This window comes from Nicotiana sylvestris, chromosome 3 (assembly GCF_000393655.2).
Source record: "Nicotiana sylvestris chromosome 3, ASM39365v2, whole genome shotgun sequence".
NCBI classification, from domain to species: Eukaryota; Viridiplantae; Streptophyta; class Magnoliopsida; order Solanales; family Solanaceae; genus Nicotiana; species Nicotiana sylvestris.
Window position 1 is genome coordinate 201653158 of NC_091059.1, and position 72089 is coordinate 201725246.

The 72089-nt window shown below is 38.7% G+C and overlaps 3 protein-coding genes and 1 long non-coding RNA gene across 5 annotated transcripts; 2 read left to right on the forward strand and 2 right to left on the reverse strand.

Annotated features, from left to right (window-relative positions):
- Positions 1–27488: 27488 nt before the first annotated feature.
- LOC138888573 (uncharacterized) lies at positions 27489–28577 on the forward strand. The gene is made up of 4 exons (XM_070170462.1): positions 27489–27705; positions 27902–28083; positions 28216–28313; positions 28415–28577. The coding sequence occupies exons 1-4, from the start codon at positions 27489–27491 to the stop codon at positions 28575–28577; spliced, it is 660 nt and encodes a 219-aa protein (XP_070026563.1).
- A 639-nt stretch (positions 28578–29216) lies between these two features.
- LOC104214746 (pentatricopeptide repeat-containing protein At1g15510, chloroplastic) lies at positions 29217–32570 on the forward strand. The gene has a single exon (XM_009764457.2). The coding sequence runs from the start codon at positions 29387–29389 to the stop codon at positions 32015–32017; it is 2631 nt and encodes an 876-aa protein (XP_009762759.1). The 5' UTR covers positions 29217–29386; the 3' UTR covers positions 32018–32570.
- A 76-nt stretch (positions 32571–32646) lies between these two features.
- On the reverse strand, positions 32647–37448 carry LOC104214737 (uncharacterized). Its single transcript, XM_009764445.2, has 7 exons — positions 37143–37448; positions 35856–35971; positions 35636–35754; positions 35257–35419; positions 34944–35170; positions 34308–34626; positions 32647–34118 (listed from the first exon to the last, which is right to left on the reverse strand). Exons 1-7 carry the CDS (start codon positions 37299–37301, stop codon positions 32837–32839), a joined length of 2385 nt encoding a protein of 794 aa, XP_009762747.1. The 5' UTR covers positions 37302–37448; the 3' UTR covers positions 32647–32836.
- A 2248-nt stretch (positions 37449–39696) lies between these two features.
- On the reverse strand, positions 39697–41585 carry LOC104214727 (uncharacterized). 2 transcript variants are annotated; one of them, XR_707993.2, is made up of 5 exons: positions 41489–41585; positions 40764–40867; positions 40602–40645; positions 40462–40517; positions 39697–39969 (listed from the first exon to the last, which is right to left on the reverse strand). It is a non-coding gene; the product is annotated as an uncharacterized lncRNA (long non-coding RNA). The 2 variants fall into 2 exon arrangements; XR_707992.2 differs by lacking the exon at positions 40602–40645 and having other exon boundaries at positions 41489–41579.
- Positions 41586–72089: the final 30504 nt, after the last annotated feature.

Sequence of the window (72089 nt, forward strand, 5' to 3'; positions counted from 1 at the left end):
TTCCTGAAGGATTGCTCCAGGCTTTTGACTTTATGAATCACTTCTTCATGTTCTGCATTCTTAACCGGTTTCTAAACTTCTCCCGGGATTTCAAAATGGGGAGAATAGGTATATGGCTCAGGCGCTTTGAAAGTGGGTTCGGGGGGGGGGGGTAATATTGGGTGTCGTGAGCTTGGAATAGCGGCTCACTGGACGATCTATGTAATGGGGCTGGGGGAGGTGCCACAAAGACTGGAACCATGGGTGGGGAAGGGTTTTGTTTGGGGGTGGAGCTGGGGGAGCGTATGAGGTGGTACCATAGCCCTGGGCGTGATAGGGGAAGGCTGAAGATGCGTGGGGAGTGGTGGACTCCTGAGCCTGAGCCAGGGGTGGGATGTAAGATGGATTAGCAGGATATAGGGGTGTCGTATGTCCCTGAGACCATGCCCGATGCGGCCATTTGTGCTTTTAGTTTCCTCATATCTTCTTTCATAGCACCCACATCTGTTACCTCAACTTCATTTGAAAGGTCTACGATGCTGATTTCCGAGTCCTGCCCTATCATGTTTACTTTATCTTTCGACCGGGTGTTGTACGGGTGAGTTGCCAGAATTGCTAATCAACTAACCACTTGCCTGGACTCACACATTTAGACAACCACTTTGTTAGCGATTAAATCTTAATAGATTTGACAACCGCACGTTGACATGAATGCACCTATACAGCTAATCATTTCTATTATGCGTTTGCTCGATTGCATGCGTCATCCCGGCACTTCGTTCCTGGTTTCTTTTTACCTTGCTTTCACATTTTTTGTGCTCTTTTCTTTTTCCTATTTCTTTCTCTTTGTGTTTTCGCTCATCTTTTTTCGATCCCTTCTTTTTATCTCTTTTTCTTTCTTACGTTATGATTACGGTCGAATCCTATGGAGATTGCCTACGTATCGTGACCCCGCACGAATCAGACCAAGCGTAGTTCGTGAAAAAATAAATGCAAAAATAAAGGGTGGAAATAAGAATTTTTTTTTTTTAAATTTCATTTTTCATTACTAAAACAAACTATTACAAACTAAACACTTTCCGGAATGAAACTAACAGACGCAAATTAAAAGCAAATAACAGACTCTAAGACTGCAAACATACTTGACCTGAAAAGATAACGGACATATGAAAGACAGACTCAAAAATGGTAGAAAATTACAGACATGGCCTATGCATACTCTAGCGCTTCAAACTTAGGTGTCCGCGGGGCGTCGTTCGGCCTCGCCGCGGGCCTAGGATCCAAATCCCTTTCAAGTTTCTCTAATTCATTCATGGATCGTTTCACATAGATCATCACTGCGGAGACAAAAGTAGTAGGGGTCATGTCTTCACAACCCCGACATCTTCTGAAAATGGCATGAGCAATGGCTCTAATTCTGTCTTTTGTTAGCTTCTTTTCTATAAGCAACCGTCTTATCTGATCACTGCATGTCTTTAAAGCTCGAGAGTCCTGCAAGTGTTGATATTGCAACTATTGCACTTCTACCTCCATTCGGGCCAACAAATCGTAACAATGTCCACTTTCAATTCTAAAATCTCTAGCCTACCTAACCATTTTACCCTCAAAAGTGACCACTTTTCTCTTTAAATCGGCAACCATATTCTCATAGTCCCTTTTCAACTGATTCAAGTACTAGCGAAGCTCCTCTGTTCCGGTAGCCCACTGTGCTTTAAGATCTGCCATGATATTTTCGGATTTATCTAATTCATCGCGCCATTCCCTGACTTCATTTTCCAATCTTTTTATCAATTGCTCATCAGATCAGCTCCTCGGTTGCTTATCGACGGTTATCTTCAATTGCCGAATTTGAGCCCTAAGCGCTTCGTTTTCTCGAACCAGTCTGTTCTTTTCACCTTGATCCGCGGCAACCTGTACACTGTTCTCGAATTTTAGACTCTCAACTTGTTGCTTCAGTTTACCAATCTCAACTCGATAGCCTTCTTCCTTTTGCTAACCAATCCCACTGCTCTTGGAATGACTTGGCAAAATCTTCGAGATGAGGTCTTTTAGCCGGTCTTCTACATGCCACGTCACCTCTGAACCAATCATGATACCCTGGGGCAACTTCCCCTTTAACCCTATCTGACACACAAGTGTTCGCCATCAAATGTTGACACTCACTCCAGATTTGGCAAACTTTTTCCTCGGGGAACCGACCGTCAGGACTAATTTCGACCACCTGGGTACTCAAATCTTCATCTCTCGGTACTACTTGATACCTCCCGAGTTGCCTTAGAACCCGATATGGTGCATAGGGCTGGATGCTTTTGAGTCCCATCAACAGAAAATGTGGCCGGGCTGCTGGCATATATATGACTTCTTCGACAGGCAACCATCCAAGCACCCACTGTATCTGGCTGGCAGTGAGGTTCCGAAATAATGATGTCCAGTCCGTGACTCCTTCAGGTAGACTAGCCCCTTTGATTCTTGTGTAAAATTCTCCTATACAAGTTTTCTTGAACGAACCATAACTCAATAGCTGAGAGCGAGGGCACAAATGCTCAGTCATCCACATTTGTAACAACAAGTTACATCCCTCAAAAAATTTGCCCCCAACTTTGCACGCAGTGAGATCCCGGAAGATGTCAGCCACGATCATAGGTGCTAAAGTGCTTTTCCCCATGGTTTGCAAGGTACTGACGACCCCCGCTACTTTCAAATCAATATTACCATCTTTCCTTGGGAATATTATGAGGCCCAAAAAGGCTATCATAAAAGCCACTCGTCTGTGTTCCTCCCATTTTTGTCGGTTACTTCTACTGCATAGCTTAAAGTCTGGATTATTGAACCCGCCCATGTGGCCATATCTATCATATATGAAGCGAAAACTGCAGAAACACTTTGCAAAATCTGGATGGTGAACTGTTCGGGGTATTTTCAAGAAATCCAAGAACCGGTGTATGGTAATGGCCCTGGGAGCAATTAAGTATTTGAACCTCAATGGAGCTTGATCACTTCCAATGTACCCCGTTATTTCTTCCAATGTCGGGGTGAGCTCAAAGTCTGAGAAATAAAATACATTATGTGCCGAATCCCAATAAGCGACCAATGCCCTGATAATATCCCCCGAGGCTGAATGTCTAATAAATCCGGAAGATCTTTCAAATATTTTTTCACTTCGTCTTGCCCTTCTTTTCCTAAATCATTCCACCATAATTGCAACTCAAAAGGGATTTTGGTCATTATTGAAAAAGGCTCATTTATCATCGTGCTCATCCTGCACATTTATTAAGGCAATTAAGCGAAAAGAAAAACTTTTATTCGACTCCAAAAAACTATCTATATTATCGACTCAAAATTACCTATATATTTTCAAATGAAGAATTCGATTCTCAAACGCGACCTTTCAGCACTTCGGGAACAAAGATTTTAAGGCCGCGGAAGTCAACCGGTCACACATCAAAAATTGACCAAGATAGCCGTTTTTGCAAAGTCAGCCTCCCAGCGTTCCGTTTGGGAACATTTGGCTATTTTTGACAAAACAGCATCACCCAACTTTGTTATGACGAAAAAATAAAAATTTTGACATTTTTTGGCTATTTTTGCAAAGGAAAGGTTGGACCCGATGAGGGTTGCCTACGTATCCCACACCCTGTGAGAATCAAACGGCGTAGTTTGGGCGAATTAACCAAATTATTTTAAAACAATCAATTTATTTTTCATTTTCATTTTTCTTTTTCAACAAACAATAAACAACCTATTTTTCCAAACTAAGAATAAAAGACTTTTTTTTCTTTTTCAACAAACACTTTCAAAAAATAAAAGACTCTTTTTCCTATTTTCTTTTGCTTTTAGTAAAACAGACTATTAGAAATAACGCATTTTCCTTTTTCCATTTTCTCAAAATTTCGACAGAGTTTCGACAGTGTTTGGGCATTGGGTTTTTCTAGGATAATCAATTAACTCCCTAACTGTTATTTCTCCTTTTCCTTTTTTTTCCTTTTTCCTCAATTTTCCAACATTTCCGAGATGCAAAAACCGGTCAACATGCAGGTTCGGAACGAATAAATGCACAGCACTAGAGAATGCATTAGGATGGTCTTTTCATTTCAGGTTGCTAGTCCTAGATGGACCCAACTCCTGTGTTGAGTCCCCTAAGTCAAATGCAACATGATGCAAATAAGCGTTCCTACTAGGGATCCGGCATGAAGTTACATTATTCTATGTTCAAAACCTGGATTAGTGTTCTAGACTGTGCACCCGAGCGGACAACTCGAGTCGAGGAGGGGGCAACTTACCGGGAACCAAAAGGCCATTCGACTTCGTAACTTGTCCGACCTCTTTCTTACTTCAAGGTATGACACTAATAGAATAGGGAGTCTCAACCAGTAAGCACATCCCCGGAGGTGAAGAGAGAAGGGTTTCGGCACAGTTTATATACAGTTCAGATAATATCAAAGCGGTAACATTTAGCACATTCAGCATAAACATGTAGGAAAATCAGATACAATCAAATACAACAGTTTATCTAAGCTCGAATTCTGAACCCTAAACCAGAGATTCTGGGTTCGGGTCCCCAGCAGAGTCGCCAGAGCTGTCACACCTCCTTTTTCACTACACCTCTAAGGGCGTAAAGGAGTTTTTCCATTTAAAGGACAATCGGAACGGGATTTAAGTATTAATTATTCAGAGTCGCCACTTGGGAGATTAATGGTGTCCTAAGTCACCGGTTGAATCCCGACCGAGGAAAAATATGACTCTGTTACAGTCTGCGAACCAGAAATCCAAGTAAGGAATTCTGTTAACCCGGGAGAAGGGGTTAGGCATTCCCGAGTTCCGTGGTTCTAGCACGGTCGCTTAACTGTTGTATTTAATTTTATCTAATCTTAATACATGTTGGCTTATGTGCTTTTTATAATTATTTTTTTTAAAAGAATTGCAACGTCGTGAAAATGCGTTTCGAACCGCGCCGCAATCAATGCGCCCGTGGTTGTCAACACACTTCAACTTCGTTGAGATTGGGATTTGGGCCACATCAATGCACACCCGAATTTTAAGAAAGTGATTTAATTAAATCGTGCCTAAAGATTCTAACGTATTATTTTGGGAAAGGCGGTGGAATGTACTAAACAACCTTTCCAAACTTAGTCATTTAAATAATTCTACTGTTATCTACTTAATTTGTCCCTAAAAATCCTGATTGGTTAAGGCCATACTTTTCAAATCCGAGTTCAAATATCCAGAAAAAAAAACAGAGAAAATGGGTCTTGAGCCCATAAGGCCCAAATCAGGTAATTGCACATGTTGTGAGCTCAAACGCCTACAGCTCCAGGCATTGGGCCTAACGTAGGGCAAAATTTCAAACCCAATGGTAGGCATCTGTAAAGCCCAGGGATCGAGCCCTTGGGGGCACACTTTGAGTTAACTAATTGTTTCAGTCTTTTAATGCACCTAGGCCCAATTCAAATCATCACCTAACCAAGACAGATCTGGGCTGCCTATTAACACGCCCAGGCCCAAATGAAAACTGGCCCAGTACGAAGCTATTGAATATGCAATTCAGATTAAAACAAAAAGTGAAACCAATCACGTGTATTGAACTCGAAATCAATTGTAACTTTGCAAATTTAACTTCAACAGACTGCTAAGCTTAAACAAAACTAAAAGCTACAACTACATAATCATGGAATGCAACAGTCTGAACAGTCTAGAAATTGTTTGAATTAGCCATCCATAATACAGTTCAATCCAAACGAATCAAATATATATAATCATTTATCAATCAACCGATTACAGCTATATACATTCAACGAGCACAGGTTGACCAAGGTGATTGCATTTCATCCCAAATTGTGATTACATCAAAGTGATTTTGAAAGTGTACCTGGAAATTAGAATGTAAATAGAGAAGGGGAGGTTAGCAGCAGTAACAGCTCAGCAGCTCAGAAACTAAGGTAATAACCCAGTCACAGTCAGTGAAGGAACATTTCAGTCCACCCAGGTTCAACAGTTTAGCATAAATGAGTTGAAATGCAGAGCGAACTCAAATAATCAACCCAAAACACACTCAGGCATACCAACCATTAAAATCCTAGATAAATTATTCCAAATTTAACTTGTTTGATCTTAGAAACCACTCGAAATTAAACCAGGAAAAGTGTTGTAATTCAGCTAATAGAATTTCAGATCTGAGAACTGAAGAACATGTTTAGTGGAATTCTTTAGGGCTGAAAGCTCTCCCCTTCCTCAAGGCACTTCCCCCTTTTATAGGTGATCCAAGAGGGTTAATCAGATTTTTGGTTTTCTTTTTAGTCCCTCCCCTATTTTCAGTTTAGTCCCTCATTTCTTGACTTATTTCCCAAGCTAATATCCTAAGCTGGCTGAAATCTACACTAAAATACATTTCCTGAAGGCCCTAGGATGCTCTTCTACCCCTAAACTACCTATACTACCCTTACCCCTATTTTGAAATTACTATTCCCAAAGAAACTGTCTTTTTTCATGCCTAAACTACCCCTGAAAGCTTCTCCAAATCACTGATTCTACCTATATTCTCAACAGTTATAACCAATCCCCTGAATTAATTCAAAACTAACTAGGACTGCTTAATTAGAAGTCAGACTTTAACCAATTGAACTAACCAATCCCAATTGTTCAAACACCCGAACCCAGACAACTTAAAAAAACAATATCAGTCAATATTAAAAAAATGGTACTGAATCCAACTACTTAATTATGTCGATTCTACAATTGAAATTGTGATTAACTAATAAACGACACATGCCTCAATCTAAATTATAAATGCGAAGATACTTTACTGATCAAGGAGCACAGAACAAAGAAGATTTAAACTATACTAATACACACAAAACAAAATTGTAAAATTAACAGAACACCTTAATGAAATCAAAACTTATAACTAAAACTGTAACTATGCAAGTAAAAAGGAAACAAGAAAGCTCACTGAAGCACGAGAAATCCAGGCCGATTGCTATCATCTGAATCTTTCCAGATTTTTGACTCGTAACATCCCTAACCATGTGTTTTTGCAATAAACACATGGTTAACGATAGTACAGTCCAAAATCATAAGATTTTGTGTTAGGGTTTTGACCGAAAATTTTCAGATTTGAAATCCGAGCTACTTCACCAGGATTCGAAGGAAAATAGTCATGGATTTGGGTTGAGGGAAGTCTGGGGATTATGTGGTATGATTTTGGATGGGTTTGGACAAACTTGCGAACTGACCGGAAAATTAAAATCGGTATTCGACGAGTTCTGGCCGGATTCGAGGAAAAGCAAATACAGGACTGGGAAGAGGTGGAAGAGGGGAGTTGATGGTGTTAATTGGGTGACCGTTGGTGTAGTTGACATTCACCGCCGGCAAGGGATTTGGGGGCGGCGTGGATTAGGGTTTGTGAGGGTAAAGGAGACGATACAAATGGGGTAAGGGGGCGTTTCGGACACTTATATACCAAACATCCTAGTTAGACCGGACCGTTGGATTGATGAGATCCAACGGTCATGATTGAGGGCTGGGGAAACGACTTCGTTTCATCGACTGGGAGGAGGACCGGGTAAGGGATTGGGCCTAGGTTGTTTGGCCGGTGGAAATGGATATTGGGCTAAGGGAATTGGATCAAAAATGGCCCAGATTGGTCTTTTGAAAGGCCACCCCTTTTAAACTCTATTTTTTCTTTCTCTTTTATTTCTTTTATCCAATTTGTATTTTGTAATTTTTTCTGATTTTATAAAATTGTAACAATTAAAATAAAGTCCTAATATATTTCAAAACTAGACTAATTAAATTCTAAAACTATTTAAAACCTATTTTATGCCAAATTTACGATTAAAACAATTAAAATGCGAAAGTGAGCTATTTTGTATTCTAAATGCAAAATGCATTTTTTGTATTTTATATGAATTAACATGCACAAATAAAAGGCAATCAAAAATGCACAAAAAAATTGTAAAAATAACGAAATATTATTTTTCTTGAATTTTGGGAATTATTCATATATAGGGCAAAAATCACGTGCTCACACTGGCCAGATCCCATTTTGTGCAATTGAAAAGCTGGTGGCAAATTTTGAAGTCATTTCTCACTTATTTTGACCAAACAGACTCAAGAAGAGGAAGTAAACAAGACAAAAGGAACAGAGTAAAGGGCAAAGGAAAGAGACGATTCCTAACAAGAAAACTACAAAGTAGAAACCTATTAGATGTGGATACCAACTCTAATGACCATGACATGCACCTGTAGCCTATTCTGTTGAACAAGTCTGATGTTCAACCCCTGTTATACCTCTAAACCATGAAACTGGGCTTCAATGCTCCGATCATCCAATCTGATTCACAATCCTTATTCGACTTGTAGTTCCCGAAGGGTTTTCACCATCAAGCCTCTCTCATTTTGTTCTTTCTCTCAACTTACCGTCGCCTTACGGTGCCCGCGAGGGTTTTCACCAATAAAACTCTCTCATTTTCATTATTTTTCTGCTTGGACCAGAGTGTTGCCCCTGATATGAATTACCTCTCTTTGCTTGACTTGACATTCCTCGAAGACTGATCGGAAGGTATTTCTTTGGACCGTAACATGGGCTTTTGGATAGGGTTAAAAAAGAAAGGATATCAAAGGCTCAAAACAATTCACATGGGTTCAAAATTACAACTTTCAGAACTAGATTTTTATAACAACCACATCTTCTGCCCCAGTTTCTTGCTTGGGGACTTTTAAATTTTTATTTTGATGGGACCGAACCGTGAGGCTGCCTACATATCCTTAAAAAGGAATCATGTCGAACGTAGTTCATGTTATAGGAATTACTTTTGTTGGTTGTGATTTTTCTTTTCTTTTTCTTTTCTCTTCTTTCCTTATTTTCCTTTTGTTGTTGTTTTTCTTCTCTTTCTTTTTCTTTTTTTCTTTTTTTTCTTTTTCTTTTCTCTTTCTTCTTCTTTTTCTTCTCTCTCTTTTCATTCTTTTTCTTTTCTCTTTTTCCTTCTTTTTCATCTATCTCTTTTCATTCTTTTTCTTTTCTCTTTTTCCTTTACTCATCTTTCACGCTTGCGTTTCTGATCTTGCTACTGATTCCGAAAAAGGGGTATGGAAGAAAATAAATAAGGCTCAAGGGGGTAACGAAGGATAAAGTGTTTAGATAGCAGAACAAAATGCCTTCGTCATTCCAATCTCCAAATCATGCCAAGTGCAAACTACACAATTAAACAGACCAAGGAAAATATTTGTAACATCTTTTGATTGTACTAGACTTGATAACCATATCCACATATTCGCCTTCTACATCTGTTACATACAAAGCACCATTGGACAACACTCTCACTCTCATTACCACGAACAACCCCTGTCAATTTGGGCAAACTTGCCTTTAGCTTCAAACCGATGCGGCATGATGCATTTCAATAGGGTTTCTTCATATTCTATCTGCCCTAGTTTCACACAATTCGGGCTTGAAGTGATCTCAACATGCCTTTACTTTTTTCCCTCAAATGTCCCTATCATCTTCAAAATTGTTTCATTCATTGCTTCATGACTAAACTGAATTTTTAAGACCAGGCCGAGAATTACGCATACATGTCATGTTACTAAAGTCAACAGGAAAAGAACTATAAAAGAAAAGAGAACTAAACGAAAATGACTAGAAATCACAGAAAACAGAAAGTTGCATTAGACAGATGGTGATAGGGTTTGGACAACAAAACAAACAAACTAAACTGGGGCTACAAACCTAGAACAAACCTAGACAACACTAAACAGGCTACTAGACTAAACAAACTAGGCAAAATAAGAGGATAGAAGGGTTTGAGTCACAAGACAATATCTGGATTACAACTATGAAATAACCCGGACAACAGAAATGACAACAAAATAAACCACCAAAACTCCTCCCTGGCTAACCAAGGCAGGAGTGTCTTTCCAATTTCCAAGCTTGGCATCTTAGCCACTGAATTCTGCATCAACATTACTAGGACCTTCACAAACTTCCATCACATTGTTATTAACAAATTGCTTTTGGGTTCCCTTAGCTGGCTTGTTCTTAAGATCAACCTCTGATAGCACTGAAAACTTTGCAGCACATGGGCCTTCGAGGATCTCAGAAGAATTTTCATATTCCTTTTCAAAACAAATCATATTCACCATATGCGTCTCAGGCGATGGACTTTGGCTAGTGTCTGCTGCATCTGGATTTTGCACGACAATGTCACCTGCATCAATAAGCTTCTGAATTGCTTTCTTCAGATTCCAACACTTCTCTATGTCATGCCCCGGGGCATCTGAGCAATATGCGCACCTTTGAGAAAAATCAAACTTCTTTGACAGAGGGTTTGGCATTTTTATATGAATCGGCTTCAACATGTCCAATTGCTTCAACTTTTAGAACAAACTGGCGTATGACACTCCCAATAGGGTGAAAGCCTTTTCTTTTTTCAGCAACCTCTCATTCTTAAATGCTTGATTGGGTCGGAAACCTGATCCAGGGGGTTTTCAGTAGGCTCGTGGGGGTGGATAGACATTTTGTGGAGCTGGGTACTGAGAGAGTGATGTACGATTTTGGAAGTTCCGTAGAGAGAAGTGGCATTGGGGAGGATCATTTGGTGCATCAGGATATCCATGTGGACGATGTCGAGGCTGGAAGTGTTGATCGGGAAAGCCCATCGGGTCATCTTTTATGTTTCTCTTTCTTCCTCCCAAGCTTACTGGGATGTTCTGAATGTCTTTCGAATAGCTCATGATTTTACTTGATTTGATTCCCTCTTCTACCATCTCCCCCATTTTTAACACATCATTGAAAGGCTTTCCCAAGGCTGGGATCTGGGATCAAATGACTGAAGTAGGTGGGCCCTTGGGCTTTTAGGAAGAGCTCAACCATTTCTTCTTCCCCAATTGGGGTATTGACTGCAGCCTGCTCCCTCCATCTGAGTCCAAATTCTCTAAAGCTTTCCTCCGGCTTCTTTTCCATTTTATATAGGGAGGAGCCCTCTCGGATAACACCTGATCTGTATTGAAAGTATCGAACAAAATCTTGAGCCATGTCACCCATTGTAGGCCACTTACCAACATCTTGACGATTATGCCATTCCAATGCTGCCCCAGTCAGGCTCTCACTGAAGTACGCCATCAACAATCATCTTTCTCGCTAACACTTCTCGTTTTATTGCAATAATCCCTCAAATAGGCCACCGGATCCCCACACCCATCATACAAGTTAAACTTTGGCACTTTAAACCTCGTAGGCAGATGAACGCCGGGGGACATAGACAATTCTTTGTAAGATATGCTACCCTAGTCTCCTGTTCCTTGCTTGTTCATTGAAGACTGTTCTATGCCTTTCAGCCTCCTGGGTATCCCATCTCGCCCTTTTCTTCCTGTGAACTCTTCATTTACAACATAAGACCCATCCCGAGGACCCTGCTTGTATGAGTTAGGAACCTTGTGGGCAACCTCTGAGGGGTAATATTGGGCATCATGAGCTTTGAATGAGTATTCATTATCGGGGATAGTAGATGTGACAGGAGGGCGATTTTGGGGAGAGGTAATTGGAGGATGAGTGATGGAGCTACTAAGACGGTAGGGAAAGCTGTGATAAGCGGGTAGATCTGGAGAGTATGGAGGATCATCTGGCATTGTGTTCGGAGCTTGGGTAAGGACAGCATCTAGGAGGCTAGGTGGTGGCGGGGGTGGTACCTTCCCAGTCATCCAAGCCTGATACATGTCAGCCATGTGTTGTTTTAACATCTTTACCTCTTCAACCAACCCATTGTTCTGTTCAACCAACTGCTTTCGAGCGCCGGTATCAACCAACTTAGTTCTGTTGTCGTCTGCCATTGCCTTTTGACCTTATGTTGTGGAGAAGAGCTACCACTTTAAAACCACAAACCTACCACCATTCTATCATGAATATAACAAAATGAAACCATCACGTTAACATTAGGGCATTTAACATAAGATAATCTCACTTTATGTGGAATGCACCTAGCCACAGTTATCGACTCTAAAATGACTTCGAGGGTACAAAGATCAGTTGGCATCATCCCAATTTGTTCATTTCAACCTCTCTTTTCTTTGCTTTTCTAGCAATTGCTGGCTTGCCCATTTTCCTTAATTTCTCTTTTGTTTTAATCATCCCCCTTTCTTTCTCTCATATCTCATATCTCACGATTTCACCTCTTGTTTTCTCTTTTCTTTTTTTTTTCTTTTTTTTTCCTTTTCTTTTAACAGTTTTAAAAAAATGATTCAATCGAACCCTATGTAGGTTGCCTACGTATCATGATGCCGCATGAATCAGATTTTTGCGTAGTTCTGAAAGATCAGAAATAAAGTAAACAAACCAATGTTCTTATTATTTTTTGACAATCTGATAAGAAAAGAGAAACAAAATAAGCAAACCCCTTTTGGAATTTTTCTACTTTTGAAACAAATACTCTACGGAAATTATTAGGGAACAAACCCTAGAAGAGAATCTTTTTTGAACTTGCATTTGATATCCCCGAAGAAGGATTTCGAAGTGAGAAATGAACAAGATAAACGATATTTTTGGATTTCAGTTTTTGATTATCTAAAGGGGAAATTCTAATGATAAACAAAGATAAAGTATTTTTTCTATGTACAATATCCTAAAGTTCTAATGAAAATAAAAGAAATTTTTTTTCTCATTTTTCACTAATTTCCCAAAGAGACACCTCAAAAGAAAATAGTTTTGGATTTTGGAATTAACAACCCAAAGAAAGCTTTTAAAGAAGTGTTAAAAGAAAATTCTCTTTTTTTTTTTTGAATTTTGGTCCTAATATACTAAAGGAAACTTAAAAACAATTCATTTTAAGTCCTAGATATTAATTGCCTAAACGAAAAACAACCTCAAAATTTTCTCATTTCTAGAATTAGCATTACAAAGAAAATTTATAACGAAATATAAAATGCAACATCTCTTTTTGGATTTTTGAGTTACAACACATTTTTTCAAATATAAAACAGAAAATAACAGTAATAAAAGACTTGACATTACTGTACAAAAGTAGAGAGTAAAAGACGGCATAAAGTGAGGAACACACTCAAAACATAAAAATAAACAAATCTCCTTAAGCAACTCCTGACTGAGCGATTCTGATTGGATGGTCACGGGGAATCTGTCATGCTCAAACTCTGATAAATAAATCCGCATCTGTATGAGAAAACTGAAACCATCACTATGTGAGACAATAACATTCCCTACTAGACACATGCAAGACATGGTTGAGGCTATTTTTGGCAAAATGGCTTATTTGGCCAAAAAGGTGGCTAGAAGTACAAAATTTGGCTATGACCCCGCAAAGCCAAGAACCTAAGATTTACTAGGAAGACCGGACCCTATGTGGGTTGCCTACGTATCCCGCCCCGAGAGGCGAGGATCAGGTTGCGTAGTTGGGGCAAATTGGATACGGGCGAAAATAAAAAAAAACCACTAATTCATAGAAATCACATTTTTTCTTGCTTTTTCTTGAAAAATGACGAAACATGCTAAATCTTTTTTGGATTTTCTTTTCTCTCTTTTTTTTATTTTTGATTTTTGAAAAATGATGAAAAAGTGGAAAATCTTTTTTGAATTTTTCATGTTTTTTTTTCTTAAAAATGTAACAAAAAACATAACTAGACCCTACTTGCATTATTTTCACACTCCTTTCTCTTTTTTTCTTTCTTCTGTCTTTTTTCATTGTTTTTTTTCCTTTTTTTCTTTTTTCATTTACCCTCAGTTATCATTGGTCCGCCAAATGACCCTTTTACCCTTGAATAAATGCAACATGTAGCACATAGGATGCATCAAGATGGTCTGTTATTTCGGGCATACCTATCCTAGACGGACCCAACCCCTGTGTTGAGTCCCCTAAGTCAAATGCACATGATGCAAACAAACGTTCCTACTAGGGATCCGGCATCAGGCTGTATTTTTCTAGGTTTAAATCCTGGGGTTTTGGTCTAGACTTGGGGTACCCGAGCGGATAACTGGGGCCGAGGAGGGGGCGACGTACCGGGAGCACTGAAGTCTACCCGGCCTTGTCGCTTGCCCAGCCTCGTTCTATTTGGTATAATTTCTACAGAAAGAGCGGGCTACGCGAACGTATACACCATTTCCAGAAAACTCAAATGTGTGGCGTAAGAAGACAGTTATATACAATCCAGATAATATTAAAGCGGTAAACATATCACATTTAGCGCAAAAAGATTCACAGAATACAGTAACAGCCAAGTAAAAATCATGTTAACAAGCTTGAATTCTTGAACCCTGAACCAGAGATTCTGGGTTCGGTCCCCACCAGAGTCGCCAGAGCTGTCACACCTCCTTTTTACCTACACCCCGTAAAGAGCATAAATATAAGGGAGTTTTTCCAATTAAAGGACAATCGAAACGGGATCGTTTATTTATTAAAAATCAGAGTCGCCACTGGGATAATTTATGGTGTCCCAAATCACCGGTTAAAATCCCGAATCGAGGAAGTTGACTCTTATTTATGGTCCGCGAACACAGTAATCCGGGTAAGGAATTCTGTTTACCGGGGAGAAGGTGTTAGGCATTCCCGTGTTCCGTGGTTCTAGCACGGTCTCTTTGATCATACTTGGCTTATTAAAATTACTGATTTTAGATCCTATGTGCATTTACCCCTTCACCGCTTTTAAATCACTTGATTATTCGTAGTTACAGACTAGCGCGTCAAAAATCATGTCACGCGAACGTGTCCATAATTAATAACGCTTGTTTATTTATTTAAGAAATTTTCGTTGAAGTTGCGAACGCATACTCCGAATTAGTCTTTTTTTAAAAAAATCATAATTATGTTACGCGAACGTATACACAATCACATTAATATATTAAGTCGCCTTCATTGCAAAGTAAAGAAAATAAAGGGGTGCGGCAACCAAGCTAATGCCAGAAACAATATAACACGCTACTATCACTTTCAATTTTTGTCACTTTCTTGCTCTCTTGATCCTTTTTTTCTAAAATACAACATGATCAGCATTTTTATTTAAAAGAGAGCAGTGGAGTATTACATGCATATACGTACCTATCTGCAGCAAAATCCAACCAAATGACCAATTCAAGGCCTCAGAACAATGCAATGTTGGTTCTGAAATGCATAACACCAGAAAATTGGACAGCAACAATTCGACGAACCCACGAGTCTGCCCAGAACCCTCGAACGAGTGAAACGAACTGTTTTATGTTCGATTAATAGGGCTTTGGCGATTACAACAAGTGAAACGAACCAAATGAATAGATTTGCAACAGAAGATTTCAACTGAAATTTCCAAGCAATAACTGCTAACCTCGACGGAACTCGACCGGAATGAAACCGGCATCACCTCTACGTACGATCGGAATGCGGCAACTTCCACATGACTCGAACGCACAAACGACTCCAAACTTCAGCTGCCTTACGCTCGTTCCCTTACTTCGTTCATGTGTGTGACTGTGTGCGTGCGTAGGTAAAGCTTGCCGGATATGGTGTCACTGGCAGAAGGTTCGGCAAGTCAAGGTCGACGAGATGGGTGGTCGGGAGATGGGTGTTGGGTTATTTCGCTAGGGTAGGCTCGTTGGAAGCTACTGGTGTGAGGTCGCTTGGTTCTGCTTGTCTCGTTCGGAACTCGTTACTCCGACGAGCTGGTGGAGCTTCTTTTTTCCGGCGAGTTTCACGCCATGGTTGCTGGTTTAATAGACTCCGACGGAGGTGGGGGCTGTGCCGTTTGGACTAAACGACGTCGTCAGCGTGGTTGATTAAGGGAGGTGGTCATTGGTGGTGTGAACGGTAGTTTTCCGGTGGTGTAATGAAGGAGGAAAAGGGGTCGTTGGTTGCTCTTTGTTGAAGAAGACGATGACGGGACGGGGGGGTGTGTTTTGCGCAGCTTCTGCGTATTTTTTGTCCAGCCTTCTTCGTTATTCTTTTTCCATTTTTATTTTTTTCTTTTTATTTTGTAGGTTTTTTGGTAGGGTTTGTAGGTTAAGGGGTACGGGCCTAGGAATTATGGGCTTGGTAATTGTGAGCTAGGTCCAAAATTAAGCCTAAAAATGGGTTGCTCGAGCTCAAGTTCTATTCTTTCGCTGCGAACGAGATTAAAAATACGGGCCCATTTATTAATTATTACTACTATTCAAATAATTATTAAAATAAAACTAACCATTAAAATAAATCTATTTTTGGTATTTTCAAATATCATATTAAAATAAAAATACGATACTATTTTTGTATATTTTTTTTAGATTAAAAATGACTACAAAACATTAATGAACCTATTTTTGTAAATTTTTGTTTTCTTGTAATAAAATAGAGTAAAAGAGTCAAAATTACTTAAAATATCTATATTATGCCTAAATTAAATATTTACACGCTAAAATATGAAAAATCTTGGGAGGGTCAAAAATCACATGTCTACAGTAAGTTGAGTCCTCGGTTCCTTGGGCCTTTTGAGGTGCTTCGGAGGATTGGGGAGGTAGCTTATGAGCTTGCTTTTCCACCCAGCTTGTCGAGTGTGCATCCGGTATTCCATGTTTCTATGCTCCGGAAGTATATTAGGGATCCGTCTCATGTTCTGGATTTCAGCATGGTTCAGTTGGATGGTGATTTGACTTATGATGTGGAGCCAACAACTATTTTGGAGCGTCAGGTTCAAAAGTTGAGATCAAAGGATATAGCTTCAGTAAAAGTGCAGTGGAGAGGTCAGCCCATGAGGGAGGCTACCTGGGAGACCAAGCGGGAGATGCGAAACAGATATCCTCACCTGTTTGAGGCTTCGGGTATGTTTCTTGACTCGTTCGAGGACGAACATTTGTTTAAGAGGGGGAGGATGTAATGACCCAACCAGTCATCTTATGATTTACCGCAACGTTTCCCCCATTTCTGCTTCTTATTACTTTGTCTATTGGTTCTATATGTGATCAGGTTGGTTGCCTCGGGTTCGGAAAGGATTTGGTAAGGTTTGAGACACTTAGTCTCTTTTGAGGAAACTTAAGTTGGAAAAGTCAACCGGATCTTGACTTATGTGTTAGAGGGCTCAGATGTGAATTCCGATGGTTCGGGTTGCTTCGAGAGGTGATTTTGAGACTTAGGAGCATGATCGTAATGTAATTTGGAGGTCCGGAGTAGATTTAGCCTTGAATTGGCAAAATTAGTTTTTTGGCGTTTTCCGGTTGATAGGTGATATTTTGATATAGGGGTCAGAATGAAATTCTGAGAGTTGCAATAGTTCCATTGTGTCATTTTGGGATGTGTGTGCAAACTTTTAGGTCATTCAGACGTGGTTTGGTTGGGTTTTTGATCAAAAGCGTAATGTAGAAGATTTTGCAATTCGTAGGCTTGAATCCGATGCGAATTTGGTGTTTTGATGTTGTTTTGTGCGTTCCGAAGATTGGAACAAGTTTGAATGATGTTATGGGATATGTTTCCATGTTTGTTTAAGGTCCCGAGGGCCTCGGATGAGTTTCAGGTGGTCAATCGGATCATTTCTAGATGTTGAGAGTTGCAAAAAATTGTTGTTCAGTGTTGCAGAGAAATGGCCTTCGCGTTCGCTTGTAGGCCCTCGCGTTCGCGAAGGGTTAGTTGAGGAGGCTGAGGATTTAGCCTTCGCGTTCGCGAGGAAGGCTCCGCGTTCACAAAGGGCTGGAATGATGTGCATCGCGTTCGCGAGGTGGAGCCGCGTTCACATAGAGGGAGTTGAGCAGCGAGGTTCAGGTTGGTCTGTGCTTCGCGCTCGCGGAAGGGGAGTCGTGATCGCAATGAATTAGGGAGCTATGCCTTTGCGTTCTCGAGCTGGGCATCGTGATCGCGAATAAGGAATTTTGGTCAAAGTTATATTGTGCTTCGCGAACGCGAGGCGTTGACTGCATTCGCGAAGAAGGAATTGAGGTCTGGGTAGAATGTTTAAATAGTCATCTTGTCCGCAATTTTGGGTTAACTTCCTCCATTTTTGAGTGATTTTGGAGCTTTTTGAAGAGAATTGAAGAGGGATTCAAGGGAAAAACTTGGAGGTAAGATTGATGGACTTAATACTCGATTCTTATGTGAATTCTACCTAATTAATCATGGAATTAAGCCTAATATTGAAGAACTGGGGCTTGTAATTGGAGACCTAGAATTTTGGATTTGAGGGGTCATTTGTGGTTGGATTTTGATGCTTTTGGTATGAATGAACTCGGGAAGTGATAAAGATTCCATTGATGTGATTTTTATCGGAATTCGAGACGTGGGCCCGGGGGTCGGGTTTGGCCAATTTCGGGATTTATGTTGTAATTTGATTTTTCTGAGTGGGCTTTGTTCCCTTAGCATATTTTGATGGTTTTGCACTGATTTTGGTTAGATTTGGAGCATCCGGAGGCCGATTCGAGGGGCAACGGCATCGCGAGCTAGAGATTTGGACCAGGTAGAGGTGATTAATGATTGTAAATATTGTCCTGAGGGTATGAAACCCTGAATTGCACATTGTTTTGCTATATTGAAGTGATGCACACGCTAGATGACGAGCGTGGGGTCGTGCACTATTGGGGATTATGACTTAGTCCATCCCGAATGATTGTTTTACCGTATATTTGACTAAAAACTGTTTGCTATCATCATGTTTTGGGCTGAATGCCATATTTGGGCCTCGTGCCAACTATTTGAACCCTTAGGGGATTTTTGCTGATATTTCCTCACTGTTTTGACTTTATACTTGAACTCAGTCATGCTATATTCTACTGTTTTTTTCATAACGCAGTCATGTTTACTCCGCTTTAACACTTAAATGATATTTTGGGTTGAGCACCATGTTTTACTGTTGCCCGAGTGGCTTGTGAGATTCTGACTAAGTAAGGCCGAGGGCCTATATTGTGAGGAAACACTGATTATAATTATGAGGCCTAGGTCTTGAGATTTGTACACCACGAGGTGGCTTGTTGATATGAGGTCGAGAGCCTATGTGATTATGCCACGAGATGAGTTGATATTGCGCTTGGTTCGTAAGGGTCCCCTCTAGGAGTCTGCGCACCCCCAGTGAGCGCGGGTACCCATTGTGATGTGAGATATAGCCCGAGGGGCTGGTATTGTTCCATATGTTGCCCGAGGGGCTGATTCTATTGGTATTGTTCCTAAGAGGCGGTTCTTTATGGGTTTATCTTTCCTAATTGCATGTCATTTACTTGCTTAACTGTTAAAACGGCATTCCAAAGAAGTTTAAACTGAACTAAAAATGACTGTACATATTTTCACTGTTTCATATGTTTTTACTGGCTTTTACTGCTTCTTTATAGCCTGTCGAAGTGCCTTTACATGATTTCTTATTACTCAGTTTGCATTTGTTATTATTACTCACTGAGTTAGAGTACTCACTTTACTCCCTACTCCCCGTGTGAAGATTCAGGCACTTCAGGTCCCGCTAGCGAGTGTTGATCCTTCCAGCTCAAGCTGATTCGGAGATTCTCTAGGTAGCTGTCGATGTTCGCAGCCCAGAGCTTCTTCCCTTATCTTATTTTCTCTGTTTTAGCCTGTATTAGACTATGTACACTTTTCTTGTCTTTATTTGGGTTGTAGATGCTCATGACTGGTGACACCCCGATGTCGGGCTGTGTTGTATTTATTTTCCGTATTGTACTGTTTCACTTTATCTTTTGGGAGATTTATTATGTTTAAGACTTAATTGTATTATCTTAATTGCTTAAAAATGAATTGGAAGTGTGTCGGCTGGACTTGTCTTCACGAGAGGTGCCATCACGACCGGGTCTGGGTTTGGGGTTGTGACAAATACACTTCAAGTTTTGGCATCACGCGCCCACCTGGAAAACAAGGGAATACGTTTCAAGTTTTGGCATCAGGCGGCCACCTGGAAAACAAGGGAATACATTTCAAGTTTTGGCATCAAGCGCCCACCTGAAAAACAAAGGAATTTATTTCAAGTTTAAGTTGCAGGCGCCCACCTGGAAAACAAGGGAATTCATCTCAAAGTTTAAGCATCAGGTGCCTACCTGAAGAACAAGGGAATTTATTTCAAGTTTCCAGTCAGTAGAAGGCACCCACCTGGAGAATGGGGGAAGTCATTTCAGAATTCATTTCAAGTTTCAAATCGGAGGTAGCACGAGTTGTTTGAAGAACAAGGTTTTTACCTCGAGGCACAGGGGTTTGAGATGAAGAAAGAAGAAGTCTCAATCCAAGAAAAAGAAAGAAAAGAAAAAAGAAGGAAGTGAATCGAAATGCAAAAGCAGATGAAAGATGTGAGCTGCTCAATAGCTCAAGACATGGTTGAAGTCACGAGCACTGCATGTCCTGTCTTGATCTGAAGAAGCCGTGAAAGAATGAACTAACACCCGCAGTTAACAAGCATCAAGATTCATATCAAATTCAGCATGAAGAACCATTCAAGACTCAAGATCAAGCTTCAGAAGACTTATAGATAGGAATCTTGTAATTCATAGCTGACAGGTTTAGTTAGTCTTTTTTATTTTTTTATTTTGATATAATAACAGGACTGCGGACTGGAACCTCGATGGAACGACACCTCAATTGGCTCTCTACCTTGGTAAACTTCGTCACTCTTCCTACTTCTGAACTACACGTGGCCTGATTCCTTTATAGCCAAGGATATGTAGGCAGCTCAAATACTAGGGCTCGGTCACATTCTCCTTTCTTTAGTTTTTGGTCTCTCTAAATAAGGGTCGGGTCAAAAAAACATGTCTCGTCGTTCTTTGTCGGAAAACTCGTTGCGTTTCCAGTCAAAGAGGGGCAGCAATAGACATGTAATATTTTACCCTCCCCGAGATTTTACACATTTTTAGCTTAAATATTTAGTTTAGGCATAATATCGTTGTTTCAATTAGTTTTGACTCTTTTACTTCATTTTGTCACAAAAATAAAAATTACAGAAAATATATTTTCTTTATTTAGGTAATTGATATTTTATCTTGTTACTTTTAGTTTATTTACCTTTCATAAAATTTAAAAATACAAAAATAGTTTTATTTGTTACCTCAATGTGTAATTTTAGTATTTTTGCATTATAATTATTTACTTAACTAGCATGAATTAGTAATAGTTGTATTTTTAATTTGTTCTTTAAAAAAAGAAGAAAAAAATCAAATTAATTTTAAGATGGACATGGTCTTGATTTTAAAATCAAAAGAAGGTCCAAGAGAGGGCCATTATTAGACAAAAGTTGGCCCAAAAATTTGGCCAAGCTCAATTTCTTTCTTCTCCAACCCATAAGCCCATACCCCTAACCTAAAGACCCTTTTCATCGCCACATTTAAAAGAAAAAACCTAGAATCCCTACCTAGAAGCATCAGTCGCGATACCAAGAGACCCCCCTCCCCGAACTTCTTCTTCTCCAAAAACAACAGACCTGACCCCAAAAACATTCCTCTTCAAGCTGGACCAGTCGCCCATCCTCATGAGACCAATGGATTTTCTCCCTTAGCTTGGAAGAACACGAAACAACTTCACAAAGAAGGAGTTGCAACTGCAAAAATAAGCAACGAACCAGCCCTTCATCTCACGCCAAATGACAACCCTTCTACTTCTTCCCATTAACAAAGCTCGCCGGAAACCAGCACCCAACAGCCATGCCTCATTCGTCTACACCTACAGCCAGCTGCTGCCGCGATCTCACCGTCCCTAACAAAACGAGGCAAAAGAGGAAAAGACAGAACAGAGTAGAGCGAACGGACAAGAGATTTTAGGGAAGAAGGCTTTTCTTCAAATTGTTGGTTCCTATCATTCTATTAGTTTAAGTTCCAAAAATCAGAAAAAGTATAAAAGATAGTTCTATTTTTTTTTCTTGATTTTTGAATTTCAACTCCTGATTGTAAAAATGGAGACCGTTTGAGGTTCGACATCGGATTGTGATTTGATTCCATCCACCGCTTAAGGTCCGTGATTTTCTGCCGGGTTTTCGCCGATGATTTCGTTCAGAGTTAGAGTTGAAACTTGGCACTCGACAATTTTTCTACCAATATTAAAGAAATATTTGTTTAAACAAGTTCGTTTTCTCACTATTTCATCTTCCTCGATTTTCTTGTTGTGAATTTAAGTATCAAAGAGTTATGTTAAGATGAGTTTGTTTTACATGTGTTTATGTGGTGATAGAATTGTTATGGTGCATTTGTGAGTTGATTTTCAGTTGTTTGATTCTTTGAATCTGCTTTCATCTGGTTTGAATTAGTTTCTCGTCTTCTGTTATTATTGATAAAATACAATGAAAAGAGGTAAAAGGAAAAGAAGTCACCTGGTGATTTTCATATTAGTTTCTTCATCATAAAAGGACAGAACAAGCAGAAGTGAGACTTACAATATTTTTGGTTTTAGCTTTTTAGTAGTTTCAAGAGCTTTTGACATCGGGTAATGTTTAAAATGTTTCTTTGGTCCCAAGTGAGTTCTATTACTGAATCTGCATATTTCAGAGTAAAATCCACAATACAAATGTGAGGTCTTTCCAGAGTGGTAATTTGAGTAAATTATTTATGTCCAATATGTCATGCATTCAGTGCCATAGTTTTGATTTGGTTTCCCATGTCACAGCGACCTCATTCATATGAAAAGTGTATTGAATTTTGAGTTTAGTTTTGACCCTTAGTTCTAGGATCTAACTCGTTATGCTAGGAAGGAATTGGTGTGGGGTAGTAGTCTTTGACTGGCTTTTCTTATTGACTTTAATTCACATTTCCTCTATTCTAATAGTGTTTAGTTTAGTTCTCCATCTTTTTTAAAGATGTTATCTGCTGGATGCCTTATTTTGGTGATATAAAATTGTTTGAATGAACATTGGTTGACATGGACTGTGGGGATAGGAAAGGAACGACTTCTTTAGCTATTAAATTTTGACTTGCATGATTATGAATTGGGTTGGGTTAAATATGTGAACAAAGAACTTGATCATGAATTGAATTTTTCTTTTAGTTTCTCTTAGTTGCTTATTTTTATTTCTTTACATTGTTCTCTAGGAGCATGTTTAGGCCGACTACACTTGGGTAGGTAAACTTTTTTGGCGCGTAAGTAATCATCGTGACTGTGGGTACGGTTAACGTTGCATAGTCATGATACATAACTCCAAATTCGAGTGTGTATTTCATATGATCCGATCATAATTAATAATAATAAAAATTAAATATGTTGTAGATCATGGGTACGACTCCCGTGACACGATTCACAATGTGTCCAAAACAAACAAGTGTACGACAATCGTAACTTGTCCAAGAATAATTTCATAAATAATTAAAAGCGGTCAAAATCTAAAAATGCACAATAGGTATAAAACATGCAATTAATCAGATAATTAGGCCAATAATAATAGTTGAGCGACCGTGCTAAAACCATTGAGCCCGGAAATGCCTAACATATTTTTCTGGGTTAACAGAATTCCTTACCCAAATTTCTGTGTTCGCAGACCATAAATAAGAGTCAAACTTCCTCGATTCAGGATTTTAATCCGGTAACTTGGGACACCATAAATTATCCCAAGTGGCGAGTCTGAATTTGAATAATTAATCCCGTTTTGACTTTTGTCATTTAAATTAGAAAAACTCCCTTATATCCCTTTCGGATAGAAAAAGGAGGAGTGACAAGGTGATGCATATTTTGTTCATAGATGTTTAGGAATTAGAAGTACGGGGTAGGCGGTCACAGACTAAACACGTTGCTACAATTGTGGTGGTTGTTGAACCTATGCATCGCTATTGGCAAGTTGTGAATGTGTTATTTTGTTGAATATGGGGTAGTTCGATTCCCCTGGTTCATGCCTGTGAGCATGCTAATGACATAAGTTTGGGGTGGCTCTACCCCTGTTTTGGCCTTGCTTCTGCTTTGATGTGTCATAGTTAAGTTGTGCATCTTGTGTAGGAACAATGTCTCGCCATGCTAGAAAACGTATGAATACTGGCGCTCCTGCAGGTGCTTTCAGTAGCCGTCAGCATGCTAAGAGAGAACCCACAGTTGTGGACTCCTCAGACTGCTCAAACCCTGATGTGCCATACTCGAATGTTGATATGCTATAGCCCATATATGGGGTTTAATCAACGTTTCCCCATCACGCGAGTGGTTCCGTGATTTGTCCCATCTGGGGAGCCTATTACTGATGTTGGGATTGATTGGCGAAAGTTTCAGAAGAAATATCCAGAGCTATATGCTAATATGCTAGATCCCACATATGATTCCATCGGAGAAGATAATTTTGGTATAGTAAAGGAGTTCTACGCCAACTGGGTACCCAGATTCCAGTATGATAGGGAGTAACACTATCAAAATTCATAAAAAGTGGGTCAAGGTTTCTGTTGAGATAATTAATGATGAGTTGGGGTTTATGAATGAGTCCCATGCTCAATTCAAGTCATTTATGAAAAGGCCTGCTTATCAAGCCATCCGCGAACTTATCTGTGGACCTAATTATTTGGCAATTTGGAATAGGGATAAGGTTGACCATCATTCCACCATGACTCGAGCCAATTTGCAGCTACCCGCCAAAGTGTTGTTACGGTTATCAATAAAAAAAATTACCAAGTAATAATGATTCCATTGTTTCGCGCCTCTAGGTATGTTTGATATATGCTATGGTAACCTAGATACCGTTGAATATGGGCAAGATTATTATTACTAACATAGCTAGGGTAAGGATGGTTGGATTGCGAAGGTTGCTCTATCCGAGCATGTTGACTAGGATGCTACTACACCACGGTGTGCTTGTTGATGATCAGTTTGATCGACAGCTTTTCCTAGTCACCAAGCTTTATGATATCACTATTGTGTAGGATTCGGGTCCTTCGAGAGTCACTATGACCTCGGACAAGAGGCATGACAGAATGGAGGATATGATACGATTTATGTTTGCTGACATGCAACTTCGAGCTGCTCGTGGAGAGGTTGACATTGAGGATTTGGCACAGCAGTACCATTTGGGTTCCCCTACTAGGCATTTTTTTTCCTATTGGATGGTAGTCCTGCACTTCGTCCTGATGAAGATGTCAACTTTGTTGCGGAGGACGATGATGAGACTGCTATTGGCGGCACTACTGGTGTCAATGACTAGGCCTAGGCCTTAGGGAGTCCTTTACCACCCTTGTTTTATTGCTTTGCTTGGGGGACAATGCTATCTCTTAAGTGTGGGGTGTGGTCTTCCCAGTTGCTTGTATTTGTTTTGTTTTGTTTCTTGATTTTTATATAATGTGGCATGTAATCGTAACTCTGAATTTTATTCGGCCTCTAATAGCTAGTAACTCATGTAGTAGTAGTTCGACTTTTCCCAATGATGGATTTCGTCGACTGGCTTCTTGAGGGATTTGAAGTCGAAAGAGAAAATTACAAACAAAAAAATCAAAAATTTTGAAAATCCAAAAAAAATATGTCTTTTTTTCCTTCTTAGGTAGTGTAATAATTTTTTCTTGATTTTTCTTTGTGTCGTGGTTCTTTTTCAAGGATTTACTTGAACCGGGTGTAGTAGTTTTTTATTTTTTTTTATTTTAGAGAATATAGAATCTTGAGTCACAGTGCTAATTTGAAGTAATTTTTCTTAACTGCATATGCCTTGAGAGTGGTGAGTGCCTTAGTTGTGATGCCTAGACTCACTTCTTGACTCTTAGATAAGTACCTTAAATTGGTTGATTGTGACTCTGCGTAAATGCTTTGACTAGAGAGTCAGGATAGACCCGATCCTCTGTGGAGCATGAATTTGATTTCTAAGAGTGAGTGAATTCTTTCTATCTTGAGTTTCTATGTGTTCTTGAATTTTATTGCATGTGGAACTACTCTCTATTGTTTGTGTGAGGGCACATGATTTGCGAAGGTAAGGTAAAGTCTTTGACCTCTGTGTTAGAATAAGTGAACAGGTTATGAAAAATGTGTGGTGCTTTTGAGTCGAGTCTTGAGGTTAGGATGTTATGATATGGTGCTTAGTCTATTTTAAATATTCTTGGCATGATGTATTAGGGAAGTTGTTTAATGAAGAGGTCGTCCCTATGTGAAGTGTAGTTTGATTGCTCGAGGACGAGTAATGGTCTGAGTGTGGGATATTGATGGTAGGCTAGAAACCCGTATTTTAGCGGTAGTTTACACTCTAAATTACTGCATTTTACGTATGTTTGAGCTTAAATGATGGCGATTTGCACTTATTAAGTGTTTTTATATCGTGCAGGAAATAATTCCGAGCTAAAAAGGATAAATTGGAGCTAAATCGAATAATTGGAGCTTTGAAGTCTGAGTAAAAGTCAAAGAATTAAACTAGGATCGCATCCGGGTCTATGACAGGCGTTGCATATGAAAGGGGGAAGAAAGTGCAAGGGCCAGAACAAATGGACTAATGTGACGCACAAAGCGTAGCAGCATGCGACACATTAGTGCAAATATGCATCAGAAGTTTGACAAGTTCAGAGAATGGTTTTTTTTATCTGACAAGCAAATGCACTACTAGGACGCGGCCTGCGATGCACTAATGCAAAATTCTGTCAAACACGCGGAGTTCAGAGAGTTTGCAACTGAGTAAACTAAACTGATGTGATGCATTCTGCGACGCATTGTGCGACGAGTGAAGTGTAAAGAGTTTGTTGGGTTCGCACTTCGGCTCAAAGAGGGTAGTTTCGTCCGGGTTCATTCCTACTTGGTATAAAATACACTAGAAATACATTTTTTGAGGACTTTTGACCTACGAAATATTTGAGAACCAACTAAGGTAAGAAGACTCAAGACGTCATCAGGATTTCAACCAACGATCGGTGCAATACAGGAGTTTGTATTGAAGCATTAGCATTGATGTTTTCTTTGTTCATAAACCTTATTGAGATGATTTATTCCATTACTATGGAGTAAATTCTATTAGGATGTTGACAGATACGGTATTTTGATAACTTGATTAGGGATCGATTCTTGATAATTGCTGGAGTTTAATTCGTATTGTGGAGTTATTTCTTATTTTCTTAATCGAAAGAGGAGTTTTATATTGAAGTTCTCTACATTTTATGCTCTAGTTTAAATTCGTGATTCAAATAGGTAATCGAATGAGCCTCTTGAATTATTAATCGAACTAGAAAATAGGAAAATATTCGTGAGAAGTTACCCTTTAGATCATAACCATCATTTTATTATTGCAATTGTTTACCGTACTTCAATTGGATTAGTACTGAAATTAACGTTTAATCATAAGAGAAACATTAACTTCAAGTGTAATCTAATTAACTGTTGAATTCGTGAGAATCAATAGTATTATAGAGTGAACTAACTCAAGAATTAGATCCCGAATCAATTATCTTGCACTTGTCTACTCAATTACCCTTATTTCTCTCATTGATATTTCTTCGTTGCTTGTCTATTTTCTTCTGTGATCAATTATTAATTACTTAATTTTTAGTAGTTAATCGTAGTAATAGTCATCAAATTAAATGTTGATTTTCCGGGATAGTAATCAACTGAATATTATTCAAACATTATTTAAATCCAATCCCTGTGAAGACGATAATTAACTATACTATCTTTGACCGACGAACAATAATTTTGTGTTGTGTTTTGCGCTCGTTTACTGAAACCTTCTCCCCTGTAGTTAAAATGTCTATTGCCAAGTGTTTAATGGTTGTGGTTGTTAAGGAACATTGGTCTCTTTCTCAATTAGATGTCAACAATGCTTTCCTACATGGAAATTTAAATGAGGAGGTTGATATGAAATTACCCCAAGGGTTGTCTGTGTCTACTTCTTCTACTTATGTGCCCTTTATGGTCTTAGGCAGGCTTCTAGGAAATGATATGTCAAGCAATCCCAGGCTTGGTATTCTAGGGATTATACTCATTCCCTTAATGACTCTTCTCTGTCTGTCGGTAATCTTGGCATTTGGTCCTTTTGGTTGTCTATGTTGATGAGATCATCATTATTGGGGATGATATTGTTGAGATTTCATCTCTAAAGCCGTTCCTGTAATCTCGGTTTAAGATCAAAGATCTTGGCTCTTTACATTATTTCCTAGGCATTGAGGTGTGTCATGTTTCTGGTGAGGTTGTTCTCAATCAAAAGAAATTTGTCTCAAATTTGCTTCAATGGTTTGGCTACACTTCTGTTACTCCAATGGTCTGTCCTTTAGAGTTGCACACTAAATTGCATGTCGATTCTGGTGATTTGCTTCCTACACCTGAGTCCTATAGAAGTCTGGTAGGGAAGCTGCTTTTTCTCACCCATACTAGACTTGATATATGTTCTGTAGTTCAACACTTGAGTTAATTTCTGAAATCTCCTAGGGTCCCTCATATGCCTGTTGCTCTCCATGTTCTGAGATATTTTAAGGGCACTATGGATCTAGGTTTGAATTATTCTGATTCTCTTGGCTTCTCTATCACTGCATATTCAGACAATGACTGGGCTACTTGTCCAAACACTAGGAAGTCTGTCACTGGATGCTGTATTTTTTTGGTGGTAGCCTCATTAGTTGGAAGTTTAAAAAGCAACCTCTTATTTCACTATCTTCTGTTGAGCCTGAATATAGGGCTTTAAGTAAGGTAGTTGCTGAGTTGACTTGGTTTTCCAGCCTCTTGAATGATTTTGTTGTTCCTGTTATGCTTTATTTTTATGTCTTTTGTGATAATCATGATGCCCTGCATATAGCTAGGAATCTTGTCTTTCATGAACGAATTGAATATATTGAGTGATTGACACTTCATTAGGACCAAACTTGGTAATGGGCTGATTCAATTATTTCGTATTTCTACCACCAAACAGTTGGCCGATCTACTCACCAAACCTTTACCTGGCAATCTTCATCACCATTTATTATCCAAGTTGCATGTGGTTTCCCTTTCCAACTTGAGGGGGGTATTGACATGATGGAGTATTTAGCTTCTAGTCTCAAACACAAACTTAGTGACTAATCATGTAATGGACCATTATATCTATTTTGGCTATCTTTGTAACTATTGTTTCAGCTTGTTTTAGTTAGTGTATTAGTTAGGAGGCGGATTTCATAGTATTGGGCACCCAACTGAGGCCACTATATAAATATACAGTGCTGGATCTAGAAGGATCCATCAGATATTTTTCTCTGATTTCGTTTTTTTCAAATAAATGTATCCTCTCTCTTTGTTGAAAACCCTAATCAAATTTCCCAAATTGCTCGATCTAGAATGTTATATTTTCCAATAGCAAGAAACTTATTCCAATTTCCACATGTTAAAATACATATACTTGTTGAATTAATTTAATTAAAAGAAGAAAGAAGAGGAGGAGATGATTTATATTAAGAACAAACTAATTCCAATTTCTATGAGTTAAAATCTATATGACGACGCGCCAGAAAAATGCTTAGCCAAAATATAAAATACTCTCTACGACGGCGAAAAGGGAATTTCGAAGTATCTCTTATCGGCTTAACTGTTATTGGTGTTTGATAGCCGTTTAAACCATCTCCTTAAACCCCGCCTGATAAAAATATCCGACATGTTCCTTCGTTACACCTCCAATTATGGCAGTCTCTGCTAAAACCCCAACTACATCCCTCCCTTCCTTAGACCCTCCAAACCCTCAATTCTCCAAACTCCTTTCTTCTAAATCGCTTAACTTCTCCCATATCTTCCAAAAATCCCACCTTTTTTCTCTTAAGAAAACACACCAAAATCCCCTCCTCAGCTCCTCCTCCACCTCAACTCCTACCACTGACCCCAATTCCCACCTTATCCAATTATGCTCCCAGAACCTTCTAGAACAAGCCATAATATTCTTAAAATCAGTAAAAGAACTTCATGGGACTATAGAAGAAGAAACATTTGTTTCTTTAGCTAGGCTTTGTGAATTCAAAAGGGCATCTAATGAAGCATGTGAAGTGTTTTCATGCATACTTAGCTGTATGTCCCAGTTGAGCTTGAGGCTGGGAAATGCATTGTTAAGTATGTTTGTTAGGCTGGGGAATTTGGGTGATGCTTGGTATGTGTTTGGGAAAATGGAGGAAAGAGATGTATTTTCTTGGAATGTTTTGATTGGTGGGTATGCGAAAAACGGGTACTTTGATGAGGCGTTGGATTTGTATCAAAGGATGTTGTGGGTTGGATTTAGACCTGATGTGTATACTTTTCCTTGTGTTTTGAGGACTTGTGGAGGTTTGCCTGATTGGAAAATGGGTAGGGAGATACATGCTCATGTTATTAGTTTTGGGTATGAGTCGGAAATTGATGTGCTTAATGCTTTGATTACTATGTATGTGAAATGTGGTGATTTGTTTAATGCGAGGGTGCTGTTTGATGGAATGCCTAGGAGAGATAGAATTTCTTGGAATGCTATGATTGCAGGTTACTTTGAGAACGATGAGTTTTCGGAAGGGTTGAAGTTGTTTTCGTCGATGAGGAAATTTGGATTTTTTCCGGATTTGATGACCATGACAAGTGTGGTTTCAGCTTGTGAAGCTCTTGGGGATGAGAGTTTAGGGAAGGCGCTTCATGGGTACGTGTCAAGAATGAATTTTTATAGTGATGTTTCGGTGCACAACTCTCTCATTCAACTTTATTCGGCTATTGGGAGTTGGGAGGAAGCGGAGAAGATCTTTGATAGGATACAGTGTAAGGATGTAGTTTCATGGACTGCAATGATCTCGGGTTATGAGAGTAATGGATTTCCTGAGAAGGCTGTGGAGACATACAAAATGATGGAGCTAGAAGGTGTCATACCGGATGAGATTACTATTGCTTCTGTTCTATCTGCCTGTACTTCATTGGGCCTTCTAGAAATGGGTGTTAAGCTTCATCAACTAGCCGAAAGGAGAGGACTTACAGCATACGTGATTGTTTCAAACACTCTGGTTGACTTTTATTCGAAGTGCAACTGTATTGACAAGGCGTTGGAGATTTTTCACAGGATACCAGATAAAAATGTCATATCTTGGACTTCTATCATTCTTGGTCTTCGGATTAATAATCGCAGTTTGGAAGCTTTGATTTTGTTTGGCCAAATGAAACGCTATCAGGATCCCAATACTGTTACCTTAGTGTCTGTTCTCTCTGCATGTTCTAGAATCGGTGCACTGATGTGTGGTAAAGAAATACATGCATATGTATTGAGGAACGGAATGGCGTTTCATGGTTTTTTACCCAATGCACTCCTTGACTTCTATGTGAGGTGTGGAAGGATTGGCCCCGCACTGAATCTGTTTAATATGCAGAAAAAGGATGTTACTGCTTGGAATATTTTGCTAACTGGCTACGCTCAGCGAGGGCAAGGTGCACTTGCGGTTGAACTTTTCGATGGAATGCTAACTTCAAAAGTAAAGCCTGATGAGATTACTTTCATTTCTCTATTACGTGCTTGTAGTAGATCTGGGTTGGTGACTGAAGGCCTTGACTATTTAAATAACATGGAGAATAACTATCGTGTTGTTCCAAATCTGAAGCATTACGCTTGTGTGGTTGATCTGCTAGGCCGTGCAGGTCTAGTGGAGGATGCTTATGATTTTATTATAACATTGCCTGTGAAACCTGATTCTGCTATCTGGGGGGCTTTATTGAATGCGTGTAGGATCCACAGGCAGGTTGAACTTGGAGAACTAGCTGCTAGACATATTCTTGAAACTGATGAGAGAGGTGTTGGGTATTATGTTCTCCTATGTAACTTCTATTCTGACAATGGCAGATGGGATGAAGTTGCAACGTTAAGGAAGATTATGATAGAAAGAGGACTGACTGTTGATCCCGGCTGCAGCTGGATAGAAGTAAAGGGAAATGTACATGCATTCCTTAGTGGTGATAATTTCCACCCCCAAATTAAGGAAATCAATGCGGTTTTGGAAGGATTTTATGAAAAAATGAAAACAGCACGTCGTAGTGAATCAGAAAGATATATAGTAAGTGAGGTCGAAGATTCCAAAGCCGAGATCTTTTGTGGACACAGCGAGAGACTGGCTATTGCATTTGGGCTTATAAATACTGCTCCAGGGACACCAATTTGGGTCACAAAGAATCTCTATATGTGCAAGAGCTGTCATGACACAATCAAGTTTATCTCTGAGGTTGTCCGGAGGGAGATTTCAGTTAGAGATACTGAGCATTTCCACCATTTTAAGGATGGAAGATGCACATGTGGGGATGAAAATTATTTGGGAGAAACTTGAAATTCATAACAGGGGAGAATCAATTCACAGTTAGCAAAATAGAATCTTTTGCTTGTGAACGGGCAGCGCCAGGTTACATAGAATGGAAGCTGAATTAGCTCCTGGCTAGAGACTGCAAAATCCCATCCACAGTCTGGCACTGCAAGTCTGTTGCTTCCGCAGATAACATCAACTGCCCTTCTGCAGGAATGTTTATTTCCCCCGTGGTAATGATCTTGAAAGCTAGAACATTGTGAAATGTTTGCAATCTCAAAAGACAATTTGGTGATACTCAACATAGAGATGCCCGATGCACTGTATATAGCACATACCTTTCTATCATACTTGAAGATAGACGCTAGTCCTTTGTTACTTTAGCAAAGTGGATATAGAAACTTGTATATCTTGGTGGTGGTATGACTGTGTGCTCAAAGAGCGGGAAGCTTGTCTTGATTATAGTACATGTTGTTGCTTGTAGAACTGCATGAACATGGAGGGTCATGAAAACAAACAAAACTACTTGTCTTTTCAAAATTGTTGACGGAAAGAATGGTGCCAGAAACCTTTCCTCTTATTTTTCTGCATGATCAAATTTTGTCTTAGTAAAACATAACCGGACATGTTATCCTTTTCAAACTCCAACGGATGTTCATATAGCCATTTTATAGATATCTTTACGTCAAACAACAAGCTGTTATTACAAATCCTTCAAAAAGAATAATAGTGTACTATTATACAAAGAAATAAAGCGCGCACCATTCATACACTCATTTTGGTAGCCAACACTCAGTAGCAATAACAACTTTCAAACTATATGAACTTAGTTATATGTATCAGGGCCTACATCTTCACTGCTTTCTTGATTGTTTTGATGGATGATCTTATGAAGCCATTACCTCCCCGACCTTCATCGCTATCATCGCCAACAACTGAGGGCTTCTTCCTTATGCAATCCACTCTCTTTTTCATGCCACTCAAGAGGAGAGATGGGGAAGACGGGATACGCCTAAACAACCTGGCACTGTCAGACCTCAAGAATTCCCTTTCCTTTTCCTTCTCACTCTTCCTTTCAGTTCTTTCACAGCTGCTAGATCTCCCTACTACTCCCTTAGAAGCAGAACCTACATCACTGGCTCTCCTTTCTAGAATTAATCTGTAGGGTGGAGGATTCCTAGATGGTGTTTTTTGACCCTTAAGCTCAGTTCTTTCTTCTTTTTTTCCAATTTCTCTTTTTGAAAATGATGATTTCCTGGCTGCCATTTGAACAACTTCCTCTCTTTTTGCTTCTTCTTGCTGTTTGGCAGCTTTCTGCGTCTGTTTCACATCTTCAGCTATTTCTAACTCCTCTGATCTTGATTTCTTTATCTCGTTCTGTGGATATTTGATATTCTCCTTTCTAATCGTGCCATCAATCTCATTAGTTTCATCTTCTCCTGCATTAAGAGTTCTGTTACCATTATTGTTCTCCTCAGCAGTCTGAGTTCCAAAGTTGGTAGGTTCTTGTGAGTTATCCAAAAGCAACTGAAGCCATTTTTCAACATTTCCTTTCCCACGTTGCTTTCTGCTCTCGTCGTCCTCCTCCTCTCTTTCAGCTTCATGAAAAGTGGGAAACCCGGCATTGTATGTTATCCCTTCTTCTTGTATTTCTATATTTTGAATCTTCTCCTCTGTAGGATCCTCGTCCTTTGCCTGCACAATAGCCTTGTCGCTTTGTCTTTCTTTCTCTTGTCCTCCATTTAGAGAGAGTCTTCCCTCGTATGCTTTCTGCTCCTCGTCCAGAAATACTCTTAGTTCCTTATGCATACTGTCATTGGACTTCATCCCTGGCAAGCATAGAACTCTTTGATCATCTTTCTCTAATTCTGCCCTTGAGCTGCTGCCAGGAAGGCAGAGAAGAGTCTTCTCATCTCCCTCTTCATCTGGAAATTCATCCATTCTTGATCTTTTTCTTGTTTGGTCCCACTCAGGTCTTATCTGTTGCTCGAGTTCATCTCTATATTTGAATCTCTTGTGTAGCTCTCTCTCTGCAGAATCACAAATTGCTCTTTGAGCTTCAAGTCTTGCCATAAGAGCATTAGCTGCTGCCTGATTCAACCTCACTTGTTCTTTATAGACAACGCTCCTACAAGTAACATAAACGAATAGAGTAAGAGCATATAGTCAAAAATTATATGTATATTTAAACTTAATATATAAAACATATACATTTTCCGGCTATTATTTTTTGGGCGGCCCAAGAATGTAATATCCCTATAATCAAATACTTGTGAATTTTTATTTTTCTAGCGGACATGTTCTTCAGTGATCTTACTGGTGCATGGCATCTCGAATCATCTTCTCTAGCATAGCTCTATAAGAAGATTGTGCCTCAGCTAGTCGTCGACATTTCTCTGCTCTCCTCCTTTTCTTTATTAGGACTAGTTCCAATTCTTCAACGGCTGCTTTCTCCTCCTCAGTCTTTTGCTTTAATTCACCCACTTCATCGTCTAATTTCTGTATTTCTGCCTGTATCTTTGAAGTCTCTTCTCTGTGTCTCAAAGAATCTCTAGCCATCACAATAGCTTGGTATGGATTGGTCACCATGCCTGGATCTTCATTTTCTTTCAAATCCGCCTTTGATCTTTTGTAAGCTATCACAAAAGAAAATTTTTAAAAAGCAAAACCGAAGAAACAGAGAGTAGTGCCCCCAAGGCTTTGGTCTAGCAGCAAGAGCACATCACACGATGCGCTGGTTAGATGCATGTCACGAGTTTGAAATTCTGCCGCAAACAAAAGCTTGGTAATTAAGTTTGTGTGGGTGGGTGGGTGGGTGGGGGTGGGGTGGGGGGGGGGGACTGACCCTCTGGGATTTCTCATTCATTTAGAAAAAAGAGTAGTATCACCTATCTATTTTTACAAGACAATAAAACCAAGAAACAATCATGGTGTTTGATATTTGGAGACTAACCTACAATAGGAGTGTTTGATCTTGGTCTTCTATTTATATCCAAGGATTTCAGAGTAGAGGAAGAATCAAAAGACTCTCTTCGACTTAGAACAACAGCAGCTGGAGCCAGGCCAATCTTTTCTTGCGATTCAACAAAATGATGAGGAAAAACATGTGAATCAACAGTTTGTGAGGCATTCAATTCTTCATTTTCGCCTTCAGAAAACAACCATGAAAATGCTCTACGCCTGAAAACAATGATAGTCAGCATCTAGCAGTTGCAAAATATCACTTTGAAACTGGAAAAGCATTCAACAAACATACAGCAACCAACCTGAAATCTGAATTTGATATAGCAAAGATGGACAGGAACTGGTTTATGGATATACCAACTTGCAGATCCCACCAGGGTATAAGAAATTCCAGCTTATGATTCTTTTTCTCACATGCTTGCCACTGCATTATCCTCAGATTGCTTGGAACAGTTAGTCCTCCTCCTGCAATTTCACCGAATGTCACAAAATTCAATAATCATAAAATGCAGAAAACAATTACTAATGCAGAAGAGTTTAACTTATATACACAGATGGTGTAAGCTTTTACAATAAGTTAAGGTGACCTGATAGTGTAAAAGTTTATATACACTGTCCAGGTACACAAGTTAAACTTTGCGCAGAAAAGCAGAAGGATGCAGAAAGATGATGAGTAATTACTGGAGCAAGGAAACCAGTGATCAATTTCCCATGCTAGAGGTGAAGCTGAATCAGCATGATAATACAGAACATTGCCATATGAGTCTACTCGAAATACTTCCGGATCAAACCCTGCATTCCTGGAGTTCAAAAATTATAATCAAGAATGAGAAACCTCTTACTAAGCATTTCCTAATTATTCATATTGGATTGTTGAACTGCATCAACAATCCATTTTTACCCGAGGTGGTTGAGTTGCTTCCACAAAAGAGACAGGAAAATCTTCGGCTTTGTACTGGGTTGTGCATTCGGATCAATGATCGGGAACATGTCATCCAATTCCTTGGCTCTCAAAACCTATTACCAATCAATATAACAATGATCAAAATTTGAGGCAGCACATAATTCCTCCAGAAAATTAAATACAAATATTATCTTTTCTAAGATTCAGGGGTCGTTTGGTAGGATGCATTAGAGAAAATAATGCATGCATTAGCTTTTGGTATTACCAATCCCTTGTTTGGTACACTTTTTCAAACTATGTATTACTAATGCAAGTATTAATTATACAACCTATTTGGTATTATCCTATGTATAACTAATACATAGCAAACCGTGGTATTAGCAATACCAAGACTATTAATGCATGCATTAGCACGGTTCAAGACAAAATTGTCCATAAAGTCCCTTTTAAAGCTAAAAAATATGAAGGACATTTTTATAAACAACTAATTTTCTTAAAAACTATGCAATGCATTTTAATTTTTAATACATCACACCAAACAGTGGATAAAAAATAATCTCTGCATAATTAATACTTGCATTACTAACCCATACATTACTAATGTCAGCATTACTAATACACCTTATTCAGCACTATAATTTGGGACACTTGTTTTCCAAGATCAGGTAAGCTATTTTTAGAACACTAGCTGCTTCTACTTGAAAATCACTGATTAAAATTGGAGTAAGAAATTGAATAACATTCACAAGGTTTAACTCAATTACGAGGCGGATGCAATGTATAATCCACCGAGTTCAACTGAAAAATATTTGCACAAAACATAGATATCTATGTACAAAAATCACTAAAATATCACCAAATATTAAAATTCGAGCCGTAATTGTAAATGTTCATTGAGTTTAATTTGAGAACATAAAGGTTAAAACCATCAAATTGAAATCCTAAATCAATCCGTGATATCCACTTAGGGAAATAACGATACTACCAATTAAGGTCCCTTTAGCTTTATAGTGGATGAAGAAGGCGAATTTAACTTGCACTTAGAAGCTAGAAACCATATATAAAACGAAAATTCAACACAAAAATTGGGGGGAAAAAGAGATTCCAAGGGAACAGATTAATCCACCCTTTATAGTGAAACAGAACAAGCCAGATTAAGTACTCCATATAGTAATTTAATCAGATTTGGTGAAGTAGATATAATTCGGAACACCAAGTTTCTCGTTCTGAAAATTGACTGATTAAACTTGAAATAAAGAGAATTGAATTGATTCTTTATGTTACCTCATGCTGTGGTAGAGAATAGGGAGTGAAAGCGAAAGGAGGGCCGCGGCTGAAGGGGCCAAAGCTTCGATCTTTACAGATCTTGGCATAGGCCTTTGGGTACCCTAGTCCCTTGTCGATCACCATTTCTTCAGAGGTAAAAACAAGATCTCCAGCCATTGATGCCTCTGTTTTTTTCTTGAAGAGAAAAGAAGGACGAAAAACCAGAGCTGAACAAGATAAGTGTTAGAGATTCGGTGATTTTGATGAAGAGAACCAACGGTCATGTCATTTTTAAAAAGTAGAACAATTGTGTTTTTTTTTTTCCTTTTTCAAATGGTTTGAGAGGTGTAACGGCTACATATGCTGGCCTACTGCCTTAACAGCTCTCTCATATGTAGTTCGGTTGTTCCACACTAAAGTCTTACCATAGAGAAAGGACCATATTAGCCTTTGCCGAATGAGCTATCAGCTGACCTGGATGCATGAAAACTATTGGGTAATTCGGTCAAATAAATGGAATGTCATAGAACACAGGTCATCATTGAAGTTTGAACGAGTTAAAGAAAACCAATGAGTGGAACAAATCTATTACTCCTAGTAAAAGGCCAGGTGAAAAGTTCCTTTTAGTATGACAAACCAAGTGAGTACATGTCAACACACATCTAGGCTCTAACTAAAATTCTACCCACGTAGTCAACAGTACTTTTTTTTTCTTCCTATTTTAGAAGAGTTTAGTGGTGAGGAAATGGATAAAATAAAAAGGGGGGAAAAGAAGACGAACCAACATGACATGATAAAATAAAAATGGTTATTTGCTATTAATATGGATTCTTTATTTTTTATTTTTGCTTGGAAGAAAATAAGCAAACATGTTTATTCCAAATTGTGGATTTAGGTTTAGTCTTTATTGAAGTTTTAGTAAATTTTATATATACTAGTATCAGGAACGCGCGAAGTATGAACTATTAAAAAATTATAAAAATTATGTTTGAGTAACAAAATAAAAGTTATTAAAAATATGAGTTATTGTTTGATTTGGTTTGGTGTTGAGAAAAAAAATCCGACCATAATTGGTTTGGTTTGGTTTTAACTAAAGAAAGTAAAACCGAAACCAAACTAACCCGGCATTACATATATAGAAATTTTATATATATTTAATATATAAATATACTTATTGTAATGTAATTTATAAATATTTCTTAAAAATTTCCATAATTTTATCTTTTAAGGTATTATTTCAAGGTTGGACTTAGAACTTTTGAATGTTCCAATAAGTTTTATAACCATTAATATTAGTAAATTAAATAATGCTAACAAAAGTCCAAACCAAAATCAAATCAACACTAATGCTGACAAAAGACATTCAATTCAATATTATGAAAAGGAATGTATTGAATATCTATTTTTTGTTTTGCAATAATTTAGATAAAAATGCATAACCTATTTTTATTTTATTTTTTTGTGTTTAGTCATGTAATTAATACTCCCTTATTAGTCTACTTATTTAGCATGACTTAGTACTTTAGTTTATGTTTATTTTTATTGTGGCTTTTTAATTAGTAATATTTATATTACATAATTTATTGTCTTTATTGTTTAATATTTTAGGATAATGTCATGGACACATCTCATATTTTGTATTATTTTCTGGAAAAATACTTTATAAAGTTGTATCTTACTAGGATTAAAGAAATATTTTGAGCACAAGTTATATGTTTTGTTCTATGAAGATTTTACCGGGAAAAAACTCGAGAAAATCCGAAAAACCCGAAAATCCGAGAAAAACCGAGATTGAAAAACCCGAGTTTTATTGGTTTGGTTTGGTCTTTAGATTTAATAACCCGACACAATTGGTTTGGTTTGGTAATTATAAAACCCGAACCAACCTGACCTATGTACACCCTATAGCTAACACAATAAACATAGAAACTATACCCCATATAAGCCCTAAATCATATAAGTCCATATATTCAACTTAAAATTATTGCAAATTTTATAATATCACTACAATTTCACAAGTTATCATTCTCCATTTTTAATTTTAGCAAGAACACATTAATCTTTTAAAATTTAAGAGTTATTCCATTAAATTTTATTGGAAAAAGCAATATATTCTTAAGTTCTATCATATAAGATACAAACAAAGTAAACTGACAGAATATCACTACAAGAAAATAAGACTATGACGATATTTTTTAAATGTCGTCATAAGTCACATAAATGTCACAAAATCATTTATCGACATTTATTTGACATTTATATCAAATGTCGGAAATTTTGATGTCGGAAATTTTCCGACATTTAAATTAATGTTGGCAAATAAATAGTGACACTTATCAACGACTTTTATCAAAATGTCACCTATTTGAATATAAGCTCAATAAAGTTGTGACATATAAAGAAATGTCACCAAATATTATTCGTCATTTCTTCATATATAGAAATGTCGGTAAATTATCTTTGGTCAACAACTTTTTTTCTTTATATACATAGAGAACATTAGCTTTTCATACATTTCGTAATTCATATAATTTTGATAATACAATATCATACCCTACAAAGGAAATTTGAATTAAAACAAAAGAGTCACTTATATATTATTTTTATAAATCTTACACCATCATTCGATAATGGTTCTCATAGAATATAAATTTTTATCCTTGTTCATCTTCAGAACAAGCTGAATGCTAACTATAAATAAAGACCAATGCCGACTACAAGAACACTGATTCACAACAGTTCACTTAGTGAGCCTCCGTACAAAGAGCGAGGCAACTGGAATCTTTATGGCAACACCCTTTACATAAGACTGTCCTCTTCTTGACTCTAATTTTTGCATATCAACCTAAACATAAATCCAATAAAGGCATAAATTAGAAGTTAAAAAAGATTAAGTAACAAAAATAGTTAGCAGGCAACTTCTATAGAAATTATATGGAAAATGATATCACATGGAACATTAGAACCTGTGCAGCTTAAGAACTTCCATCATACAAACAAAGAAGAACAATGAACTTACTTATCAAAAATAAAAAAACAATAAGAAACTTCGAGTCTTCCAGAAACATAAGCCACAAATGTAAACAAGTGATCCATAAAGTAAGAAAATGCAAAGGGTGCTTGAACCCACATGCGTCTGTTCAGTTAAAATAAATTCAACACAAAAGAAAAAGTTCTCTTTGTCGTTTTCCTCTTCCTACTCCCTTTAACTATAAGCATTACATTTTAGTTGTAGAGTTTATATGATATTCTGTTAAAATTATTTGCGTAGATTGATATATTTCACAAGTGAAACACAAGAATTTTCTTGATCTCATTGATATTGTGAAGAGATAACCTTTGACAAGGATGACGACCCTTGAGTATGCTCCTAGTGCAAGTCATTTTGAGCACCTGCACGGTAATCTTGTTAGTAGTGTATTTCAGTGCTAATAGTCATGCTAGTATGTTGATTTAGTGATAAGTAATACAAACTACATATTTATTTATCCCAATTGAAGGAGATGATCCTATTGACCGGCCTGCAAAGTTTAGAACCACAATCAACTCGAATTCACAAACCATATTTGGATAATGATCATGCTACAAAAGTCATATTTCTCATGGAATTCTAAATAGTACTAATATCCATATTCTTACTGAAAAGCAGAATGTCATCTCCTTGAGGGATCCAACATTGCAAGTCCTTCATGAATAATGAGCTTATGGTTATCTAGTGCCACAGTTCCAAGGCTTTGTCCTCTCTAGTGGACAGAACAGAACAGTAAAAGAATCATATTAGAAATAAGTAAAAGACAAAATTCACTACCAGAATAACCAACAACTGAAATTTAATAGAAACTGCAAACACAAAGTGACATAAAAATAAAAAACAAAGCAGATACTAATATTTTATCCCCAAATCGATCAATTTCAACACTCCACTACCACTAACATAAGCAGAGAAATATTAAATTCATAAATAAATCCTACCTACCACTTCCCAAACCAATCATCAACAACCACAACAAACTTCAATACATAATAATAAAAGAAAAGGTTACAACCATTTTAAAGGCGAGAAATTTAATCCAGTTAACATAATAGAACGGAAATCACAGGAGAGAAAAAAATACGTACTCGCGCCTTAATAATCTTGATTAGAAGTTTGAGAATTATCAGCAGTATCTAAATTAATAATCTGTCATGTTTAGAGTTCTAAATCAATCTAAGAACAATCTAGGAATAATCAGTAGTATCTGCTAATTAAGCACCGACTCTGAATTTGATAAATTGATCCTAATGCTAGAAAGGTATATGAAAAGAGTCCAAAAGAAGATGGCAAAAATTCCTAGAAGATTGATGCAATTTCATGAGAACCTTACCAATTTTATGAATGCGAGACGACGGCATCAGTTATTTGGGTATGAGAAAAGGGGGAGTTTTGTAGCGTTTTTGAGATAAAATAGTAGACGCCCCTATACTTAATATATTTTAAGTTTAATAATTATAAATGTAAGCAAATTTCCTTCATTAGTTATAAATGTCAGTAAATACCGACTAATATAGCTACATTTCAATTAAAAGTCACAATAATTGTGCCATTTCTTACCAAATGTCATTGATTTTACGACATTTGTAAATAAGTGTCATAAAATTAGTCATTTTCCGACATTTATTTCACATATCATTGATTAAATGTCGTCGTAGCCCTCTTTTCCTGTAGTGTATGCCTTTTTTTCCTCGTTGAGAAAATACAAATTGTGCTATTACTTTAGTTAATAAGAAAAAATATAGTAGTTGTTTTCAACAAATTCACAAGGAACTAATCGTCTAGAATTACATACAATACAATTGATCACGGGTTCTATAAAGACTATGTTAATACTATCCTAAAAATAGTAAAAGTATATAATTCATGTTAAAATCAAAATTAGGTCTATATGTTGGACAAAATCATAATGTAATATTTTAAACGTAGATTCGTTTTTTGAAGAGAAAAATTAGTTTTTCAAAAGGTATAAATGTTGGATGTGTAGATCAATTTTGACTATGTTGTAATTAACTCTATATAACTCACTCTACAAAATTTTAGGTTGTTAGGTATCTTAAATACTTATATTTTTGTTATGCTTATTTTCTTGAACATCAACAATTATATTTGTTCATTGAAAATATTATTTTTCAAATTCAACACATGACCAATAACCAAATTGTTATTTTCAAAATAATTTTTCCAACTAACACTAACTATTTTCTGTCAAAGCCTAAATCTTCGTTATTTTTCGATAAATAGAAGATTTGGCTTTGTTCTTTTATACTTTTAAGCTTCATATATTAAGGATATTTTGGTTTGTTGGTATCTAGAAGAAGAAAAGTACTCATAGTTGCAAAATTAATTATCACTATCAAACGTTTTTTTTTTTTTTTGGAATTTAGGATTATTTATTCTGTATGGAAGAAACATACTTATAATTACACGCTAATAATTATTTTTTATTCAATTCAAATAAGGAGAGGTTTTATATAAATAAAATCTTACTTGAATTTAAAATTCTTAAAAATTAGGACTTATTAAATAGTATAAATAAGAAAATATTTAATTAATAACCATAATTTTAGTTGAGTTTAACGTCCAAAATATTAGGAAAATGAAAAGTCCTAACTATTAGGAAAATAACTAAATTACTATTTTGTCTAATGTAAAATCTATTTTTAAAGGGTAAAAAAAACGAACGGCATTTCGCTAAGGGGCTTCGTGCTTTTAATATAGTGTGTGTATGTATGTATATTATGTGTCGTCTATGTAAGAAATTCACCGTCTCTTCTAGAGACTTCTAGTGTGGCCCACATATAAGGTAATAAATTATTTACCTTGTCTCCCAAAGGAAATAATATATCAGATAATATTCTGTAGTTATGCATATATGGTAGTTTCTTTGATGGAAAGAAATTACCATATATTAGGAGTCCCTAGGGTAATTATAATTTATGGAGAAGTCCCCGTGGCTAAAGTATTTGCCTAAGAGTCCCTAGCCTACCTATAAATACGCCTGTGACTCCATCAGTCTGGCATCCTACAATATGCTTAGGCTAGAAGGCTCTAGATTTTCTGTCAAAGTTTGACAAGGCGATTCTACATCACTTGAACAACTATGACTAAAGGTACGTTCCTTGTATAATTTCTGCTGCGTTAGCTTTGTGTTTGTATTGGAATTTTAACAGTCTATACTAAGTTTATTATGCTCGCACCAAAAAGATTGCTTCCTTCACTAATGTCACGACCCAATTCCCGAACCTGGTCGTGATGGCGCTTCTCGTGAAGACAAGGCCAGCCATACCAAAACGGAACACCTCTTTTAAATCGATTAGATATCATAAACGACAATAAAACATACTATAATATCCATAAATTGCGGAATTTAACGATACTAACTACAGAAACCATCCCGATACAGCCCAAACCGAGGTGTCACAAGTCATGAGCAACTAAGAAATCTGGATACAAGTCTACTGAATACTAAATCTGGTACAATAGTTGTAAAAACATGAAAATGATAAGATAAGGGAGGCACGGGGCTGCGAACGCCAACAACTACCTCGTAGTCTCCGAATCACTACCTGGACTGGGAGAATCAGCACTCAAGAGCGGACTCTGCGATGCCTGAATCTGCACACATGGTGCAAGGAGTAATGAGAGTACTCCGACTTAGTGAGTAATAATTATAAATAATGGCTGAAAGTATGAAAACACGTAAAGGCACAAAGCAATTCCATATCAAGCAGTAAAATCACTTAAAGCAGTAAATCAGTGAAGAAATCAAATGATATCCCTTTTTAAAACAAGTAAAACAGGTAATTTAACAGGTAAATAACAAGTAAAAATCCACCCCTCGGTCTCACTCTCAGTACGGTATCAGCCCCTCGGGCTCAGTATCAATCACTCAGAACAGTATCAGCCCCTCAGGCTTACTCTCAGTACAGTATCAGCCCCTCGGGCTCAGTATCAATCACTCAGAATAGTATCAGCCCCTCGGGCTCACTCTTAGATCATAATGGGTACCCGCGCTCACTGTGGGTGTGCAGACTCCGGAGGGGCCCCATACGGCCCAAGCGCTATATCAAGCAACCTCGTGGCATCATCACTCGGCACTCGGCCTCACATCACTCAACATATCCTCATATATGGCCCTCGGCCTCACTCAGTCCGAAAATCATCACAAGCCCCTTGGGCATTAGTAAAACAGTAGTTCTCAGCCCAAAGCATCATTTAGAAATATCATATAAGTTTTCAAATCTGAGTAAAAGTGACTGAGTTTGTAAAACAGTAGACATCAACAGGACTGAGTTCAAATAATAAGTCAAAGCAGTGAGGAAATAATGAAAAAAATCCCCGAAAGGTTCAAATAGTTGACACGAAGCCCAAATATGGCAATCAACCCAAATCGTAATGATAACAAATAAATTTCAGTCAAATATGCGGTAAAATCATCAATCGGGACGGACCAAGTCACAATCCCCAGTAGTAAAAGGCCACACGCTCATCATCCAGCGTTTGTCTCACCTCAATATAGCACTACGATGTGCAATCCGGGGTTTCAAACCCTCAAGACATCATTTACAACCATTACTCACCTCGAACCGGCTAATTCTCTAGCTCGCGACGCCTTTACCCCTCGAATTGGCCTCCACGCGCGTCGAATCTATCCAAAATGAGAACAAATACGTCACAATATGCTAAGGGAACAAAGCCCGAGCGAAAACATTCGAAAAATATTAAAAATCCCGAAATTAGCAAAACCCGAGCCCCGGTCCCACATCTCAAAATATGGTAAGATTTACATTTTCAGAATCCTCATACCCTCACGAGTCTAACCATACCAAAATTATCCAATTCCGATACCATTTGGTCCTTCAAATCATCATTTTATATTTTTGAAAGGTTTCACAATTTTCTTCCCAAATTCCATCCCAAATCATGAATTAAATGATGAATTCAATGATAGATTCATGTACTCTAGCCAAATCTGAGTTAGAATCACTTACCCCGATGAATTTCTTGAAAAACCTTCGAAAAATCGCCAAAATCCGAGCTCTCTAGGTCAAAATATTAAATAAAACCCAAAACCTCGTATTTATAGAGTACCCATCAGATCTCAACCTCCGCGGTCCGCGCAAAAGCACCGCTGTCCGCATAAAACCACCGCGGCCCGCACAAAACCACCGCGGCTGCACTTCATTTTGTGCGGTCCGCACAGCACATACCGCGGGCGCACTTCCTTTTGTGCGGTCCGCGCGGATGGTTTCCGAGGCCTGCAACCCTTCTGGACCTGCTACAGCTATGATTTTGGCCTAAAACATCCTGGAACCTACCCGGAACTCCTGGAATTCCAACCCAATTGCACCAACACATCCCATGACATCGTTCAATCTTGTTCAAAACCTTGGGATGCTCACAACAACATCAAATCACTAATTTAACAGGGGATTCAAGCCTAAGAACTCCAAGAACTCTTAAATTATGCTTTCGATCAAAAAGTCTATCAAATCTCGTTCGAATGACCTAAAATTTTGTACACACATCCCAAATGACACAACAAAGCTACTGTCACTCTCGGAATTCCATTCCGACCCCTATATCAAAATCTCGCCTATCAACCGGAACAACCAAAATATTAACTTCGCCAATTTAAGCCTAAATCTTCTCTACAACTCCAAAATCCATTCCGATCGCGCTCCTAAGTCACAAATCACCTCCCGAAGCTAACCGAACTATTGGAACTTACTTCCGAGCCTTCTAACACATAAGTCAACATCCGGTTAACTTTTCCAACTTAAGCCTTCTTAAAAGAGACTAAGTGTCTCATTTCTTACCAAATCCTCTCCGAACTCGAACTAATCAACCCGATCATATAAAACACGGATAAAACCCGATCACAGGTAGCCTCCTCCACGGGCCGACCTCTCCACTGCACTTTCACTGAAGCTATATTCTTTGACCTCAACTTCCAAACCTGACGACCCAAAATAGTTATTGGCTCCACATCATAGGTCAAATCATCATCCAACTGAACCGTGCTGAAGTCAAAAACATGAGACGGGTCCCCAATATACTTCCGAAGCATAGAAACATGAAATATCGGATGCACACTCGACAAGATTGGTGGCAAATCAAGCTCATAAGCCACCTCCCCAATCCTCCGAAGCACCTTAAAAGGCCCAATGAACCGCGGACTCAACTTCCCTTTCTTCCCAAATCTCATAACACCCTTCATGGGCGAAACCTTCAGTAAGACCTTCTCAACGACCATGTAGGACACATCTCGAATCTTCCGGTCCGCATAACTCTTCTGACGCGTCTGCGCTGTACGAAGCTTCTCCTAAATCACCTTCACCTTCTCTAAGACATCCTAAACCAAATCTGTCCCCAATAGTCTAGCCTCGCCGGGCTCGAACCAACCAACTGGAGATCTACACCACCTCCCGTACAAAGTCTCATACGGTGCCATCTGAATACTCGATTGGTAGCTGTTGTTGTAAGCAAACTCTGCAAGCGGTAGAAACTCATCCCATGAACCTCCAAAGTCAATAACACAAGCATGCAACATGTCCTCCAATATCTGAATAGTATGCTCGGACTGCCCGTCCGTCTGAGGGTGAAATGTTGTACTCAACTCCACCTAAGTACCCAACTCTCTCTGCACGGCTCTCCAAAACTGCGAAGTAAACTGAGTACCTCTGAGATGATGGAAACTGGAACACCGTGCAACCGAACAATCTCCCGGATATAAATCCCTGCCAACTGCTCTAAAGAATAGGTAGTACAGATAGGAATGAAGTGTGCGGACTTGGTCAGCCGATCCACAATCACCCAAATAGAATCGAACTTCTTCAAAGTTCGTGGAAGTCCAACGACAAAGTTTATAGTGATCCTCTCGCACTTCCACTCAGGAATAACCATCTGAAGTAAGCCACCTGGTCTCTGATGCTCATATTTCACCTGCTGACAATTGAGACACCGGGCTACAAATCCCACAATATCTTTCTTCATTCTTCTCTACCAATAGTGCTTCCTCAAATCCTGGTACATCTTCGCGGCACCCGGATGAATAGAATACCGCGAGCTATGGGCCTCCTCCAGAATCAACTCTCTAAGCCCATACACATTGGGCACACAAATCCGGCCCTGCATCCTCAACACACCAACGTCACCGATGGTCACATCTCCGGTATCATCATGCTGAACTCTGTCCTTAAGGACAAACAAATGCGGATCATCATACTGGCGCTCTCTGATGCGATCATATAGGGAAGACCGACAAACCACACATGCCAACACCCGACTGGGCTCCAAAATATCCAATCTCATGAACTGATTGGCCAAGGCCTGAACATCAACTGCAAGAGGTCTCTCCCCAACTGGGATGTATGCCAAACTCCCCATACTCTCTACCTTTCGACTCAAAGTATCAGCCACCATATTGGCCTTTCCCGGATGGTACAATATAGTGATATCATAATCCTTAAGCAACTCTAATCATCTCCGCTGCCTCAAATTAAGATCTTTCTACTTGAACAAATGCTGAAGACTGCGATGATCAGTGAATACCTCACAAGATACGCCATACAAGTAATGCCTCCAAATATTCAATGCATGAACTATAACGGCCAACTCCAAATCATGAACAAGGTAGTTCTTCTCATGGGGCTTCAACTAACGAGAAGCATAAGTAATAACTCTACCCTCCTGCATCAATACACAACCAATCCCAACTCTCGAAGCATCACAATATACGGTATATGAACCTGAAGCTGATGGCAAAACCAATACTGGAGCTGTGGTCAAAGATGCCTTGAGCCTCCGAAAGCTCTCCTCACACTTGTCCGACCATACAAATGGAGCACCCTTCTGAGTCAACTTGGTCAAGAGCGATGCAATGGATGAGAATCCCTGAATAAACTGGCAATAATAGCCTACCAACCCAAGAAAGCTACGAATCTCTGTGGCTGAGGACGGTCTAGGCCAGCTTTGAACCGCCTCTATCTTCTTTGGATCAACCTGAATACCCTCGCTGGACACCACGTGTGCCAAGAAAGCCACTGAACTGAGCCAAAACTCACACTTGGAGAATTTTGCATAAAGCTTCTCCTCCCTCAATATTTTCAATACAACTCTCAAATGATCCGCGTGCTCCTCCTAACTACGCGAGTACACCAGAATATCATCAATGAATACAATAACGAACGAATCCAAATAAGGCCGGAACACGCTGTTCATCAAATGCATGAATGTTGTTGGGGCATTGGTTAGCCCAAAAGACATCACAAGGAACTCATAATGACCATATCTGGTCCTAAAGGCAGTCTTAAGAATATCTAAATCCATGATCTTCAACTGGTAATAACCGGAACAGAGATCAATCTTGGAGAACACTCTCGCTCCCTGAAGTTTATCAAATAAATCATCAATGCGAGGCAAAGGATACTTGTTCTTAATTGTTACTTTGTTCAATTGCCTATAATCAATGTGCATTCTCATCGTGTCATCCTTCTTCTTCACAAACAAAACCGGTGCACCCTAAGGTGACACACTAGGCCGAATAAACCCCTTATCTAGGAGTTCCTGAAGCTATTCTTTCAATTCCTTCAACTCTGCTGGTGCCATACAATATGGCGGAATAGAAATGGGCTGAGTGCCTGGCACCAGGTCAATACCAAAATAAATATCCCTGTCCGGTGGCATGCCCGGCAGGTCTGCCGGAAACACATTGGGATAATCCCTCACAACTGGGACAGAATCGATACTAGGAGTCTCAGTTCCAATATCCCTCACAAATGCTAGATATGAAAGACAACCCTTCCCAACCATACGTTGGGCCTTCAAGAAAGATATCACTCTACTAGGAACATAATCAGTCACACCACGCCACTCGATCTGCGGTACACCCGGCATAGCCAAAGTGACTATCTTAGCATGATAGTCTAGAATAGCACGACACGGAGATAGCCAATCTATGTCCAAAATGACATCAAAATCCACCATACTCAATAGCAATAGATCTATTCGGGTCTCCAGACCCCTAATAGTCACCACACATGACTAGTACACACGGTCTACAACAACAGTATTGCCCACTGGGGTAGATACGTGAACAGGTAAAGAAAGAAACTTACGGGGCATACCCAAATAATGAGCAAAGTATGATAACACATAAGAAAAGGTGGAACCGGGATCAAATAATATAGAGGATCTTTGTGGCAGACTAAAACAATACCTGTAATGACAGCATCTGAAGCAATAACATCTGGCCTGCCTGGAAGTGCATAGAAACGAGCCTGACCGCCCCTTGATCGACCTCCCCCTATGGGGCGACGCCTGGCTACCTGACCTCCACCCCTAGCTGGCTGGGCGGGTGGTGAGGTAATTGGAGCAGAAGTCGAGGGCTGACCCCTCTACTGAGATGAACTAGCAATACGACAAGGACACTGCCTCCACACATGTCCAAATTCTCCACACTCAAAACAACTCCCAGGTGCTGGAGAAGGGGACTGAAGGGAACCCCTCGCACTGGAGTGACCAGCTAATGCACTCGGCATAGAAGTACCCTGAGCTGATGGGGCACGAGATGAACTCTGGGTTGGAAGGGCACTAAGTGATGACTGACCCTGATGAGTACCGTGATAACCATGACCCGAAGATGCCCCACGATAACCTGGGCGGGCTGACTGAGCATGCCTGAAAGAACGACCTCTACCATGCTGGAATTGGCCCCTCGAAGGAGCACCACTGTAACTGCCAGATCCTCAAGGCCTCTTAGCCTCCCTCTCCTCCCGATCCTAACGGCGAACCGTCTCAATCTCGTGAGCGATATAAACCACCTCCTCGAACGTAGCACCCAACATACTCTCTCTAGTCATCATAATACGGAGATGGTAGTTAAGGCCATCAACAAATCTCCTGATCCTCTCACGATCTGTCGGAACCACCCAAACAACATGATGAGCCAACTCAGAAAACCTTGACTCATACTGTGACATAGTCATATCCCCCTGTTGCAACCACTCAAACTGCCTACGCATCTCCTCTCTGCGAGACCGCGATACATACTTCTCCAAGAAGAGAGGGGAGAACTCATGCCAAGTAAGGGGCGCTGCTCCAACTGGCCTACGCCTCTCATACGCCTCCCACCATGTGAAGACAGCCCTAGTAAATTGAAAGGTGGTAAATGTCACACCACTAGTCTCAAGAATCCCTGTTGTACGGAGCATCTGCTAACACTTATCAAGAAAACCCTGGGCATCCTCGCCCTCAGCACCACTGAATGAAGAGGCTGGAGTCTACCAAACCTCTCAAGACGACGCTGCTCATCATCCGGCATAACTGTCACAACAAACTTGTGAGCTGGTTGTGAGCACGTGATTTTTGCCCTACAAGAACTACTCCCAAAAATTCAAAATAAAATAGTTTTGTGTTGCTTGTGATTTATTTGTACTTGTCTGTGCATGTTTATTTTTACTTTAATTAAGAAAGATACAAAAATATGTGTTGCATGTGCATTTAGGATTTAATTTTACAATTAGGAATTAATTAAACAATATTTGGATTTGCGAGAATGAAAATCACAAAAATATGTACTTTGCATTTAATCTCCAATTGTGTGATTTTATTTTAGTTGGTATTGTGTGTGATAATTGTTATTAGGAATTAATTAGTATTTTTAATTTGGTTTATAATTCAATTTAGAATTTTAGTTTTATTAATTAGGAAATAGAAGAAAAAGAAACAAAATGGGAACCGAACCGGGCCAAATTGGCCACAGCCCAGTTCTTACCCAAAAAATCAGCCCAATACCCACCCCAAATCCAGTCCACCTGCGACCAACCCAGAACGACATTGTTTGGGCATTGTGAATCTGGACCGTCAATCTCATACGATCAAACGGTCTAGTCCGTCTCCAGAATTATCCAAACGACGTCGTTTTAAGTCAGTCAATCTCAACCATTCGCTTGATTGGATCGAACGGTCTAGATCAACTCACCCGTCACCCGACCCATTTCCACCAAAGACCAACCCGGTCTCAAGACAAACTAAATTACGTCGTTCCGTTTAGTGATTTGATCCAAGCCGTCGATCTTAATTGATCCAATGGCCTGGATCTAATTTCGCCCCCAGTATATATTTTGCCAAACAGACCCCACCCCTCTCAGAACCCCCCTCTCTCATCTCTTCAGAGACCAAAACACACACCACCGCCTTCCGCCCTCCGGAAATCGCCCACGGCGGCGGACGGTGGCCAAACAACCCCAGAAATACACCCCTGAACCACCATGTTCCCCCCTCTCCGATTCCATACTCCATTACCTTGAATCATACTATAACTCCTCGAATCTTCGATCGAAGATCCTCGTTCCAAACCCTAGCCTGTCCATTTAACCCCAAAATCACACCCAATAATCCCCTTGACCTCCTCGTCGCTAATCACTAACCAAATTGGCTCGAATCCGAGTAAAACTCGTCGAATGATGGATATAGGGTTCAACGGTTTGAGACTGTTTTGAAGCTGTCCGGGTTGAACGGGTTCTAGTTAGTATTATAAGCCTATTTCTGACGAAATAGACGTATAATACTAACTGGAACTCAAGTTCTAAAGGGCATGTTGGTGGGATCCGAGAAAAGAATAGTAAGGTCTTCTTAGCTTTTTTTTATATATATGTTTATTTGTCTGTGTTAAGTTGTAATTAGTCGCTGCTTCAGGTTTTTATCATTTTTGTCAAGTAATTCGTTTGTGTTAAGTTGTAATTCATCATTTTGTCAAGTAATTCTTCCTCCTCTTTCGGACCTTTTTCTTGGTACAGTTTGCTTCTGTTGATTAGCATATGCTATAAATTGTTGAGTCGATTAAATAGTTTCGTCAATTGGTCCGTTCATGTCTATAGTTCAGTTGTTCTCTTCAAGTTATTGGATGTTGTTTTATCTTCTAACCTTTGTATTCTCAGCCTCAGGGCTCATAGCTAGTATACTTGTTGTTCCAGTATTTTGTTCGAGGTTAATTTGGAGTTATATTTGTTCCCAATATAGATAGCTTATTCTCATGCATCTGTGTGAATCAATTTTTGACCTTAATAGTCCAGTCTGACTATTGCCCTGAATCATTGAATCCCCATCTTGGTTGAAATGCTGTTAGATTTGATCTGAGTTCAATTGGTGATTGAGTTTAGTGATTCGAATCTACTTGTTTATTCTGTTAAGTTTGTTCTGATATAAATCTAACCTTGTTGAATTGTCCTAATGTTGTTGATTGGGAGTTAGTTCATTAGTCAATTGATAGTCTTAAATTGGTTATAGCTGAGGTTTCATACATGTTTAAAAGGATTGGGGCAGGATAGTAATCACAGGGGTTTCAGGGGATAATTTGGGACTTAAAAGTTTTAAAATGGTTAGTTTAAGTGTTCTGTCCAGTAAGTACTAATGTAGCATTAAACTAATGCATTTGTTTAGTTGTAGTGGGGAACAAACCATAATAGCATGGGGAGGCTTGATGGGAATGAAATTAAAATATGTACTACCCATAACCATTGAATTAAATAAAGAAAAGACAAGGGTTAGTGGTGAACAAGTGAATCAAAAACAGAACAAAACATACTCTAGTGGAGTTCTAAAGAATATCATGGGCAGAATTAGTTTCTTAATTCTGCCTGAGTGCTCTTATGAGCTGGCAGGGTCAGTGTTTGGGTATAAAGGGAGGAGTCCGGGATCAGTATTGGGGGAAATGAGGAAGTTTTGGAGAGTTTTTTTTTAAAAGGCAGTCTTAGACAACATTTTAAAAGCTAAGGCATTCAGCTTTTTAGAGTTCGGGAGAGTTTAAGAACAGAAAATCAAAAATATATTGTTTCATTGCATTCATAAGTGTAATTCGAATTCTGGACAGAGTTAAAGGAGGTTGGTTTTTGATATTAGACTCAAAGGTGATACAAAAAGAATAGCAAGAAATATAGAAAAAAAAAGCAATTAGTCCTCTTAGGTTCTGCATTTGATCCTTCTTTAAGCAGTAAAAAATAGCATTGCAAGCTTGAAGTAAAGTGCCTGATTTTCAATTGTTGGGGTGTAGTTTCCAGTTTCAAGTCTGTTTACTGGAGTGTTTGAGGTTCACTGGTTGGTTTTCTTGTTGAGTTTGAGGTCCAATTAGTTGCCCGGAGTTATTTGTTGTTGTTGTTTGGTTTCACAACTTGTTATGAGTTGTGGTCAAGTGTTTTCCTAATTTGAAACTGGGTTTGGATCTGTTTCTGAATTCCAATTTGCTGTCTGCTGGTGTTATTTGTTGTTGTTGTTATTTGCCGTGCTGTACTGCTGCTGACTTCTTCTTTATTCTTCTGTTCACTCCAATCCAGGTACATAACTAAGCTCAATTTGATGTAACCTTGAGATGTAAACATGAAATGGAAGTGTTCGGGCCCTTAATTATTTGATGTTGTATCTGTAGCTCAGTAGATATAGATGATAAGTAGTTGTATAGTCCAATTTGATCTATAACTCAATGAAATGTAGACTGTGAAGTTTGTACCTAATTAGGACTGTTTAAATTGTTAATTCGTATTCATTAGTTGTAGACATAGTATAGTTTAGTACTGATTTCAGTTAACATTGAGTTAAAAATTGGATATCAGTATTGTTTGGACCTACAATTAATTCAGAAGTCAACATGTGGTGCTTATTCCAATTTCAGGTTAAACGCGCTTTTAAAACATCCCAACATGCTAGTTATTGATGTCCTCTCCTTTGTTCGTTAAGCTCACTATTTTGACGTAGGAACAAGTAATTGCATGTTAATGGTTAATATCAATAGTCTACTTGAATTTGAATCAGTTAACTTATTCATGAATGTTAGCAGAATCAAATAACTGAGTCGTGTAGTTCAAAACTCGATCCAGCATATGGATTGGGTTCTTTGGACCTAAAGTTGAAATGGCATTTGGTCTACTAATTTTCAATTGATAGACTATAGGATTTTCTAATATTAACTAATTAGGGCCCCCTTTTACTTATTTCTTTAGAGACAAATAAATAGAAGAATAATAGTCATTTTAGGATTAGCCTTTAAATAATAAATGAGACGAGCCTCGCCAAATAAAATGCATAAGTTGCGGGGCTCTCAGTAAATATTGTGTTAAAATAATTTAGATTTTGGGACGGACCGTCTAATGAATTTCACGGCTTTCCTCAAAATAATAACGCGCTAGTCACTTTAGGCGCGCTTTTAATAAATTACTTTCTTAAACTTGGGTGCACATTTATGTGACCCAAATCCAAATCTCAACGGAGTCGAAATGTGTCAATAACCACGGGTGCATTGATGTGACGTGGTTCGAGACGTGTTTTCACGACGTTGCAATTCTCTCTTAAAATAACAACAATAAAAGCGGGAAAGAGTTAAAATTTGCACACAGGTATAACATGTATAAAATCAGATAAATAAGCCGAATATGACAGTTGAGCGACCGTGCTAGAACCACGGAACTTAGGAATGCCTAACACCTTCTCCCGGGTTAACAGAATTCCTTATCCGAATTTCTGGTTCACGTACTGTAATACAGAGTCATTTCTTCTCCTCGATTCGGGATTCAACCGGTGACTTGGGACACCATAAATCTCCCAAGTGGCGACTCTGAATTAAATAATAAATCCTATTTCGATTGTCCTTTAATTGAAAAAAACTCCCTTACGCCCCTGCAGACACAGGTAAAAAGGAGGTGTGACACTGGTGCAACCGGCTGAGCTGGAGGTGCCCCCGGTGTTTGTAGTCCCTGCACTACCTGCTCAAATGTGCGAGCAGCGGGGGTCTGATTGCCTCCCCCGACCTGTGAAGTAGTTGCTGCTGTAGTGGCTGAAACTGCCTGAGCCAGGCCAATGCAAATTGATAAGATCTGTGCCAACGCCTCCTGAAGACCCGGAATCATGATGGGAATAGCTTGTGCGTGAACTGGTGCTGCTGGAGCATCCATAGCTGGAGCCTGATCCGGAGCTAGGGTAGCTGGTGGATCTACAGGTGCTGCCCTCGCTGCTCTGCCTCTGCCACGACCATGACCGCGTCCACGACCTCTAATGGCCTCAGTAGGTGGCACTAGTGGTCGTCCACCCCGTCCGGTAACTCGCGTCCTCACCATCTGTGAGAGAATGGAATAACAGAAGTTTAGTACTCGGACCAATAAGGTAATAAATTATTTACCTTGTCTCCCAAAGGAAATAATATATCAGATAATATTCTGTAGTTATGCATATATGGTAGTTTCTTTGATGGAAAGAAATTACCATATATTAGGAGTCCCTAGGGTAATTATAATTTATGGAGAAGCCCCCAGGGCTAAAGTATTTGCCTAAGAGTCCCTAGTCTACCTTTAAATACGCCTGTGACTCCATCAGTCTGGCATCCTACGATAGGCTTAGGCTAGAAGGCTCTAGATTTTCTGTCAAAGTTTGACAAGGCGATTCTACACCACTTGAACAACTATGACTAAAGGTACGTTCCTTGTATAATTTCCGCTGCGTTAGCTCTGTGTTTGTATTGGAATTTTAACAGTCTATACTAAGTTTATTATGCTCGCACCAAAAAGACTGCTTCTTTCACTAATGTCATGACCCAATTCCCGAACCCGGTCGTGATGGCGCCTCTTGTGAAGACAAGGCCAGCCAGAACAAAATGGAACACCTCTTTTAAATCGATTAGATATCATAAACGACAATAAAACATAATATAATATCCATAAATTGCAGAATTTAACGATACTAACTACAGAAACGATCCCGACACGGCCCAAATCGAGGTGTCATAAGTCATGAGCAACTAAGAAATCTGGATACAATTCTACTGAACACTAAATCCGATACAATAGTTGTAAAAACATGAAAATGATAAGATAAGAGAGGCACGGGGCTGCGAACGCCAACAGCTACCTCGTAGTCTCCGAATCATTACCTGGACTGGGAGAATCAACACTCAAGAGCGGACTCTGCGATGCCTGAATCTGCACACATAGTGCAAGGAGTAATGAGAGTACTCCGACTTAGTGAGTAATAATTATAAATAATGGCTGAAAGTATGAAAACACGTAAAGGCACAAAGCAATTCCATATCAAGCAGTAAAATCACTTAAAGCAGTAAATCAGTGAAGAAATCAAATGATATCCCTTTTTAAAATAAGTAAAACAGGTAATTTAACAGGTAAATAACAAGTAGAAATCCGCCCCTCAGGCACAGTATCAATCGCTCAGAACAGTATCAGCCCCTCGGGCTCACTCTCAGTACGGTATCAGCCCCTCGGGCTCAGTATCAATCACTCAGAACAGTATCAGCCCCTCGGGCTTACTCTCAGTACAGTATCAGCCCCTCGGGCTCAGTATTAATCACTCAGAACAGTATCAGCCCCTCGGGCTTACTCTCAGATCATAATGGGTACCCGCGCTCACTGTGGGTGTGCAGACTCCGGAGGGGCCCCTTACGGCCCAAGCGCTATATCAAGCCACCTCATGGCATCATCACTCGGCACTCGGCCTCACATCACTCGGCACTCAGCCTCACATCACTCAACATATCCTCATATATGACCCTCGACCTCACTCAGTCCAAAAATCATCACAAGCCCCTCGGGCATTAGTAAAACAGTAGTTCTCAGCCCAAAACATCATTTAAAAATATCATATAAGTTTTCAAATCTGAGTAAAACTGGCTGAGTTTGTAAAACAGTAGACATCAACAGGACTGAGTTCAAATAATAAGTCAAAGCAGTGAGGAAATAATGAAAAAAATCTCCGAAGGGTTCAATAGTTGGCACGAAGCCCAAATATGGCAATCAACCCAAATCGTGATGATAACAAATAAATTTCAGTCAAATATGCGGTAAAATCATCAATCGGGACAGACCAAGTCACAATTCTCAGTAGTAAAAGGCCCTACGCTCATCATCCAGCGCGTGTCTCACCTCAATATAGCACTACGATGTGCAATCCGGGGTTTCAAACCCTCAGGACATCATTTACAACCATTACTCACCTCGAACCGGCTAATTCTCTAGCTCGCAACAACTTTGCCCCTCGAATTGGCCTCTACGCGCGTTGAATCTATCCAAAATCAGAACGAATACGTCACAATATGCTAAGGGAACAAAGCCCAAGCGAAAACATTCGAAAAATATTAAAAATCCCGAAATTAGCAAAACCCGAGCTCCGGTCCCACGTCTCGAAATAGGGTAAGATTTTCAGAATCCTCATACCCTCACGAGTCTAACCATACCAAAATTATCCAATTCCGATACCATTTGGTCCTTCAAATCATCATTTTATATTTTTGAAAGGTTTCACAATTTTCTTCCCAAATTCCATCCCAAATCATGAATTAAATGATGAATTCAATGATAGATTCATGTACTCTAGCCAAATCTGAGTTAGAATCACTTACCCCGATGAATTTCTTGAAAAACCTTCGAAAAATCGCCAAAATCCGAGCTCTCTAGGTCAAAATATTAAATAAAACCCAAAGCCTCGTATTTATAGAGTACCCCTCAGATCTCAACCTCCGCGGTCCGCACAGAACCACCGCGGTCCGCGCAAAAGCACCGCGGTCCGCACAAAATCACTGCGGCCCGCACAAAACCACCGCGGCCGCACTTCATTTTGTGCGGTCCGCACAACACATACCGTGGGTGCACTTCCTTTTGTGCGGTCCGCGCGGATGGTTTCCGAGGCCTGCAACCCTTCTGGACCTGCTACAGCTATGATTTTGGCCTAAAACATCCTGGAACCTACCCGGAACTCCTGGAATTCCAACCCAATTGCACCAACACATCCCATGACATCGTTCAAACTTGTTCAAAACCTCAGGACGCTCACAACAACATCAAATCACTAATTTAACAGGGGATTCAAGCCTAAGAACTCTAAGAACTCTTAAATTATGCTTTCGGTCAAAAAGTCTATCAAATCTCGTCCGAATGACCTAAAATTTTGTATACACATCCCAAATGACACAACGAAGCTACTGTCACTCTCGGAATTCCATTCCGACCCCTATATCAAAATCTCGTCTATCAATCGAAACCGCCAAAATATTAACTTCGCCAATTTAAGCCTAAATCTTCTCTACAACTCCAAAACCTATTCTGATCGCGCTCCTAAGTCACAAATCACCTCCCGAAGCTAACCGAACCATCAGAACTCACTTTCGAGCCTTCTAACACATAAGTCAACATCCGGCTGACTTTCCAACTTAAGCCTTCTTAAAGAGAGACTAAGTGTCTCATTTCTTACCAAATCCTCTCTGAACTCGAACTAATTAACCCCGATCACATAAAACACGCATAACGAAGCGTAAAGAAGCTAAAATAGGGGAAAACGAAGCGGTAACTCATGAAACGACTGGCCGAGTCGTCACAACTAATTGCGACATGAATGAGATTTATTTCTAAATCTTACATAAAGCAACTAATTTGAGGGTGTTTGGATTAACTTAAAAGTTGGTTAAAACCGCTCTTTTTTTTTACTTAGAATTTTCTCTAAATATCACCAAACTCGATTTTATGTACTAAAAGCTCCAAATTTCATCTTCTCTTCTTTTTTCGGCATTCTCATTTGGATATAACACTGCAGATTATGTTACAAGTACCACATGCCCAAGATATGTGGGGGATTTGTATCTATACCAGATTTTTGGGTCACGTCTTAACTGATACCCGCTTTGGAAAAAACAATTGTGAGCGCACCCACTTTTCGCGTATGCCTGAAGTAGCAAAGGCAATCACGCAAACTTCAGCATTCTAGTAGACGGGCCTGAAGTAGCAAAAATTGCTGAATCAAGTGTTGGCTAAAGTTTTTGTTTGTAATTGCCGAACTTAATCATTATAGTAGCTAAAGTTTTGTTCTCTATTTGCTGATGTTTTAGCTGAAGTTTTGTTCTATATTTGCTGAACTTCAGCATATTTTAGCTGAAGCTTTATTATGTTTGTGATGAACTTCAGAGCTGAAGTTTGTTTTGTATTTGCTGAACTTCAGCATTCTAGGAGCTGAAGTTTTTGTTTATATTTGCTGAACTAAGATCAACAACCTTTCCAAGATGATCAAATCCATCCAACTGATTAAGCAACTCCATGAGCGTTCTCTGAATTTCACAGTCTGCACTTGTTCCCTCACTAAATCGACGTCCACCAATTGCATCAATCTCATCCATGAAAATGATGCAAGGCTTCAAACAAAGACAAAAGTTGTCAGTACATTTTAAAGCAGTACCAAAATGGTTCACTGGATTTAGTATACCCAAAGAGGATATCTTTGAAGTCCTTACTTGGTGATCACGAGCAGAAGAAGAAGAAGAAGAAGAAGAAGAAGAAGAAGAAGAAGAAGAAGAAGAAGAAGAAGAAGAAGAAGAAGAAGAAAAGAAAGGAGCGCACAGGTAGCAGGAAGAAGGAGGTGTCTAAAGTTGTAAAAATTAGGTTATAGGTTAAATAATTTTAAAAATATGGTATAGGTTAAATGGGGGCGACCAAATAGGGCGCCCCGTGCAATTTTTACAAGATATGTGCGGGTTGACTATCCATATCGAATTGGACTGTCCAAGCCCATATACTTCTCGGATTTATCCATGGGCCTAATTTAAAATCCAAATCCAGCATATGTGGGCTTGGGTTACTCGGATCCAAACAATAATCGTGTTTTGTTTTCCTTTCCTTTTCCTCCAATAAATAACGGAGCATTTGCATCTATACCCGCTTTTTGTGTTACGTTTTAACTTGTGCTCATTTTGCAAAAAAATTGCAAGAGTACCAACTTTTTCGCGTAACTTCAGCATACGGGGCTGAAGTAGCAAAGACAATCACGCAAAACTTCAACATTCTAATAGACGGGACTGAAGTTTTTGTTTTTGTAACTAACGAACTTCAGCATGATCTGACATACAAAGCATACGTTTTAGCAGTTCTTGCCATTTGGTTGACGTTCTTCAAATCTACATGCAGATACCTAGCGCTTCAGTTGCCTACTTCCAGCGAGCAACTTTCACCATCCAAAAACTAAAACCCAGAAGAGCATGATCAGGAATCACACCACAGATATACTTCATTGAAGTTATGAAACAACGCAGTGAATCCCATTGTATCTGCCTTCTGTAACAATGCAGAAGAAACACTCCAACGTAGCAATGGCTCAACTTCTAGAATGCCAGAAAAGTGACTAACAGTGGCTGAGAAATAGGATAAACACAAAAAATAATTGATTGAAGGCTGCTTAATTAGGTCAAACATAAGGAATGGTGATAGTATTAGAGAATTAATCATACTGCCTTTCAGTTGTTAATAGAAGAAGAAGAAGAAGAAGAAAACGAAGGAGGAGGAGAAAGGGGCTGAAGTTGTTTAAAAATTAGGTACAGGTTAAAACTTTTTTTTAAAAAATGGGTATAGGTTAAATGGGGGCGACCAAATAGGGCGCCCCGTACAATTTTTACATAAATAACTTTGAGACCGAGCTTTGTCGCTTTTTGCAATTCTCTTGGATTATTAAAGGGACCATAGCTACCCATTCATAAATATATTTTGTTAAATAAAATACATTAGGGGCATCTCAATGATTGGAAAAAGGCCAAATATATCCCTCTACTTTTGAATATTGTGTACATTTAGCCTCCGTTATACTATCCGGCCAAATTTATCCCTACCGTTATACTATCTGACCAAATATACCCCTATCATCAGCAAATATTAAAAATTACCCTTGATCTGTTAAGTAATCCAAAATCTCTCAAATTCCTTTTATTTAAATCATTTGTTGTTTTTCTTGTTCCACCATTTTTAGAAATTACTATTGATGTGAAACGTTAAAGTTACTAAATTATTTAAATTATTCATAAATATTTTTAATTACCAATGCACCCACTCCTCTTCTTATAATAATGGGTTGAGAATTGGTTTAAAATTTTATTTATTTTTCAATGATATACACATCGTAAAATTCAATGGATCTATTTATTGTGTATTATATGCAGCTGATCATCATGTATGTACATGTATACTCGAATACATTTTGTCATTGTTTGATTAGTATAAAGTTTGATCGACTAACTTAAGAGTGTACAATGTGTAGGTATTCGATTAAAGCAAAGTTGAATTCGACAATGTAAAGCCTCCAAGGAGCTTTTACTTCAATCACTAATACTTGCAAAGTCTCCAGGTGCAACGAATTCATTAAAATTAGGATGTTGTAAATACTTTTAGAATTTAGACAAGCTACTTAATTTAGATTTTTCAATTTACTATAATTTGTTTAGTAACGGTTGTATTATTTAATATTATTTTCTCTTTTTTTTTTCTCCAATTCAGAAAACAAGTAAATGCTAATTATTTCGAAAATAGTGGACCAAGAAGAAGGATCAGTAACTTAATTATAATGATTTTGGGAGATTTTGGGTCACCTGACGGACCGAGGGGTAAATTTTTAAAGTTTACTGATTATAGGGATAATTTGGCATGATAGTTTAACGGTAGGGACAAATTTGATCGAATAGTATAATGGAAGTTAAATATAAACAATATCTAAAAGTAGAGAGATATATTTGGCCCTTTTTTCCAATTATTGTTGCGATATCAACACCTTTCATATTTTTTTCAAAGAACGAGCTGTCTCATACCATTAGAAAAAGGCACCTTCCAGATTTTTTGAAGTCACAATATCACCAACTTAATTTGCTCCGACTTTTCGTGCACGGAAGAGCTTATTAGGAAGGTCACATTGGAATTGACAAATACGAGCACGACACTCACACTTCTTCTGACTCCATATCTTGGACTTAAATGGTCCAGTTGGCCTAACGTATTTGCAGCTATAGACATTGAGTAAAATATTTATTTGTGATCATAACTAATTCACAATTCTTGAATTTCTGAGAGAGCTACCTGACTTCCTACTTAATCAAATATTAATTGTGGTTGGAATTTTGAAAGTGTTTGAAAATAGTACCCAATATTATAGTGTCTCTTTATCTCCCTTAACTCTCTTAAATTCTAGAGTCTCATTTTGCTTTACAATATTTTGATTATGATTTGATTTTTTTTAAGGAGTTGCTTGTACAATTATGATTGTGAAAATGTTAACATAAGTGTTTGATTCAAAAAGATATTGAAACCTTTTTAATAAATTAATTAAATATAAAGGGGAAAATTTTAGCCAAATATAATTAATTCGGGATTAAAACGTTAATGACAATGATTTCACCTGAAGTGAGAGAGGCATGATTGATCTTATTAAGATTGAATTTTTTCCCTTTCATCAATTGATGAAAAAGTGAATTTACATGTAATCTTCAAAGTCATTTCCCCGTTTTCTAGGATACAAGAGAGGAGTTTTTTCTCTTCTTTTTTTTTCTGGAAAAATATGGAAAGAGCCTCTATTTCTAGAGCTCTTTCTCGCTATATATAGTTGAGGCCACTGTACCCTTTGCTTGACTCGACACTTTTTTGTCGCTAGCGTGTCCCGGTCGTGTTCCTTTTGTTTTTAGGCGTTACTCTTTTCGACCTGTCAGAGATCACAGAAGGAAAATGGAGTGGGATCTATTGACGTTCACTACTCAGTTATTATGGCGGGGTGTTGGACAACTTGGTCGTGGTGGTCAGATTTTGACCAATACAGTTAGTCCCTCCGTCTGTCGGGGTCGTCCTACGTCGGACTCAACAGACGGATCATGCTCGTTACGTAGTCGAGAGAAATCTGCCTATTACTTTCCGTTCCTTAGTCACATTCTGTGGGTGTTTTGGCGGAACGATAGTGTTCTCTCAATCCCCGCGGACTATTGCGGCGGTTTCGGAATCGAAACGTCGGTTGGCACTGAAGCACTGGTTCATGGTGAGCATCATTATGACACACGTTTCTGGAGGACTGAAACGTTTCGTGCCCTATCAAATTCGAACGATGACTCTTGGGTTTCGTGCTCGGGGAATTTATGTCTCTTATAAATAGAGGAGACTTGTCATTTGATTGATTCACTTCATTTTTTGCTTAAGAGGGTTCTTCAAACGTAGCTTTTTCTGATACCTCGAATTTTTGCTTATCTTCTTGTTCACTGAAATCTTCCATTTCTTTTCCTTATTGCTTCTTTGGTGCATTTTCTGCTAAAAAATGGCCGGTGATTCTTCTCGCGACCCTCTTCCTACCGCTAACCCTGCACCGGAGAGTTCTGTTCAGGTCACCGGAGGAGTGGAAGCGGCGGAGGATGAGGAAATTCCTTTAGTGGTTGAGATCTTGCCTCGTCCAGGGAGAGAGGTGACTGGCTTCAGTTTTGGCAGTGGGGCAGAACCGGAACCCGTCGCCTCCGTCATGAGAGAGAGGGGGATTATGGAGTTGAAGGAAAGGTGGGGAATCCCCAATTATGTCGATATGCGTCCAATGGATGGGAACGACAGAGTTCACTTTGATTGTCCCGGGTATTGCGTGTTCTACGCCTACCCCTTCATCGTTGGGTACACACTTCCTCTTCCCATGTTGGTGGTGGATTTTTGTCGTTTCTACAAAGTATGCTCCGCCCAGCTTTCGCCTTATATGTACAAGTTGTTCCTTATGCTGCTCAAGTATGCGGAACTTGCCGGTTGTAAGGTCACTTTGGACCATATTCTCAGCATTTTTGCCCCTCAATTAATCCACGGTTCGATGATCCATATGCGTCCTCGAGGGTCGAAGGATCTGGTGGTGAAGATGGACGACCGGACCAACCGTCGTTTCTATGAGAACTCCTTTTACGTGCGGACTGAACATATTATGGCGGACCCAATGGTATTCCACGAGAGATGGAACTTCGCGCGTAAGTTTGCATCTGTAGTTAATGAAATGTTCGACCGTTTTTTTAGTACTAAAATGTGCTTCATTTTTGCAGCTGAGAGATTGCATCGAAGGGATTCATGAATGGGTGGAGGCTATACTTCCCCATACAGTGAGGATTCGCACGTGGTCGTCCTTTCATGAGAGGTTCGGGCGCAGGCCCCTTACAGGTGGGTAGACGTATTTATCTACTATGCTCTCTTCTTCTTTTTTTGTTAGCCTCTTACACATTGTCTGTCGTTGCCAGGGAGGGTGCGGAGAGCAAGGGCCCCTCAGCTAGCCTTTCGTCAGCTGACCGCATCTGCTCGACCTATCGCAATATCTACTGCACGACCTTCGTCGAGGGCCGCCTCGATTGAATCTGTAGCCTTGATTACTCCAGCGAAGGCCGCTTCCCAAGACGAGGTCCCGACCAATATCATTCGCCAAACAGATGAATCGCCGTTTACTGGAGAGGAAGAGGGGCTATCGAGGAGACGGAGAGTAGAGTTTGAGACGGCGCCCCCCACAATAATTCATCTAGGCAACTCTCCCCCGACGGGCTCCGGAGGAGATATTACTGCGGCTCCTATCACAGGGGCAGAGCAAACTGTCGAAGTTATCGGTGCCCGCGATCAGCAGCCAGAAACTCCTGCCGCCGCATTGGCTCAACCAGAAGTTCCTGTAGTTAATGATGATCAATACCTTGTCGTGGTAGAGGACCAGACCTCTGGGGTTGCTATTATGACTTCAGACGTGCCATCATCTTCTATAGCGGGTCGTGCTCTTTCTTCAGCAGCAGAAAGGGGAAAAGGCGTGGTGGTTGATGATTATGAGTCTGAGTCAGACCTGGACCCCGACAATGTTAGGATGTTTGAAGAGGGTCTCACTCATTCGGTGGTTAACGCGGGGGGCTCGGCCTGTATCCTTCAGATCCCTTCCGGCGTTAATCTCTTGGCGGAGGGGGAAGATCTGGTACTGCAATTTAGCCTGTTATGCTCCGAGGCTGAGAACGAGTCCCTTCGGGATGTCCCCGATGCCAAGTTGAGGGATGAGGTGGCCGTCATGGGCTTGAGGGTACGTTACATTTCATTTTCATTTTATGCTTTTTCCCCTTTTGAAATTACTAGTTTAACCTCGTTCTTCTATTCTCCAGACATACATGGTGGAAGTGGAGAGCATTCGCAGGGTCAATGTTCGGGCAAGGGTTTTCTTGAAGATGTTGGAGAAATATCGTAGCTACCATGACAGATGTCGCGAGATGCACGAGCGGCTGAGGACGGATCCCCGTAATCGGGCTCTTGGTGAGGAGTTGGAGAAGAGGGACCAGGAATTGATGTAGACCATCCGTAGCAAGAGTGAACTCGAGGAGCAACTTCGCATTAAGGATGAAGATCTAGAGTTGGGTAAGGGAGTCATAGCGGAGTGCGAGCATTTGCGGGGTAGGTTGAGGTCGATGTAGTCAGAGATGAACCAGAACCTAGTCAAGGTCGAGGCGATGAGCACGGAGTGGATGAGAAAACTTACCACGATGGAGAGCAAAGTCACTGGATTGGAGAACATTGAGAGAGCCTGGTCTGAGGCTTTGGCAAGGGCGGCGACCCTGGAGAACACCATTTGCGTACTTCAGTCCGAACAAGAGTCGGAGAGAGCGACAGCTACCCTGAGGGAGATGAGGCTTGAGGACCATATTGGCATGATTGATCAGGAGGCATCGGTTCTGGGAGATCAGGTCATGTCCCTAGAGGCGAAAAAATGAGCAATTACGGGCTCAAGTTGAGTCATCTTCCGCTGTCGTTCCTCGTCAAATGCATGAGCTCTGGGTTTATGCTGAAGCCCAGCGGGACATATATAAGAGTTTGTGGGAGGCGGGCACCGTGGCCGAGGCTGCTTATGAAGAAGTGCAGGCGAAAGCTCGTGAGGCTCACATTAATTGTGGGTACAACGCGGCAACTCCCGAAGCTAACGGGGATGTGGATGATGGCAATGGGGAACCTCTTAGAGTCAGTGATGATAGTGGTGATGATGACGGCGGTGATGACTTCGAATGAAGAATGTTATCCTTTGTTTTTATTTTTTGTTTTGTTTGTCGACTGTCGTTTGTTGCTGTTGTTTTTTTCTTTGGTTGGCCTGGGTCATATGTAAGCGGCGGTAACCCGCACTGTGACCTTGCATAAATAATATTTCTTTTCTTCGCTATTAGCCTTGTACTTTACTTTTTATTTCAACCGTTCACGGCCTTAGTGCAAGATAGAGACTCGTCTGATCAGTCCCGATTTTTCTTTTCTTCCGGTGGTTGCTGACCTTTAAGGACGTCGTTTCGAATTTATCGAAATGTCGGCCTATCGTTGTTCGATCGAGGTCGAACCCATTTTTTAAATTTGGCGAAGGCCCTTAGCCTTAAAGAGTGTTATTTCGAACTCATCGAAATAATAGCCCATCGTCGTTCGATCGAGGTCGAACTCTTCTTTTCATTTGGCGAAGGCCCTTAGCCTTAAAGGGTGTTATTTCAAACTTATCGAAATAACAGCCCGTCGTCGTTCGATCGAGGTCGAACTCTTCTTTTCATTTGGCAGAGGCCCTTAGCCTTAAAGGGCGTTATTTCGAACTTATCAAAAATAACAGCACGTTGTCGTTCGATCGAGGTAGAACTCTTCTTTTCATTTGGCGAAGGCCCTTATCCTTAAAGGGTGTTATTTCAAACTTATTGAAATAATAGCCCGTCGTCGTTCGATTGAGGTCGAACTCTTCTTTTCATTTGGCGAAGGGCCTTGGCCTTAAAGGGTGTTATTTAGAACTTATCGAAATAACAGCTCGTCGTCGTTCGATTAAGGTCGAACTCTTCTTTTCATTTGGCGAAGGCCCTTAGCCTTAAGGGTGTTATTTCGAACTTATCAAAATAATACCCCGTCGTCGTTCGATCGAGGTCGAACTCTTCTTTTCATTTGGCGAAGGCCCTTAGCCTTAAGGGTGTTATTTCGAACTTATCGAAATAACAGCCCATCGTCGTTCGATCGAGGTCGAACTCTTCTTTTCGTTTGGTAAAGGCCCTTAGCCTTAAAGGGTGTTATTTCGAACTTATCGAAATAACATCTTGTCATCGGTCGATTGAGGTCAAACTCTTCTTTTCATTTGGTGAAGGCCCTTAGCCTTAAAGGGTGTTATTTCGAACTTAACGAAATAACAGCCCATCGTCAATCCCGATTTCTGGAGAGTTGGACATCTTTTGTGGGAGTCCCAGTTTGTTTGGTAGTGTTCGCACCGGATGGCGTAATGCTGGTGAATACGAGGCGTTGATATTTCGTTTAGGTTCGTGTTGTGTGTACCTCATTGTTTTCTTGTCTGATTCCTGCCGTTCGGCTCAGAGATGCTGCCGGCAGGAGATATTTCAGCTCTGTTGAAGCAACTTTTGTCCTTCGATCGAGATGTTCCTGTGTACGTTCGTCCACGCGAGTCTTACGTGCTTGCTCGGACAGAGTGGGAGGGGAGGATGAGATTTTCTTCGCTCCCGACCGGTGTTCTGGTGGGGGAATGCAGGTCGGTGACATTGTTCGATTTGTTTAGTATATCAATGGTTGATGGGTCGAAGATTTCTGAGCCCGGTGATCTTGCTTGGCTCTTCTTCTTCTTTTGCGTTGTTCTTATGTCCTGCGTGGGCTGGGTTTTTTCCTCCGCGCTCCTTTTGGTGAGTGATTGCATTTCTTGGTTTCGATATGGGAGAAACTAGGGAATTTTCACTAAGAAATTCGCACAGATGGCGCCAAATTGTTTGACTCAAAAGATATTGAAACCTTTTTGAAAATCAATCAAAGATGAAGGGGAAAATCTTAACCAAATATAATTAATTTCGGATTGAAACGTTAATGACAATGATTTCGCCTGAAATGAGAGAGGCATGATTGATCTTATTAAGATTAAATTTTTCCCTTTCATCAATTGATGAAAAAGTGAATTTACATGTAATCTTCAAGGTCATTTCCCCGTTTTCTAGGATACAAGAGAGAAGCTTTTTCTCTTCCTTTTTTCTGGAAAAATATGGAAAGAGCCTCTATTTCTAGAGCTCTTTCTGGCTATATATAGTTGAAGCCACTGTACCCTTTGCTTGACTCGACATTTTCTTGTCGCTAGCGTGTCCCGGTCGCGTTCCTTTTGTTTTTAGGCGTTACTCTTTTCGACCTGTCGGAGATCACAGAAGAAAAATGGAGTGGGATCTATTGACGTTCACTGCTCAGTTGTTGTGGCAGGGTGTTGGATAACTTGGTCGTGGTGGTCAAATTTTGACTAAAACAACAACTATTACTACTAAATATTTTTGTAAAAGAATTACTCCTCTTTTACTTTTATATCATTGTCAAATACATGTTGGTTTAATTATTGAAAGAGATGTTTTGGTAATTAGTATTAACAATAAAAATTACAGCTAAAAATATTAAATAATCTATTTATATATAAATATAAAGTTGGGCAATAGGTTAGCTTATGTGGCGCTCTCCTGTGCCAGCTTTTCTATTTATCTTTTTTTCTTAGAATTTTGCCTTTTTCTTTTTATGCAACTTCTAAAAAATATTACTCTACTAGAAAATCCAACAGTTACATCTTTAAGAAAGGTTTCTAATGTAACGATTAAAGTAGATTTAATGTTAATTAATACCAAAAATTGTTGTTACTTCTCAGACCTTTAATATTCCTTAACTGGGAGGAGGAATCTTAAAGTTTCCAGCAATTACCTGACTTATATATATGGCACCAATAGAGATATGCAGCAATTCATGCAAGATGTGAAGTGAAGTGAATCAAATCAGATATTCAATCGAAACACAGTTATGGCCAATGGCTTTTCTGGCCGCATTTCTTCCCTCACCCACTAGCCTTCCTCTAATAAAGGTACTTTTTCCGGGTTGAGTTTGGTTTCAACGGATCCTCCCTAAATGGAGAAACAAAACAACTTTGTTTGCCCCGAAGAAAGAGAGAAGTTATTGAAAATATAGGTAATTGAAATGAAAAAAAAAATTGGGCCTTTTTCTTATGTTCTTTTGGCTCCTTTCCTCTCCATCTAGATTTTTGCATGGGCTTTGTTGTAGTTGTTGTTGCAGAGAAATCAGGACTAAACAACAAATTTTTACTTTTAGTCGGTTTGGTCTCCCTTTCCTGATGCTATCTGTGATGTATTTATGGGAGGAGTTTTGGGAGTACTGGAATGGTAAGAATAATAATTAAAAGAAAGAGGTAGAATTGTTAGATTTTGCATAATTTTGTAGCATAGAGAAGATTTTATTGATTTTTTTTATAGAAATTAGGATGAAGAATGAAGAGAAACATAAAAAGAGAAAGAATAAGAGAAATAAGAAAAATATAGATAAAATGGGGAGATGGTAACTATGCAGAAGTTATGGGGAGGTGAGTGATGACCCGTGATCTGGAGGAGAAAGAAGGAAATGAAAATACATAGTAGGAAAAACAAAAATAAGAGTAGAGAATAAGGGATTGTATCATTCACGGGTGGCCCATATTATATTCGTATTGATGTGCATTCCATCAATTTATTATTTCTTTCCTATGTTTGAGTCTTCCATTTTTCTTTTCTACTTTTATTCTAAATAATTAACGAAATTTTTGAAAGGACCAAAGTTGCCAAAAAGGAAAGTTGAGACACTCGCGTGCGTACACTACATCTTAAAACTCCCAATTGTAGAACCGAATGACACTAACTTTGTGTGCATGCAAATTTCTTGAGAGATACTAACAAAAGTTTTCCCTTCCATATTTAAATTTTATTTTTAAAATGCAGTGAATTGTAGCCTCTTTATAAAAGTTTTAGAGTGTTGCCTTTCTTCTTTGGTCGTCCCAAAGAAAGTCAATTACTTGAAAGGAAAAAACCAACTTTGAGTATATCATTGAATATTTTGTAGCAAAGAAATAACTAATATGTGATTGTAACTCTATAATTTATTGTTTATGGCTATGAGACGATTACATATATTCACTGGGTTGGCAATAACCAAGTGAAAATGAGGTTTGATGCAAACAAAATTTGACTTACTTTTATACGATCTCAAAGTTTGATTAAGTGAAAACAGGACATCTCTATTACACTAACTTATTGATTATCGAAAAAAGGGCGGTAATAAATTTTTTTGACAGGTTCTATAAGAGTAAGCTTAATGCCTATGTAAATGAAATGTAATTACTCATGAACAATATTTGGCTCTAAATGTAGTCACTAATAAATAGATTATTATAGTAATTAATATTATTTATGAACAATAATTAACACCATTCAAAGGCTTACGTTACTTGATTTTTAGACTACTAAAAGTTATGTGATGATTTTTCTTTTTGTATTTCATTTCTATTGTACTGCTACTATCTCTTTCTGTTTTAAAAAATCACTTTGTAATACATTATTATCTTTCCGCGCGCGGACAATTATTTTTAATATTTCTAGCTTTTGAATTTCTTCATGTTAAAGAATAATTTTTATTCCCTATTGATTTTTAAAATGTTTACCTTATTTTCATGTTGACGATTGATACTATATTGCATCTTAAATATTCCCAAATATTTTTTTGCCCCTCAAAGATTATATTTTTTTGCCATTTACTTATCTTATCAATTTCTATTGTTTTTGATAAATAGTACTACTATTGAGCTTTTGAATTTCTCCATGCTAATGAACAATTTTTATTCCCTATTGATGATTGATATAATCAACATAAACATAAGGTAAATATATTAAATATTCTCATATTTTTATTGTCCCTCAAAATTTTATTTTATTTCCATTCATTTATTTTATCTTTTTTCCTATTTATTTGTTTGTAATTGAGCAAATAATTAAATTGGAGCTGCCACATTAAAATCATAAGTTTGAATTATTTGGTTAGATTTTTTGTAGTTCTTATGGAAAAGATAGTCAGTATCCTGAGATATTGGTAGAAAATGCAATTCAGTTTATTATTTATTTTCCTTTCTGTTTGTTTCTTTACTTTTCTATTCATATTTTTATTCGAATATAAGAAAGTTTTAGCAAAACAAAATATGTTACTATATAATAAATGAAATCAAGTAACTCTATAAAAGATTTATATAGAGATTCAAAAGTAAAAAATTCTTTAAACTTTTTTTTTTCTTATTTAACGATGAAAATTAAGTTCTTCTAAGCTCTACCTTTAATAAAAAAAATTACTCTTCAATTTTATTGATATATATTCAATTTTGACTAAATTTATAAAATCTGATCATGGTAAGTATCTTTCATAACCGCGCTAGCGCGGGCAATTTGACTAGTTAGGTAATGTGTGTAAATGTTCCAGAATATTGAGGACCACCAAAAAGCATTAGCTCCAAAGAATTATGTTATCCGACTCAAAAGAGAAAGGAGTACTTTATTTTACTAGTCTTAGGGTACGCGCGTTGCGCATGTATTCTATACTAATATATATTAAAAATCACTTAAATAATAATTTGCTTGAGTTATAAATGAAGATTAAATAAAAAATATATGTTCATGAAAATATTGAATGTTGATTTTTAGCCGTAATTCTCATTTTGCGTTTGTGGCGTTCAATTTAATTTTTCTCTACATCGTAATGTCATATTTATTATGCACAAGTTAAATTCATTTTGGAGTTCAAAGACTAAATTTTGAAAGAAAATTCGCATTATGACTCACATTTTAAGAATAAGTTCGTGCATTTTTTTGTGTTATGATTGTTATTGCCTTTTTAAAGTATAATTTGACAGATTTTCTTTTTTGAATTTACCCTTAAAATAATAATATCATCATTAAAGACAAATATGTCATAGTTTCGGTCTACAAATGCTTGTGTCGCTAGAAAAATAAAATATACGATAAACAAAATTTCTTTTGAATAAATATTTTAATTAACTTCAAAGTCTTTATATGAGTATTGGTTGTTCATATAGTTTGTTATAAGAAAAGATTTTTTTATAAAGTAAAATCCTAATTAATTTAAAGCCACAATTTTAGACTTTCTATCTAATAAGGAAAGATTTAGTAATTATTTTTTTAGTTGTTTTCAATGTCTTAAATATTAGGAAAAATATTAAATGACTACTTTGTCGTGAGCTCTATTTTTAAAGAGTAAAAAGGGCGAATAACATTTTGCTAAGACCATTCATAATTTAGAAAAGATTTGAATTAG

What these genes read in the sequence shown, in the direction of transcription:
- LOC138888573 (XM_070170462.1), top strand. Translation starts at nt 27,489, where the DNA reads ATGTCTATTGCCAAGTGTTTAATGGTTGTGGTTGTTAAGGAACATTGG. An exon ending in GTCAAGCAATCCCAGGCTTG is followed by an intron (nt 27,706 to 27,901) that starts GTATTCTAGGGA and finishes ATTATTTCCTAG; the next exon opens with GCATTGAGGTGTGTCATGTT. An exon ending in ACTTGTCCAAACACTAGGAA is followed by an intron (nt 28,314 to 28,414) that starts GTCTGTCACTGG and finishes GCCTGAATATAG; the next exon opens with GGCTTTAAGTAAGGTAGTTG.
- LOC104214737 (XM_009764445.2), bottom strand. Translation starts at nt 37,301, where the DNA reads ATGGCTGGAGATCTTGTTTTTACCTCTGAAGAAATGGTGATCGACAAG. An exon ending in ATATCAAATTCAGATTTCAG is followed by an intron (nt 35,171 to 35,256) that starts GTTGGTTGCTGT and finishes CATTGTTTTCAG; the next exon opens with GCGTAGAGCATTTTCATGGT. An exon ending in ATCAAACACTCCTATTGTAG is followed by an intron (nt 34,627 to 34,943) that starts GTTAGTCTCCAA and finishes CTTTTGTGATAG; the next exon opens with CTTACAAAAGATCAAAGGCG.
- LOC104214746 (XM_009764457.2), top strand. Translation starts at nt 29,387, where the DNA reads ATGGCAGTCTCTGCTAAAACCCCAACTACATCCCTCCCTTCCTTAGAC.